This window comes from Coffea arabica, chromosome 10c (genome assembly GCF_036785885.1).
Source record: "Coffea arabica cultivar ET-39 chromosome 10c, Coffea Arabica ET-39 HiFi, whole genome shotgun sequence".
NCBI classification, from domain to species: domain Eukaryota; kingdom Viridiplantae; phylum Streptophyta; class Magnoliopsida; order Gentianales; family Rubiaceae; genus Coffea; species Coffea arabica.
In genome coordinates, this window is record NC_092329.1 from 8,215,173 (window position 1) to 8,273,335 (window position 58,163).

General features: G+C 35.4%; 5 protein-coding genes and 1 pseudogene across 6 annotated transcripts; 2 read left to right on the forward strand and 4 right to left on the reverse strand.

The window, feature by feature from the left end:
• Window positions 1–2,964: 2,964 nt before the first annotated feature.
• Window positions 2,965–6,758, reverse strand: LOC113713827 (probable xyloglucan glycosyltransferase 12). The gene is made up of 5 exons (XM_027237617.2): window positions 5,464–6,758; window positions 5,024–5,332; window positions 4,504–4,794; window positions 4,297–4,410; window positions 2,965–4,162 (listed from the first exon to the last, which is right to left on the reverse strand). The coding sequence occupies exons 1-5, from the start codon at window positions 6,247–6,249 to the stop codon at window positions 3,536–3,538; spliced, it is 2,127 nt and encodes a 708-aa protein (XP_027093418.1). The 5' UTR covers window positions 6,250–6,758; the 3' UTR covers window positions 2,965–3,535.
• Window positions 6,759–25,130: 18,372 nt separating this feature from the next.
• Window positions 25,131–30,195, reverse strand: LOC113714410 (amino acid transporter AVT6A-like). Its single transcript, XM_027238228.2, has 5 exons — window positions 29,529–30,195; window positions 28,936–29,088; window positions 27,949–28,152; window positions 26,432–26,897; window positions 25,131–25,846 (listed from the first exon to the last, which is right to left on the reverse strand). The coding sequence occupies exons 1-5, from the start codon at window positions 29,944–29,946 to the stop codon at window positions 25,708–25,710; spliced, it is 1,380 nt and encodes a 459-aa protein (XP_027094029.1). The 5' UTR covers window positions 29,947–30,195; the 3' UTR covers window positions 25,131–25,707.
• A 1,217-nt stretch (window positions 30,196–31,412) lies between these two features.
• On the reverse strand, window positions 31,413–33,592 carry LOC113713642 (uncharacterized). Its single transcript, XM_027237421.2, has 3 exons — window positions 33,046–33,592; window positions 32,834–32,920; window positions 31,413–31,825 (listed from the first exon to the last, which is right to left on the reverse strand). The coding sequence occupies exons 1-3, from the start codon at window positions 33,466–33,468 to the stop codon at window positions 31,676–31,678; spliced, it is 660 nt and encodes a 219-aa protein (XP_027093222.1). The 5' UTR covers window positions 33,469–33,592; the 3' UTR covers window positions 31,413–31,675.
• Window positions 33,593–34,441: 849 nt separating this feature from the next.
• Window positions 34,442–34,552, forward strand: LOC113715256 (U6 spliceosomal RNA; annotated as a pseudogene).
• An 8,681-nt stretch (window positions 34,553–43,233) lies between these two features.
• LOC113714561 (squalene monooxygenase SE1-like) lies at window positions 43,234–47,194 on the forward strand. 2 transcript variants are annotated; one of them, XM_027238466.2, is made up of 8 exons: window positions 43,234–43,639; window positions 44,404–44,515; window positions 44,688–44,862; window positions 45,136–45,304; window positions 45,455–45,673; window positions 45,825–46,100; window positions 46,375–46,653; window positions 46,766–47,194. In XM_027238466.2, exons 1-8 carry the CDS (start codon window positions 43,376–43,378, stop codon window positions 46,868–46,870), a joined length of 1,599 nt encoding a protein of 532 aa, XP_027094267.1. In that variant the 5' UTR covers window positions 43,234–43,375; the 3' UTR covers window positions 46,871–47,194. The 2 variants fall into 2 exon arrangements, with proteins under 2 accessions (XP_027094267.1, XP_071925567.1); XM_072069466.1 differs by having other exon boundaries at window positions 45,455–45,676; window positions 46,766–47,090.
• A 1,608-nt stretch (window positions 47,195–48,802) lies between these two features.
• Window positions 48,803–55,280, reverse strand: LOC113713438 (uncharacterized). Its single transcript, XM_027237162.2, has 7 exons — window positions 54,772–55,280; window positions 53,967–54,008; window positions 52,618–52,746; window positions 50,617–50,852; window positions 50,347–50,383; window positions 49,448–49,505; window positions 48,803–49,332 (listed from the first exon to the last, which is right to left on the reverse strand). Exons 1-7 carry the CDS (start codon window positions 54,934–54,936, stop codon window positions 49,253–49,255), a joined length of 747 nt encoding a protein of 248 aa, XP_027092963.1. The 5' UTR covers window positions 54,937–55,280; the 3' UTR covers window positions 48,803–49,252.
• Window positions 55,281–58,163: the final 2,883 nt, after the last annotated feature.

Here is a 58,163-nt window from a genome sequence, read left to right on the forward strand (position 1 = left end):
TAGTCTCATGCTAATAATATAAGTTTGACGCAAATGTTAAAAAACTATTTGTTTGGGTTGCTCCTACATGGATGTGCATTAGTTTTTACAATGTTTTCAATTGTATTGTATATCAAAAGAGGTCTTAAAAAAAAACTAATGTAGAAAGTCAGAAGCTACAAAAGAGGTATTTTAGAATACCTCATTATTTTTCTTCTCTCTTCCTCTCTCTACCAACCCTCGAACTCTTGACCTTATGGTCTGCAACACATGCTACTACCAACAAGGCATAAGAAGAGCCGGTGCAAGGACTTGGAAATTAATCAATGTAGAACGAACTTTCGTAAAGGCCCAAAGCCCATCTCCCCACCATAAAATCTGGATTTCTCTGGCTCAGGTCCATCCGCGAAAATCGAAAGGGAGAATAATTACCTATATGCCTAATTTTGTCTGCATTACAAAAGGACATATCTAACCCTATGTACAAGTTTTTTGTTTTTGTTTTCTCTATTTTGGGAAACCGTATAAGATTTAGACCTTGTTTGATAACCCAATTCAGCACTTAAATTTAATAGATTCAAATTGTTTGATAACTAAAAATTGAACATCTGAATTAATTAAGTGGCACTGAATTTTCTAAACAAAATTTACTCCCAAAATTAAGTGATAAACTATTCACTTAACACTGAATGTGATATGCACTTAAATATATTAGATTTAATGTTTAATAATTCAATAACTTAATTGATTCAGATTTCAAATTTCAACTTTATCAAATGCACCCTTATTTTGTCTGCATTATAAAAGGACATATCCAAACCTATGTACAGTTTTTCTTTTCTTTTCTTTTCTCTATATTGGGAAACCGTAAACAAAAATATAGAATCGTTGTAACATAAAAAGAGAAAGTTGTACCATGGGCTATTAGCTACGAGAAGCCCAAAATGGACAAATTTGCTTTGTGCAAATCAGAGTTGTGTGGTCCAACCAGTCTCATAGGATAGATAAAGAAGTTTGTGGTCCAATGTACGATACATAAGCGGCTGGAGTCTAGCCATGTAGTAACTGATTACCCGAAGGACCTTCAATGTTGGACCATTCCATCTTTTTCCTCTTTCCCTCTTGGTCTCTAAGAAGCCCAAGTTTGAATAGTCTTTATTGGGTACCAATCCTAGTCTTTTTCGGGTACCCATTTGGGTACCATTTCCACATTCCTTCCTTCCCTCATACCTTGTTTTATTCCTTTTAACACATCCAGGTCCCTACTATAGGTAGGTTGGCTTGTTGTAAGATGAAAACATCTTACCGAAGTTGCACATCTGTATTAGTATTAATTTATAATTTGTTGACTGGTTTTACCTAAATACTTATTTAATTAATAAAAGATCGAAATCAAGTTTCAATAGCCTCAAAGATACAAGAAATTAACCTTGGAAGACTTTTAGATTGCAATGATTTATGGAGAAAATCTGCTTACTTACCCTGATTTTACACAAGACTTAGTTAGGTATCAATCTGGAGTGAATAATGGAAATCCTTTATTTCTCCAAAGTGAAAGAGATTTTTTTTTAGAGTAAATCTTATCTACACTGACAGTGTATACACTATCACGGTTGGATGCATGACACATGAGCAAAATTTGGAATTTAAATTTAAATTCAGGTGAGTTGTCATGCATCTAATGATGATGGTGTACACACTGTCAGTGTATAAAAAATTAATCTTTTTTTTATCCAAAAAAGTTTAAGAAAAAGATGAGACTCCTTTCATTCTAAAGTCAGGGCATATAACCACTAACACATTAAGCGACTTATAATATGAAATGCGGCTGCTCATTATCTCTGGCCAAATGGCTGTTAATATGAAAATGTAGAATAACTTGGTGCCACCAATCGATTTGTAACGCCGCCTCCTCTAATGATTTGTATGAATGAATGGAGGGATGTTTTCTTTTCAATTTCAATGTATATATATATATATATGTATGTATGTATATTTGAACTTAATTCAAGCACGTGGTACGAAGGAACATCAAAGCGGACTGCAAATGACAACTCAATAACCTTTTGAGAGGCTACAAAGCCGGTTTTGCTTTGTTTGGCAAACGGTTCAAATATCATCAGCGGTAGAGAAAACGGCCGAGACAAAGAGACGTTGGCAACTACTTAACGGAGGAGTTTGTAAGAGAAACAGAGAGATAGAGAGGGATTGTGACAAAGAAGCATGAGCTGGACCGGACCCATGAACAAACGGAGACCGTCAGTTTAATGCTGAAAACTATGGCCATGTTTGTTTGCTTCAGAGGTTTCAAGGAAAATAGGTATGTTATAGACAAACGTCACATGCAAAGATGTTAGAACTAAATATTTTTAGAAAACATCACATGCAATGTCCTTATTATTCAAAAAAAAAAAACTTTTTATTATTGATGGACCATAGCCCACAAGGCCACAAATACTTTGGTAGGCAGAAGAATGCTCAACAAACACTCTTCAGACTGACCAAGCTTTTTGTATCTCTCTGTCTCTCAGTGTTCATTTAAGTTGCTTAACTGCCAATTTGCTGAAGAAGGTATTGATTTCAATATTGCTGTTCTGGCTTATACTCCATTGTTTATGCGCATTGCATTTGGGTACGTTTGAAGGCAGACTTCAATGAGGGGGTTAGATCATAATTACTCAAAACTTAAATGCATGCCACTACCCACTTATCATCATGTCTGTATGTCTGTATCAGAACAAAAGATTTACAGTCAAAGAGAATGGATCCATGCTCATTTCCTATATTTCTCCAGGCCAGAGATTCCAAGAATACAACATGAGTCCCAACTCACCACAGAAAACAGACTCTTGAAAAAGAGTCCTGAGAGAAACAGTTGATTTGGTCAAACAGATTTGGAGTCTGCTGTTGAAAAGTACAAGGGCCATGAAGGAAGTTCAACTTTGAAAGTAAAGTGGAAGAGAGGACGAGAAGATGCCGCCGTAGTAAGAAAAAGAACCTTCACAAGGCATGTAATTTTAATCCAAAATATACAAGAATTCCACAGGGCATTTGCCTGAAAACTAAATCCTTATCCGGGAAGTATATTCCCCTCTCATCCTTTCGGATTTCTAAATATAGTGCATGAACATTATTATGTAACAAGACACAGAATGCACTGCTCACTATTTTGACTCTCGACTAAATTTCGTGTTCGATATTTTTTTTTTTTTTTGGACGAATTCTTCTTACAAAAGAATATACCAAGAAACAAAAGAATCCAAAAACACAAATGATAGAACTGAAAAACAAAACCTAAGCTCTAGTCATGAACATCACCATTTTCGTAATGGCTTCCCCTCCTATTCAGGGCGATCACTTCTATCGGTTTTCTAGCAGAAACTTGCTCTTATCAACTGCCCATTTGATATCAGGCTCCCACTGGTCGAGGAAAGACAAGCGGCACCATTCTCATGCAGCAAACTGCCCAACACATCTTCTATTTCCATGATCAACTACCTTCAGCATCCAGTAATGTTTGATTGATTTCATACTGGATTTATTTGAAGCATTTCATCTAGTCAACCTGCTCCCCTATCAAGTCCAATCCAACTAGGAGAAATGACACCCCCTGGAAGAGCAGGAAGTAGAAATGGATACCCTGGGCTGACAATAGACTCCTCACTGAAGCTGTCAAAAGAAGAAAGGCTAACGCCAGTTCTTTTGTATATATTCTGTTGTGCTTCTTCTTCTTCCGAGCCTTCTGCTCTTGCTGTTTAATTTCCTCTCTCATTTCATCTAAATCAGGCACCGATGCTCCCCTTTGGTGCTTTAACTCTTTCTCAACCAAAGAGACGAGATCTCCCTCAGACGATCGTCCCGATTTCTTGGTAACAACCCATTCGTATGCACTTCCAAGTTGGAATAGCCCGGAGATCATTGCATTAAACTTGGTAACGGACATAGTATTCTCAAACAGAAGATACGGTACAATGAAAGGGAATGACTTTGGAGCTGGAAGTATATTGAGAAATGACATGGTGGCTGGGACGTAACAGACAACCCACGATGGAAGTGTAGCCTCCGGTATGAACATTGTCATGGGGAGAATAATACAGAACAAGGTGAATGAATAAAATGGAAGTATCAACTTTCTCAAAAGGAAGAAGAGGAAAATCATGTTGAATTTCTTCCAAAAGCTTATCTGCACCATCCCAAATTATAAGAAGATGAGTGTCGGTCAGCACGCCAAGTCCAAGTCAGTTATTCGGTTAAGTTGAGCAGGATACAATACAAACAGAAATCTAAAAGTTTCACAAGCAGATAAAAAGGAAATACCTTAGCTTTAATGACATCTGGCAAGCAGAGACGAAACAGCTGCATGGGACCAGAATGCCATCTATGCTGCTGTTTCCTATAAGCTTCATAAGACTCCGGTAGCTCACATTGGCACTGAGAATTTCACAGAAAAAAACTCTGTTTAGTTCACAAACAAATGCATACTTAGCACGTCTGAGAATTAATTAGCTAGTAGTAGTACAATACCTCAACATCATTAAGGAAGATAAATTTCCACCCATGGAGATGAGCTCGGACGGCAATGTCCATGTCCTCCACGGTAGTCCTCTCCAACCACCCACCTGATTCTTCCAATGCCTTAATCCTCCATACACCGGCAGTGCCATTAAACCCAAAGAAATTTAGGAAAATTCCATTAACCTGCTGCTCCACTTCAAAATGAAAAGCCAAATTAACGTTCTGCAACCTCGTAAGCAGATTTTCATCCTTGTTTACAAAAGACCACCTTGCCTGAACCAACCCTAGTTCCTCATTATCCTACAATTGAACATAAAACAAGGAGATGTTGGAAATGTCGATAAAATCCAATAACTGGCTACATATTTGCATGTATCTTGACGCTCGCAAACAAACAAAAGGTGGATAACAGGAGGGGACACATAAATACGCTGCTTATGTAATCAACTAAAAATAAAATTCCCTTTGCAGTCTAATTTAACTCAGAAAAAAACAACCATAACTTAATACAGAAAGTGATGCTGGATACCTTGAAATGGGGCACCGTTCTTTTAAGAAAATCCGGGTACGGCTGGAAATCGGCATCAAAAATAGCAACAAATTCATAATCTTTAACATAGCTGCAATTCATTGCAGACTTGAGGTTGCCAGCCTTGTACCCTTCCCTAATTACTCTATGCCTGTAAACAATGTTAGCACCTTCTTGCTGCCACTTCTGCACCTCTTCCTTAATTAAGGACACCGTCATCGAATCATCCGAATCATCAAGAATTTGGATCAAAATTTTCGACTTAGGCCAGTCCAAGTTGCATACAGCAGCAATAGATTGTTGATAAACCTATTACAATCACCAAAAAATATCAACCCCAACATTAGAAATTCTCCCACTAAGACAAACAGTAAAAACCCATTAATCACCGACGGAACGGGAAAAAAATCAAGTGAATTTTCAAATACGTAACAATTTACCTCCTTCTCATTGCACATGGGGATCTGAACTAAAACCATGGGAAAGTAGCCACCACCATCACCAGACTCCAGATCCACAGAGTCCTCTTTGGCAGTTGGTTTGATCCCTTTTAAACGGATCCACAGACACCCCAAACAAAGCACTAACCTATCCACACTCTGGATAAGGAAGAGCAGTATACAGGCATTTGTCAACAGCTGGAGAGGGGGGGCTAAATAGTCCACCCTAATCAACACCCACTTCGAGTAAATTGCATCAAATAGATCCTTAACAGATAACGGGTTGGTCAATGTATATAGATACTGTAATTGAAGATCTGGCGCACCAAAGTGCCAACCTTTAGCATAAGCAGCCATCTCAAACCCGAGTAGAAGTATAGATAACCAAAGAAAAACCTTTATACAAGTGTAAAACCTTGATTTAACTCTGGGATTCTCGGATGCTATAGTGTCGGTGGTGTCAGTCCGGCCGGAGGCAACGCGGCGGCGGACGACGGAAGCAAGGCTGACCAATGCCGAAGCTATGGATGTTAAACAACCAGCTGCCTTGTGGGCTTTAAGCAGCAGGACCCAAGTTAGCTGCTTTGCATTCTTGTTCCTACCGCCCTTTTCCAGCCTCCTCTGCTGGCGCATTGAAGATAAATCATCATCTTCAGGGTAAAGAAAATCATCCTCAGATGGACCTTCTAGCTCCACCATGGACCAGTTATTAGGATTCTCCATTTTCACCACAACAGGTGTTCCTCTGTGGCTTTCCTTTCCCCACCAGTCAAATGATGGTGCCATCGTTGGGCTGATGGAAACTTTCACCTCAAAGATTCAAACTTTGTTGATAAAGATTGCAACTTCAATGGAAATCAGGCCTCTAAATAGAGGTCTAAAGAACAGCTTAAGACGACTAAACTTCGAAGTGGGATTTTTTTTTTTTCCTTCTTCCAAGCTGAGCGTGGGAAGTGTTGTTGTTTGCTAGCACTCGCTGCCACTAGACTTTCCCATTTTGAAAAGGGACAATGAAGAACAAGCAAAAAAGAGAAGAGAAGGGAGGGAAACGTGGGCTGAGTGGAAGCAGCTAGGCGTCTCTAAAACAAAGGGGCATTTAGATGATGATGCTTATAATGGGTTGGGATGAGAGATTTGAAAAATGTAGAGCTTCAAGAACAGATGAGAAGGAGGGGGGAGGGGGTGTGTTGAGCGGGTTTATGGGGTTGAGGAGGGGTGAGGGAGGGGGTGGGGGGTTTAGCGGGCAGGTTATGACTGGGAGGGAGGGATGGACGAGTAGTACAAATAAGCCAACTCCACAATCAATTACAGCTTGCAAATTGAAATACTTCACAAACAAATTGTGTTAATGACCAAACGGGGAGAGAGGGAGATAGAGAGAGAGAGATTGAAAAGGATGTTGTGAGAGACGGACAGAGAGAAAGCATATGGTAACAGCTCAACACGTCTTTGATTTTGATTCCAGCCCTCTAAAGAGAGTAGAAACAAATATCAAAACCCCAAAAAAAAAAAGCAACCAACGCAAAATTGATAGCACGTTCTGGGTCAATTCCAAATATCACCACCACCACCTCTCCGTTTCTAACCCTACTCGACGGCCCGTTTTCACTTTCACAGTCAACAAAATCACCAGAAATTTGGTTACTTTTTTTTTTTTTTGGGGGTTTAAAAAGGTATTGGGGAAAAAGAATTAAGGGATTTGAAGGGTCGATCAAAAGAAGAATTCCAATAACGAAAACAAAAGAGATCAGTTAAAAGGGACAAAAGAAACAAAGCGCTCCGACAAAAACTTGTGGGCACTCGTTTTTCTTGAATGGTTTTCTTTTTCCTTCTTCCACCCACTACCTTTTTTTCTTGTGTATTTTTTTTATCTCAGTTGTATATACAGAAAAAATTAAAAGAACAGAAAAATATAAATGTATAACGGGGATGCCCTAGACCTCCAACAGAATCCTGCAAAGGAAGAAGGAGAAGAAAATGGAATTAAGGGATGCTTTGACCTGCATGACAATAATAATTTTACAGAGGTAATTTAACAAGGAAAGAACAAAGAGAGCAATGCAAGGATTTGTTAACATTAACAAATATAGACATGTGACATATTTAGCATGGGAACACAAGATATATGGAAGAATTGACCAAGGATTTTTAGCACAAAGTAAATTCCAAAAATTAAGGAACACATGAAACTTCAATCCACCTTCTTCTTCTTCCCCTTCCGGGGTTGGTTGATTATTTCTGTGTACACATGAAATCAATGAAGGGCAATTGCAATAATGAATCACAAGTGCTTACCTTTTTCTGAATATGGATGGCCTTAAAATTGTAAGTATTTTCTTCTTTTCTCAGACACGGCAACAATGCAGGGGATTTGATTAAGAACCCATCTGAGCACATGTGCTGTAAAATGTTTATACGAAGAAAAAGGGAAACAGACTATTGTTGTAAGCTTTTTCTTATTTTTATGTTCCATTTTAAACGGAAGTTGGGCTTTTAGCTTATATTCCATTTACAGTTTACACCCTTTAGGGTCTTTTTCTTTTTTGTCAAAAACCCTTTAGGGTCTTTTAATTTAGGTCATGTTTGGATTGTATTTTTCTGAATTTTTTGTAGAAAAATTACTGTAGCGATTTGATATATGTAAGATAAAAAGGTGATTAAAAAATATATTTATGAAAAACGTAACAATTTTTCTTTGAAAAATTGCTTTTCTTTTTATGCACTTTCGAGTTTTTGAGATGGGAGAAATTCCTGGCAGTCTTCTGCTGACCAGGTCGACCAGGGTACAAGGTTTTGTCACATATTTAATGTAAGGATATCTATTCGACGGGGGATTTGGATAGTGATTTTTTTCTCAAATATTATTTTGCTTGTGTCATAATTATAATTTTCAATCAATTTGTTATCTTTCCAATAATATTTTCATCACAAGCTCAAAATCTTTCACTTACATTAAAAAAAAAAAGAACTAAATAATATTTTCTTCTCGATAAATTTTATCCCTAACTAATTACTCGGAAAGTCTAATAGTTGGTCTCTGACTAATGAAAATGCTTCAAATGAGATTATTGTGAAATCAATTAACTCCACATCAAATACAATCCAAATAAGAATGTGAGATCCTTATTTGTCTAATTGTCAGTAGCATTACAGATTAGTCAAAGACCAATTACTGGCTTGCTGCGTACTTGCTTCAAACCTGATATGTACTTGCTTCACACCATAATACTAAAATTTCTCACCTCTCCTATAATAAATAAAGACAAAGTCCAAACAGGCCTCTAAGTATTTTGTTTTTCCTTTTGGTCATATGCTGGTGTTTTTGACTGGACTGCGTCATTTGCGCTTCGCCAAAGACGCCACACAAATTAAAACTTGTCGCTTAGTAAACGAGATAACCTGTTATACACTAGTAGTATTTACTACTGCTACTTCTATTGGGTATGAACTCATTATGGCAATTTTGCTGTCAAATGAGAAAAAGGTGTAGGCCGTACACAAATAGATTTGTGTAATGGTCAGCTATGTTTATGTCATCTCTAATTCAATTGGGTATCCAAAGAACTGAAAAAGTTGCTTGAGAACAAATCAGAAATGGAGGCCATTTTTCCACGTCTTTTTGCTGTTGAAGCCGTCTCCCCCCAACATCCAAAACGAGAAGAGTACTTTCACAATTGGGCATCGAGGAATAAAGCGAGTCATGAACGAAATGGAAACATGCTTTGACCACAGCTGTGCAGAATACCGATAACGCATATTCCAGCTTACCAGTTTGTTGCTCATAGTACGTATCTAAGAAAGGAATGAATGGTTTTTCTTTTCTTTTCTTTTCTTTTCGTCTGTCTAATGGAATGAACGGTATCCATGGATACTCGTTGAAATATATTTCAAATGTTATATTTTTTTAAATTTTAAGATCAAATAGGAAAAACAAATAAATAAAAGATATGATAAGTAAGATTAAATAGAAATAGTATACAAATACAAGAAAGGATTTGCATGTGTATATATATGATAGGTGAAATGAATTTTAAATGTATTAACGAGTGTCCATTAAAAAATCCCTTTTTTCCCGCTTGAGACACTCAAGAAAGGAAGTTTGAATATGTTCTTTGCGGGAAAGAACTTATTCAATCTATTTAAGACACTAATCAAAATCAACCATTTGAATTAGAATTTTTCTATGAGCATTCGTTAACACACTTACATTCTATCAAATCTATCATGTATATACACGTACTAATAATTACTACTTTCTCTTGTATTTATACACTTTTCATAATTAATTTCCTTACATTTATATGTTTTTATTAATTAATCTTATATTTCTAAAAGTCTAACACCTGAAATACATCTTAACGAGTAAATTTTCTAGTTCCATTCATGACTTATAGGAAGTTCCAGGGAAGTACTTAAAGGAGCTATTTTATTAATAAATACTTCTCCTGCTGATAAATTAGGAACTTTTTTTTATTAATAAACACTCCTCCTCTGCATACGTAATAAATAAAAAAGAACATAAAAAAATCTCCTCTCCCACTTCAAAGAGAAAATTACAAAATAATTGTTAGTAAGTAGAAATTCCATTGGCAGTGGATTAAGCATCTCGAATTTGGTTGCAAAGAGCTTTCATTCTATTTGACAAATGAATCTGAATTTTGTACCAAAAAAAATGAAACTGTCAATAAAAAATAGCTAAGTTATCCCAAATAATGTTTCTTTTGTATCATAAATACATTTTCAACTCATTTTTTTATATTTTTAATCATATTTTTATCTCATATATATTACATCATAAAAAGTGCTAAAGTAATTATTTTAAATAATATCTCAAATAATACTCCATCCACGAGCACTCGGATCAAATAGAAAAGTAACTAGAGGATTTAATTAGTGAGCAAAAGGAATAAATACTCGGAGAGTTTGGTTTAAATTGACCTAAAAAAGGTATTACAAGATTGTATACGTGTCAGACACGGTGCAAGCTGTGGGTCTGTGCGCTTTTCCTGTCTCCCACGACAAATTCAATTAATGATTAGATGCAGCTGAATGGTCGATAATAGCCTCAACTCTAATCCCAATCACCGACAAATTTCTAGTCAGAATGGGGCGTATATCGCAATGTCCAATTTGGGAAAATCAACGATGCTAAAGCTAAACTCTTTAAAAAGGCCTAGAGGATAAGGTTAAATTATTAAGAACTGAAAATGAATACTGACCACTCACCCAATCAGCTTTTAACATATCATCTGTTTGGATAGTAAATTATTAGAGATAATTTTGTGAAAAAATATGTAGCTTTTTTTATGTAATATATGGGAGATAAAAAAGTGATTGAAAAATATGTTAATGATGCAAGTAAATCAGTACGTGTAAATAAGGTGGAAATAATGTGTAATTCAAACATATAAAATTTTTCTTAAAAAAAACCTATCCATCATTAAAATCTAGTAATTTATTAGGGCTCATACTTTTTTTTTGGGATCAAATATCGGGACTCATACTTGGGTACACCCGATTTTCAAAGATGTAAAAACATAAATTGTGCAATACCATCTCATTATGTGATGTGGCATAATATGTGCTATTGAATATTTTAAAACTCGATTTACCTAGATTTTGACCATTTATTGGAACTTTCCGCGAGTGTAGTTTGCTGTCGTGCAGTGGAGATGCGTAGTCAATTTTGCAACAACACATGTCCCTCAGCTTGATTGGCTGCGCACTCAAATTATAAGGAACATTAGTATGGAGAAGTTTCACCAAAACTTCCTGTTTGAATTATTATTTTTAAGATTTTTTAAAACAGTATATTATATTAATTTGATATGTATGACATAAAAATATGTTCATGAAAAAAATTTAATAAAAAATTAATAAAAAATTATAATTCAAACAAGACCCTACCCATTTGTCAAATCACCGGCGATCAGAAGTTTGTGTAAGTTGACTTCGGCAACCAATGGGTCAACGTTTGCAAGAGGTTAGCAAAAGCGTGTTATTACGAGTAAGGGCTCTCGTCATTTGGCACAGTACAATGTATGATTCAATTGAGATTGATTTGAAACTCAATTGATAAAATTAGGTGTGGATTATAACTTTTTATGCTCTAAATTTTCTTTTTTTTTTAACTATATCATTTAATGTCTGTAGGCCTTGTTCTCAATTGCTTCGATTTGTGTGAAAGTTGATTTTAAACAATCAAAAAAAAAAATACCAAAATAGATGTTTCTAATCTTCAGTTTTTTTAGGGTCAAAAAAATTTTAAATCAAATTTTAAAAAGCAGTTAAGAACACAATAAAATAATTTTTTCGAAATCAAAATCTAAAACCAAGTCTTGAAAATTAGTTGAGAACAGGTTCTCGTCATGGTGTCTATATCTTTCTCTATGCACCGTTTATATGTTTGTGTAATCGAAACTTTGAAAATTAGTTGAGAACAGGTTCTCGTCATGGTGTCTATATCTTTCTCTATGCACCGTTTATATGTTTGTGTAATCGAAACAGTAATATCTTTTCTTTTATAGTGTAAGTGAGAGGTCCCTATACGCCCCCCACGGTTTGCTCGGGCGGTCCTTGTAGCTCCATTGAGTGAGAAGGGCCTGGGTTCGATTCCGAGCTCGGGCAGCCGGGGTAAATTCCTGATGATTCGGTGGGGCCCGCTCTCTCAGGCGCAGTGGGATTAGTTGGGGTTAATGGCGGTGTCAGGTATCCAGTCCCAGACCGCTACCCCCAGATACCCCTGTGTTGACAAAAAAAAAAAAAAAAAAAAAAAAAAGTGAGAGGTCCCTATACTCCCTTCTCCTACATCGTCCAATCCATCTCTTCCCGTCTTTCAAAACAGTAATATCTTACTTGCATTAAAAATATAATTTTTAATTAGATATGTCAATGGGTAGGATGTGGATTGGATTCATTTGATTCAAATCCAACTAATTAATTTTAATTAGACCTAGATTTAGACCCAAAAAGAACTACTATGAAGTTGAATGCAATCCAGATCCAGAGCCAAACTCTCATGGATTTAGGGATCTAATGAATATCCATTATATTTTTCTAAACATACTAAAATAAAAATATATTTAAAATATATAGAGTCCAAAAATAATATAAATACTATCCAATTTTTATTTTCAAATAATAAAATTAATATTCAAGAAGTTGAATGCAATATTATGAACTAAAAAAAAAAAGAACTATTATCGACTACTTCTATTTATTTTCAAAATTTCAACTGTATCCAATCTTTTGTTTGTTTGTCTTTACTTTTTCTCATTTTCTTGAAAATTTTTGTACTAATTACAATGACAATTATGATTAGATGGAAAAAATAATCATAAAATTTTATTGTTTTCAATCCAATAACCATAACATATTCAATTATTTTATAAATTTACTAATATATATATATGTTATTTGATTATATATACATGATTTTGAATAGAGTTTGATATAGATTTGAATATGAATCATAGAAAAATCATACTTTATCCAAACCCATGATTCATAAAAAAATCAGACTTTTTCCAAACCCATGACTCTTATAGGGTTTGGATGATAGAGTTTGAATTTGAAAAATTCCTTTTAATTATTAGAGGACATCTGAATGGTCGATAATAGCCTCATCTCTCTACCCAGTCACCGACAAATTTCTAGTCAGAATGGGGCGCATATCGCAATGTCCAATTTGGGAAAATCAAGGATGCTAAACTCTTAAAAAGCCTAGAGGTAGAGGATAAGGTATAAAAGTTAAGATCCGAAAATGAATACTACTAACCACTCACCCAATCAGCTTTTAACATAACATCTATCTACTTTAAACCAAAAAATTTGGAAAAAAAAAAAGTACCTCATCATTAAAACCAAGTGATTTATTGGATCTTTCCACGAGTGTAGTTTGCTGTCTTGTAATGGAGATGCCCAGTCAATTTTGTGACAACACATGTCCATTCTAGGCAGCCCACTCAAATTTTGGGACTGTTGTATGAAGAATTTTCGCGCAAAACTTTGATTTTGATTTCCAATGTCTATTGTGATGTTGCCTTTGTTAAGCGTTAATGAGATGTTTGTGTAAGTGTACTTTGGGCAATCAATGGACTCTTCAATTGGCAGACCAATTGCAATATAGTACAATCTATGATTCAATTGAGATTGATTTGAAATTCAATTGATAAAATTAGGTATGATCTATTCTATTTGTTAAATTGTAAATCTGTAATTTCTAATGCATGTTTAATATGTTATTAGGATAGTGATGTAGATCAACTCGTGTTGGATAAGATTTTTGAGTAATTTGTTAATAAAATTTGCTTTTTATCAAAAATAACTTTTATGCTCTAAATTTTTTTTTACGATCACTTTAATGTATATTTAGGCCTTGTTCTCAATTGGTTCAAATTGTGTAAAAGTTGATTCTAAAAAAGGTTTAATTACAAATTGCCTTCTTGTAATATTCTTGTAATATGGGATGAGTAGCGGATTACCCCCTATAATATAAAAACTCACAAATTGGCCCCTACAGACAACTAGTCAAACACACGGACGGCTTTTCTATGTATTATAGAAGCTCTGAAAAGACATTCATGTCCGTAGATACATAATATTTGATAGTTTTACCCTTTAGAGATAAATTTTTATTGAAAAAAAATTATTACGGTGCATAGAAAATGATGATATAAATGGCCATTTTAAGTAAAATCATACAAATTATTTTTACTAAATAAATGTTTTAGTTTCTTATGATGATTCATGATAGAAAAAAAATATTTCACAAGAAGATATCAGAAGATTAACAAAAATTATTAAGAAGGATAAATAAAGAAAAAGATACAAATATTTAATTTCCATTTATTGTGATAAAAATTATTGCTAAAAATTGAATACTTTTTTTAAAAAAATAGTATATTATTTTATGTGACACAGTATCATTCGAATTTTATCTAATTCATGTTATACAAGTGGTGGTTTCTAAGTAACATACTTAGTAGATTTTGTAAGTTGTATAGGAGTTTAATTTGTATTAGCATGATATTTACAGAGGTATATAATTTGTTAAGGACAAAACTATCAAAGTATTATATATATGAGGGCATGATTGCCCTTTCACACCTCACATACACAAAAATTTAACATACATGTTTGACCAATTGATCATAAGGGGCAACTTATAGGTTTTTGAATTACAGGAGGCAATCTACTATTGAGAATACAATAAAATAACTTTTTTAGAATCAAAATATAAAATCAGGTCTTGAAAATTAGTTGAGAACAAGAGATCGTCATGGTGTCTACATTTTATTCTATACACCATTATATGGTTGTGTAATTGAAACAACAATATATATTTTTTGAATAGTCGAAGTGAAAGGTTTCGAATCCGAAATCTCTCATTTATACTCCCTCCCCCAAAATAATAATATATTATTTGGATCACAAACACAATTTTTATCGACTTTTTTATTTTCTCAACAATTTTTTTATATCACATCTCAAAAAGTGTATAGTATTTATTTCGAATAATATTTCAAATAATCTCCTATCCATACACACTAGTATTTGCCTCTAGATCCATGTTATCACAGTTGTAAGATGGATGAGTGACAGAAAGAGCGAACAAGAAAATGAAGATGCCAAAATTAAGGTTCTTTTTTTTTCAGAAAATATAAAAAGGGCTACTTGTTTGAATAGAAGTAAATTGTATTGGGTGTTTTTTTTTTCCATTTTTTTATAAGAAAGAGTTCAAGTGAATTCAATTCTAGTTGCTATCACAAGTCATGACGTGCCCGATATTATAAATTATAAAGAAATCGTCCATCAAGAGGCGTGGTCGAGGTCGAGGTCGAGGTCGACACAAACATGGCAACGCAGCTTAGATTAATTGTGGACGATTTATTATCCCAGTATGCTGCTGTCATCTCAATGTGGGTTCGAAGAAAGGACTATAACGTTCTTCATCTTTCTAGCCCTATATGTATTTGTGGAATTTAAGAGCTTATATCTAACATTTCCCAACAGAAATCTTTCTATATTTAGACACTGATCTCAGTCCTTTCTAAAGCACACTCACTAATCTCAACTCCTAGTACTTCCTTTTGTCCTTTGCTCTTTGAAGTACGTGAAAAGTCGACAAGTTCCTTCTTTTTTACGGTACAAAGATAGAGTTGGTGAAGAACTAACATCATCAATTCGCTTCCATGATGCTCTTGCCACATGCATAGAAACTAATCCATGTGAAGTTTTATGTAGTGAATCCACTTCATATGTAAGGGGAAAGAATTTTAATTTGCCAATACCCCATAGCACATGACATGTTAAATGTGTTGTGAGTTTGTTATTCTATTGTAAATATATTATTCAATCATTTTTTTTTTAAAATCAATTTTTCATCTTACGTACATCATATTCCAAAAAGCGTTACAGTATTATTACTAAAAAAAAATTTTTCTAAATAATCTTCATTCCAAACAAACAATTTCATGGTTTTCTAAAAACATGTCATATTAATTTCAAAGATCAACCAATAACGTGTCATATTCTACTTTTCAGTCTAAAAAGTAAATGGTTAAATGCTGGGTATTTACTTGCACCGATTGAGAATTGTGTGATCCTTATTAAATTCTCATTCTTGCAGAAGTATTCAATATATACTTGGACATCTCGTGAATTGAGAGCCCAGCAAATGCTATAGAAGTGACAAACACATTGAATGAGAAAACCGAACCGTTTTGATCAAAACCTCAAAGCTCTAACAATTTTTGACAGCGGCAACAACAGCAGTCTTGAGCAGAGTGGAATTCCGCAGTTTTGGATAAGGGAAGAGGTGGGCGGTGGAATGTCGTGTAGTCAACTCTTTTCTTGCAGCGGTGGCTGGAATAGAAAATTGTTTTTGTGAAACGACCTTTTTTTTTTTTATAAAAAAAAACACACTAAAATGTCTAAAGATAACAATCTACTGATCACTAATTATTGCCCAATGAATTAAATTAGAGTCAAAATTTTATTCGAACAAAGTGTTTGAAATTTGAACCTTAGGAGCACTATTTAGCGAATGTCCTCAATAATAATTACTTATTTCAGATGGTAGGGAAAATATTTGTCCATTGACCATGCTGTCCTTTTCTGACTCTCAAGTCCACTCATTTTTTTTAAACCAAAAATAGTTGATCAAGAAGGAGAAAAACAAAGAGGTTGACTCAAATTTAATCGAAAAGTTAGGTGGTGTTTTCATTAAAATTTTTTTATGTTTTCTGTAAATATATTTTGTAATCACTTTATTATTTCGTACATATCAAATTATTATAATAAAATTTTTTTAAAATTTATTATAAAAAAAATTAGTAAACCAATGATCGATGAACATCCATTTAAAATCACTATAAAGTGACAAATCACAAATAGTGCTGACGATGAAAGGCAAGATTTGAATCCATGAACTCTTAATCCACGTAGGCTTGGTGGTGGCTCCAACAATCGGTGGACTGTGGTAGGTGATTTAGTGAGTGGGGGTGCCAATCGAGGATGGGAAATTATATAGTGCTAAATTGGACGATAACCCAAAAAAAAAAACCGGGGAACGAAACGTGGATGACGCACGTGGATAGGCCAGGTATTATTAACTCGGAAACCTTGAAGGGTGCAGATGATGACACGTGGACAAGGTTGATGCTTTCCAACCGTTCCAGACAGTTGTACATAGTACAGATAGAAGCTGTCAAAATCGACAGCCGGCTCAATCAAATTCCCTGTCCTTCGCCACCCCAACCTTCCCTTCCCTTCTCCTATTCTCTTCTCTTTCCGCCCATTTCCCGCAAATCCCGCTTCGCCTTTACGTCAGAACAACTACAGAAAATACGACGTAAAATACATATATATACATACATAAATATACACATATATACACACACATATACATATAGAAAAGATCTCTATATTTTTCTTGATGGTATGTCTGGAAAATCTCATCTTGGACGGGGTCCATGCTGATTATTTTGGTTCATTTGAGTGGAAGAGATGAAGTTATGGTCGGTTTACAAAACATATTAGTCCAATTAATAATAGTGTAATTACTAAGGTGCTTAAATTGAGTTTGGAATTCTAATTAAAGAGCACTCACTTTTCGACTAATTTCGAATTAACAAGAAAGACAGAGCAAGATTACTAATTATGTAATTTATGTCATATTGTGCTATTGGTGATTAAATCTTGAACTTTAGTAAATGTGAATGCTCATGGTCTTTTTTTAAAAAAAATTCTTATGGTGTCTTGTGTGATGTTAGCTTTTTTTTTTTTTTTTAAAAAAAAAAATTGCATTTAAAGTTGATGATATTCATGTGCAACAAGATTAAAAAGCTTTTCTTCGAAAGATCTACCATTAGGGCAAATAAGTTATGATTGGAAACAAAATGGTAATTCTCCTTCGTGCTGTGGTTACCAATTTTAGAACAAACCAAGTTCTTATTTTACTACTAGTTCTTAACAGGTTTCTTGAATGAGAATTAATATGGTTTGTTAAAAGATTTAGTAAATTGGTAAATTTACAAATCATAAACCTTATCCTATGTGTAAATGTTGGAGATATTTTTATTCATTTTAGGCATCGACTGACTATTGTTAATGAAAATAAAACACTTAAAAGTTAAGTTACTACCAAATATAACTTGCTGAGAATGTGTCCAGATTAAATGTATTAAACACATTAATTATGAAAATTAAGAGGGAAAAAAGGATGGAAAAAAGCTAGGAACGATTCTTGTTAACAAATGTAAAACATTTAGAAGTTGGCGCTCAAAATTATTACCAAAATAAAAGCACTCAAAAGTATGGTCAAATTAAATATTAAACAACACTTAGTACGAAAATTAAGAAGAAAAAGTGGGTGGTAGAATATTTTTACTGTAGCACTTTTTGTGATGTAAAATAAAAGAAGGTGTCTTTTGGGAGTAGTTTGGTAGAATATTAATTATTGTAGCACTTTTTTTTTGTGATGTAAAAAAAGGAAAAGTAAGTGCCACATATACTGTAGTTTGGGAGTTTAGGATAGAAAGTGCTACAGTTTGGTAGAAAATTTTGCCAAAGCTCTCACCTTTAGTCTCTAGGTCACCTCCCTCCAGTCTTCTCACACGCTGCCGCTAAACCCTCACTGCAAATACCTTTTATTACTTCTGCCTGGTTTGGACACACGTGTGTAATTTAGTGTAAAATTTTCATAAATCAAAAAATAAACTTTGATCTTTTAAAAGTTTGGGAGAATTGGAGTTTTGGTCCCCAATTTATAACAAATGCGCGAAACTAGTTCCCAATCTATTTTGGAGAACAAATGTGGTCCCTAATCTATCCAACTTTGCTCGAAAGTGGACAATTGACGGGTTTTCTTCAATTTTTGCCGGAAACAAGATTGATTCTTGTTAACAAAAATAAAACACTTAAAAGTTAAATTATTATCAAAACAAAAATACTTAATTGTTGTCCAAATTAAATATTAGAAACGATAAATATGGAATTAAGGGAAAATGGGCGAAAAAAGTATGGGTTTGATTTCTTTTATAACAAAAGTAGAACACTCAAAAGTTGACCGTACAGGAATTAAGGATAAAAAGTGGGCAAAAAAGAATTGGATTGATTCTTGTTAACAAAAATATACTTAAAAGTTGACAATACGGAAATTAAGGAAAAAGGTGGGTTGTTAGTTCTTATTAACAAAAATAAAATACTCAAAGGTTGAGAAGGAAATTTGGGTGGAAGATTATGGGTAAACAAAAACAAAACACTTAAAAACTAACAATATGAAAATTAAGGGAAAAAGGTGGGCGATTGATTCTTGTTAAAAAAAAAAAAAAAAGAAGCTCAAAAGTTGACAATACTAAAATTAATAGGGAAAAATTGAGCGGGAAAAGGATGGAATTGATTCTTGTTAGCAAAAATACACTCAAAATTTGACAAATACGGTGGATGGTAGTAGGTCAAATACCCTTAAAAATCTCTCTTATAAAATCCTAATCCGTATATCTAAGTTTGTTATTAAACCTTATGAGTTTTAACGCTCACCACAAAAAGTTCTCTTTTCGGGTTTGGAATACCCATCGGATACCTTATATCTGCTAATCTAAATAAGTTAAAAAAAGGAAATTATTTTTAATCAAACTAAAATCAATTTATACCATGTTAAATCAACATACTACACTGAATTTTAAATTTAGGTATAGTTATAGAGAAATTCGACATTTTATGAAGGCAAATTTAACAGTTTTTGAAGAAGAAGATTCAAACTACTATCTCACATTTTCCAACAAGGACTTGCACATAAAACATGGCAAATAATAGTTAACAAGGTAAGCATGCTTCCAACTGAATACAAATTAAAAAGATTAAGCAGGTTCCATAAAGATATCAATTCCTACGACTTGTACATAAAGCTTGACAAATAACAGTTAATAAGGTAAACACGTTTCCAACTAAATACAAATTAAAAAGATTAAGTAGGTTCTATAATATAAAGATATCAATTCCTACCCATCCGCTAGTGAAAACTTTATATAATTTTCTGGATTTTTAGAATGCAGACCAAGGGATTTGATCCCTTGACTTACACCTAAGGGATTCGAAACTTTCTAGGAGTAGTTGGTTTTATGGTTTTTAGGACTCTCTTACCAAATTCTATCAGATTATCCATCAATAACCTTTCATCAACACCAAAATCTAACGGATTATTTATCGATCATCTAATCGAATTAACCATCGACTTCCTGTCGGTATCGGATTTTACTTTATCAGCTGCCATCCTAAATACATAAATTAAGGAAAAACGTGAGTGATTAATTCTTATTAATAAAAAATAAGACACTCAAAAGCCGGGGGTACGGAAATTAAGGGGAGAAATTGGGTAGAAAAATGAAGGAAAAGGGAAAATAGAACACTCAAAAGTTGACAATACAAAAGTTAAGGGAAAAAAAGTAAGTGATTGATTCTTGTTAAAAAAGTAAAATGCTCAAAAATTGATAATATGAAAATTAAGGGGAAATTTTGGGTGGAAAAAGATGGATTAACAAAAATAAATTACTTAAAAGTTAACCAAAATAAATTGTGGAATATTTATACATAGCAAAGAGTTAGAGCGTCTATTTAACATCACATAAGAGCACATAACTCAACAAATTGTCATATACGCAACTAAACATCATTTTATGATATATAAATGATATGACATGGAAACGGCTAGCCAAACTCATCATACTTGATTTCAACTGCAGCAAGATTCAATTTTTATCTCCTAATGCAGCTTAAGCAAGAGATTAGAGGACGGTCCAACTAACAGTGCGTCTTTGTCCACTGTTAGAAGTGTCCAACACAATAATGCAAGTAGAGATTTAAGAGTCAAAGGTGTCAAGAACCATAGATTACTCAATTGAAGCATATAGGATTACAGAAGTTTCCAAGGCCATCATCCTCTATAGAATATTTACATTTGACAAAGAATACAATAAAGAGAAGTTAAAAGAATTAGAAAAAAAGAAAAAAGGGTCCAACTAAAGCATGTAGGACCGAACGGATGGACACTTTACAATCAATATATATGTGTTAGGTGTAGATTAAGGACATTGGTGCTAATTGGTCATCCTATTCAAAAGCTTAATCATCGAGTACAACTGGAGGGTCGATTAGGAGATCAAGATTATATTAATGTCGGTGCACTAATTAATTTGGCCAAACCATTATTAGTTTCTTTTAAACTGCATATGCTTACAGCCCGGATGGGGCTCACAGGCCAATGCCCATACTACATCTTTTGGAGTCTCTTAATCATTAGAGCATAGTAGTTGAAAGAGAAATGTACCCTCTTAATTGAGCAGCTTTTATTCGTCTAAATCTTTCATTATACCATATGAAGAAGTATTTCGTTTAATCATGTAGGATGATTCATGAACAAGTTCATAAATTATCACTTAAATCAAATTATTTCATGGTAAACTACGTGTGATAAAGCTAAAAACATTATTAACTTGGGAGATAATTGTAGCTTGAATGTGTTGTGCTTGAATCAATGTGACCTGACCTATCGCAGTGTGAATTTGAGGAATTAATTAGTACTATTTGTATATGCCTAAAGGGCTGTCGGTGACAATAAAGTTTGTCATGTTTAAATGGAAGCATACGTGTGCAACTTCTTGACGCTAGTGTGATGTTTGCTTCTTTTGCTACTTAATTGTTTCTCTTTCTTGAGCTCGGGGTGTTAGGTTGGATGGCTAAAACTTGAAAAATCAAATCATGCTTCAACCATTTTATCAAATATAAAATAACCCTAATAAACCAACCCAAAATTGTTACTCCTAAAACATGATGATGGCCATTTTGTTTTCCAAAACGTTTGATGCCTCCTTTCCCTTGTTCATCTTACTAATCAGGCCGGAAATTTGGTCATCTCAAAATCAGAGATGAGTCAGTCTACTTTATTTCCACAGTTTATCAACTCGGTTTACAACGGGAGAGTGTACTAGATGAGGATAGAAAAGATTTTGGTCCTTTGTCAATTGTTTGGCTGGCAAGTTTTTTACTAAATTTGTCTATTACAAGTTTTTTAAAAACTTTAATTACAGTAAGCTCAAAAAAATTCTTAAAGTTTTAAAACTATGTACTTCAAAATGTTCAAAAATTTATACACTTAAAATTTTTTTAAAAAACTTCTACAGTAAGTTACAGTAAAATTTTAGACAAACATCGAAAAAACTCACTTGCCAAACGGAACAATTATTTAACTATTGTCTGGTTATATGGTTACATGTTTGAAAGAAGTACTCTTAACACTTTTCAAAATTGAGTGGTCTGAAGCTTTCTGGTAGAACCATTTCCAAAGGTGATTTGAGAGAAAAAGGGGGCAAAAAAAAAAAAAAAAAAGGAAAGAGAGACAGCATTAGAGCACTTATTTTCCTGTGCTAAGCAAGAAAAACCTGATATTAGACTAGACGTATTGAAAGTTACCTGAAAATGGAAGCACCATATCATGTGCGAAAAAAACACAGAAAAAAAAAGTTTACAATTATTAATGGCTTTGGTCTTTTTAGGTTTGGATTCTAATTCTCATTCTCCCTTCCTATTTGTTAAATTCCACTCTTTTCCTACTTTTTTTTTTTTAAAAAAAAAATCTGAATTCCAAATCCATGACCTTAAGGTCCTTAACTAAAAGGTTGAGGTGTAAATGAGTTTAATCAATTTGTCTAATTATTTTAACAAGCTTAATAATTTATTTTAATTTAACTTATTTATTTACCGAACTAAGGTTAAATGACACTTCTATTAAATTTGAAAGTTATTGAATGTAAACTACTGTTCAATTTTAATTTGATTAATTGACAAATTAAATTCGAAAGAACTCTGATCAAGTCGAATTCGATTTGAGTATCGAATAATTTGATTTATTTTCCGACCCTATTTAAAAATATCCCCGAGTATGATGTGTCCATGACGGTTAATACGTACTTTTGTTTCTTTCTTCTCGAGGAGCCCGCCAAGCTGTAATTAAAAATCAAATGTCAAACCTTCCTCAGGTAGCGCCAGGTGCAACGGATTGATATATAAGGCCTAAACACGGTTCCCACTAACTATAATGACTTTCCAACAACAGTTCCATGTGTCTCAAGCCTTCTTCATGATTTTTCAATATACCAACGAAATCTTTCTTTCTTTATTGTGTTTCTTTCTTTTCTTTTTTTGGGGTCAGGTGAAGTCATTTCTTTCGAGTTTTGCCGACAGGCCCATTTTGTATTTTGTTTAAAAAATAATTCTGATCAGAAAACAGGAAGCAAATTAATTTTGTTTAAAATTAAGTGGCCTAGAATAAAATTTTGTATGGATTCTCTGTTCCATCAATTCCAATAACGAAAATGATAGGTAAAATGTCAACTGCACGGCCTTTTCTAGGAAGTCAGGCAGAAAAATTAGCATGTGTTTAGGCAGTTAACAAGGTCAATGAGATTTGCACATCAACTTCAGACGAATCTTATAAAAGACTAGTGATTATGAAGAACATGATACCATAAAATGGGACATAATGAATGACGGACATTAAATTTCACACCTCAATTGTCCAGCTGCTGAAAAAGCGAGCTCAACCTCCCTGCAAACTGCATTAAAACGTAAAGCATGATTTTAATTTTTTTTCACATTTATATTAATACAACGAAAGAAAAAGGGATTAGGTTCGGATTCCCGCCTAGGTTTTTTTTTTTTGTGGTTGTCAGAATTAAGATTTGAATTCCGAACCTAACAACAGAAGCGTTCTAATTTCCCTCCCCTGGCCATTGGCCAACTCCAACGGTTGAGTTCTAAATAGTTAATTACTCTTTGCCTCTTTTTTTTTGGAGTAATATTTGTTTTTGTCCCTAGCATTAACAATCTCCATACCTTTGAAAGAAAAAAAAGAAATAGAATTTTTCTACTTGATGCTCAATGGGCATTCGTAAAGACATTTAAATTATCTAACCAAAAAAGATATTTAAATTACACTTTTAGCTTAATTTATCATAAAAATACATACACTAATAAGTATTATTCTACCTTGCATCTGCCAGCCTTTTCTCTTGAATTTTACATTTTTAAGGCTGACGATAATGCGAGAACAACTATTTTCTTGCCAGAGCAATTTTTTCCTTGTAGAGTAAAATCTCTCCAACGAGGAAATAAGTGCTCTAGCAGCATCACCAACCTATTTCTAAAAGACTAGGCACTCACCCAAAGAAGTTGTAGAATTCTGCCAAGTAAATCTACGAATAAATTTGATGCACTTCACATAAATGCATTTGGACTGAAATCCAGTTTTTTACAAGTTACAACATTGATTTGTTTAACCAACGGAAAGTGGGTTTCATGCTTTGTTTGACAACAAAATCAGCGCCTGAACTTACGATCAGGTGTACCATTTGGAATCGCGCCTTCTTTAAAGTCGTCAAATATAATGCCCTCAAGAATAATTATAAAAAAAAAAAGATCGTCAACCACATAAAATCCCATTTCCCCAGCTATGTCCTATACCATTCAGACAGTTTATTTACAATAATAATTTCTAACTGACCCTTAGTCACTCGACACTTGAGAAAAGAACGACGTGCATCCTCGTTCACTATTGTTGTGTATTGGACCACATCTTGAATGTGGAAGTTGGAAGTTAAAAGGAAAAAAAAATGGTCCCAGAAAGAAAAGGTGAAGAAACAAAGTCAAAACGACGCCACTCTAAATAAAGAAGCATACGTCAGAATCGTGCAATGCATGATTCATGCAAACATGGTTGGTAAATGAGGAACAAAACATGTCAGGATTGAAATACCTGTTTGTCATTTGGCACACACATTAATACCTGATACGGTTCAGTATCACAAGCCTTCCAAGTTGAGATTCATTAACCAAGAACAGTACATCATTGCCAGGAAGAGATTTGCAGAAACAAAGCCTAATGTCTACAATAGGTTAGATCTGCAGATGAGACTTGAGAGAGTCACTTCAGCAACGATTAGTGCTCATCTGACTATATGATTTGCAGAATTTATAATTGATACAAACCTGACTTACTTAACCAAAAAAGAGTAAAAAAATGTTTACGACATTAGGAGCAACAGAAATAACTCAAGGCATCAGACAAAATGTTCAAACAGGTATTTCATCGATTTACATGAAGACCACAATTAACTAATAACTATAGCTCATGGGATTCCTTTGATTTGCATTTATGACGAAAATGGAGCGTGTAACAACAACATCACCCTACTGGGATTCTGCAGAGAGAAGTTTCATCTAGGAAAGATAATCCAAGAATCAAACCCGTGAAGCTCAGATTTTTCTAATTTTTCTACATGAGTGAGAAAAAACTATGAATTTTCGCCCTAAACTGGTTAACCAAATGTACAGATTAAGAAAATTGATTACACTTCAAAATTTTAAAAAAGCATCTATGGATGGCTGCCCAGCAATTCACCCTACATTTGAATTTTATGAGCCACAGCATCTCCAGAACCAAGACAACACACCCAACTCAGACTGTCCAAGAATCGCTCATTTCTAGTTGATTCTGGGATTCTTTAGTCCTTTAAACGTAAATTAAGGCTTTCATTTTCTCAGGACTCAGATTACCAAGTAGTGTGGCACCGGAAGTACAGGGCAAATACAATCGATGAACCTGATAGTTAGTCTTAAACAATATCTGTAACCCTCTCCATGTCTTCACTGCATGACAAGTCTCCTATATCCTCTCTTCTTTTCAGGCTATGTATCAACTCCTCTACTGCTAATAAAACTGCTGTAGATGTCACTGCAGATAGCCACACTGCTTGAAGACACAGCCAGGAGTATCATGACCCATGACACAAGCCTGTCATTCTTGGTCGCAATGCCATGAGTATCTCTACACAAGCATAACCACTTAACATGAAAATTCGGAAACATAATACCAAAAAGGAAGAATAATAGTTGGCAAGTGATGATTGCAAGGTGAGAAAAAGGGAGAGAATGTTTTTGAAAATTTATCTGTACAACATAGTGTCAGAAAGGTAATGTCTCCTTGTGTCCAATCTGGAACTAACAGTTAAGGACAATAAGTATCCTTCTTTGGAATGGAATTACCGATTTAGGAACATATATAACAAGTGGAGTTGAGTTTAAACAAGCTCATCATTAATTTTACAACCCATCTACATTTTGAACATTCCTAATCTTCTGTTTTAAGCCGCGACACAAATGACAGGCATCTAGCTAATGTACAGCAGAACTGAAAGCAGAGGAGCAACAAAATACTGTATTCTATCACTTTCAGTCCTGCAGATGTGGCAATTTAAGAAAAATCTATCAAATTATATTATTTATTTATTATTATTTTTTAATCTGTACCGAGCGCATAGCTTGTATACATAAAAACAACTAAGAGAATAGATGTTAGCATGCTTCTTAAGTGTATAATTCATATAATGGAAACCATTAACTCTGTACTCACCTAAGTGCAATGGCAGCAGGAAATATGTAACCAACAGAGACTGTAGCTGTAGCTCCAGTGAACTGAAAAGCATCCCAGATGCTAGGTACACAATTGGCTCCCACAAAGATGAAACTGATTAAGGTTGCAGTAACTGAGAAGAATCTTCTATTATCATAAACAATAGGAATTGCATGATGGAACACAAGGCCATCAACGTTGAGGCGAAGTGAAAAGAATACAATGGGAAATACAAGCATCAGGTGAACTACATAGCTCACTCTCACCACATCATTAAGCAGTAAGCCATATGGGATCCCAAGACTGCCATCAAAATTGGAGAGTATATCATCCATTGTCTGATCTCCAAAGAGGAGAAATCCAAAGAGGCTAGTTGCTAAATAAACAGATGTACACAAAGTGATTGACGTCCTGACTATAGACTTCATCTGTGCGGAGTCTTTTAGCTCATTCTCTATGGGATGAACTGTAACACACGTACAGAGAAGCAATCAGCAAAAAGCAACTAGTGGCAAGAGAAGAAAAAGCACTTATAATGCAGCAGAAAATCTCAAACACTCTAAAGATGATAGTAAAATCAATTTCCAGGATCACTTCTCAAGCTCTATTAACTGGCACCATGCCTTGATAGCATTGATTGCACGATCAGGGTAATCTCCTCATTTCCACCATGGTAAGTAATAAATTGCTAAATGCCAAAATCAAATTCATACATTTTCCACCCCAATATTTAAGAACATCCCAAATAATCCAACATTCAATCTGCATACACTTAAAACTCCCCCTATTTTCTTTTTGCTTAAAGCTTTCCCCATGTGATGTTTAGGATTACACATTGCAAAGAAAATCACTTAATTGCCCCGGATTTAAACATTTTCCAGCATAATCATTTATGCATAAGAAATGTTTCTAAAACACATGAAGTATCCTTGCAAGAAGGCCATCACTCAGACAAGATAACACGAACATGATGAGGCATTTCCTTGAATTATTAAATAAAAACACAAACCACATACATATTCCAATTTAGACCATGCATAAACACACCGGGTACATCTACTGTGACATTAAATTACTTTAAAACGTTTGTAAGTTGTAACAACTTTCAAAGTACACATGATACCCATAATTACACTTCTTAATTCATCATAGATGATAACAATTTTCTTCTCAAAAAACATCAAGGACTATAAATTTTCATTTTGAAAAATCATTAGTTAAAAGTTCCAGACACATCTACACTTGACAATGGCAGTAAAACTATGCAAATGACGAGTTAGAATTGCATAGTGCAATTCTTATTTCAACTTTTCAGTCACTAATATGACTATTTGTAAAGCATTCATTGCCAACACCAAAAGGCTAAAAATGGACTATTTAATTGGAAGAGATAGGCAACAGTGATATGCTTTTCTCCTGCAAGACACCCAAATAAAATACACAAGCGAGTTCCTTGTGCAACAGTAAAATTAAGTAAAACACCATTGTGATTAAATAGATTAAAGACCAGAACTTACCATTGTGATGACAAATATAGGCAGTAACAAGTACAGGAACAACGGTGAAAAGCCTCCAAAAAGATGCCTGATCAACAAGTTTTGGCATCAAACGTGGTATTCCAATGCTGCCATTTATCAGTTTAATAATGGCTATTCCTGCTGTGATCACCACAAATACAACAGCCAAAGCCACCGACAAAGCTGATGTGTATCTCAGTGAATCTAGTTAAGGAAATTACTAATATTAGCCAATGGTGATAAGCTAGCGTGTATATCAAAGAATCTAGCTGGTATGATGCTTGTTAGATGATCATGGACAAAACTAAATGCTTGAGCAACTGCTAATCTTCTACTGTGTTTACAAGAAAAGTTTATACCAAATAGCCGAAGTTGTACCACTATCTTACCCAAATGAAAGGATTAAACTCAATGGTAATCAAAGGAGTGCAACCAGCGATATGCCACAATCTCAATCCTTTCAGATTAAACTTGGGATGATTTTTTCTCTTTTAGGCTCACAGAGTTCAATAAAGGGTGATTGGATCTTAACCTAGTATCTCTTGTTTTCACACTTCATCTCAATTTAATTAAATCTCTTCAACAAAGAACAAGCTCTAGATTGACTCAATTCAGAGGGATGATACTACATTTCATTGAGGAAAGAAAGGTCAGTTAGATGGGTATTAACTCCATGGGTAAAGTTTTTCATAGGAGCTTTTTCTCCAAACCAAAACGATATATTGAATATAATGGATCCCAAAAGGTTTAACATTTCTAGATAGCTAATGAACCACCATAACTTTCAGAGACGGGTGACACAAAATGAACAACATATCTACACAAATTGGACTATCACTTGAATGTGTTACGCTGTGATGTAAAATTAAACAAGAATTCAATATCAGGAAACTTCTACAAAACCAGGCACATAGTGTGAAGTTATTATATACAACTCAAAGTAGAAATAGTAAGATTATAAGACGGGAAAGAGTTTTGGATGCTCACCAACACGCTTGAATGATATCAAAGGAGCAAAAACAAAAAGGGTTGTTAGAAGCAGCACGAAAGATCGTCTAGTCCACCAATACTGACCGAACCATTCTTCCATTACACCTGAATGATGCACCCCATCTGAAGTAGACCCTGATAGCACATCACCTGTCACCAGAGACACCAGCTTAAAGTTACTTCCCAAAGGATTCTTCGTCCTTCAGCATGTAGCACTAATATTATTCCCACTAGGACACCATCTACAGTTGCACTTACCTCATCCTCACCCCAGCAAATACTGCCCCTGGTCTACCAGGGTGGCACACCTAACATAGCTTAGCTCAAATTGAGCCTCGTAAAATTCAACGCCACCAAAATTCTAATCACAAATTGATGAAAACATATCATACTTTATCCCAGAAGGCAAAAAAATGAAAATAAAAACATCAGTTTGCAATGAAATTGGATTTTCTCCCAAAAAAAAAAAGCAACTTCAGCTCATATTAAAACCTAGCTGAAACCCAATGTATGTAAGCCCATAAAATTAGATAAGAAAAGCCAAAAAAGGAAAAAAAAGAACAAAAATGATTGGAGCTTAGGACCAATACCTATGATAATCATGTAGACAACAAGAGTGCCGACGTTGTTAACCACAATGCAGAACTGAAGCAAAGTCCGGCCGGCGCTGCCGAATGCATCGCAGGCTAAGCCGGAGTAAGAGGTGGCTTTGGAAGCTTTACTAAACCTTAAAATAATCTCAATAGACTTTTCCGTCAACATTGCAGCGAGAACGATGAAGATTAGCCCCGGGAACATCCCTAATTGCTTCAGCGTTTCGGGAAGGGCCATAATTCCGGCGCCGACGATGGTGGTAGAGAGATTGAAAACGGCGCCAGAGAATGAGGCCCCATCGACGTCGAAGCTGGCGACCTCGTGAAATTCCCCATCGGCGTCGGCAACACGCTTGCTTGGAAGGAGGGGCGTTGATTTAGGGCTCCGGCGATACTTGCGATCGACGTAGGACATTCTCGTAAATTTCTGGTTAGAATTTGTCAGATTTTGTTGGATTGATCCGATTGAATATATCAAACGAACGTAGACAGTGGACGAGGCTTTGTGTTATGAGTTTACGCGGGAAGTAACGTGGACGTGGAAGCCAATTAGATGGTAACAAATCGGCGATGATGGGACCCGAAACTGGCCGTTAGGACATGGACTTTTCCTGTGTCTAAACTCTACTGTATGAACTATGAAATGAAATGTCTACACCAACATATTCTACAGGATCTTGCTAAATGTTAAAAGAGTTTGTTCTTTCCTTTTTTTTTTTTTCATACCCCCAACTGTAATATCAAAATTTGAACTCTGAACTTAATTACGAAAAGAATTTTAAAAATTCAATTTTAAACCTGACAGGGGTAAAATTTCTAAAAATCTTCCCTAACTACTGGACTATTCCAAGACGTTAATGATGTTAGTGAGTAAGATAAATGAAAATCATATCATTCTTTTCCTCTTTTGGATAATTTCTAAATTTCCTTTTTCCTTTTCCAGCAGAGAATACTTCCAATTCAGATATAATCATTCGAAAGGGCGTACAGTGTATTTTAATTAGTGTATATAATAAGCTTTTACCGATTGTTTTTCATTTTCGATTTTTACCATTTGCGCATGGATTAGATAGATAAAATATTAAGTACTCAGAAGAAGTAAATTATATTTCCCTCTTTTATCCATCATAAAAACATGTGACCCTTTCTCATAAGCAAATACTGAAATCAAGTTTTGCATCTTTTTTCAATACAAAGTTAGGTCTGCTTAATCAAGTGCAAAGAGTTGCCCAAAGTTAGGCAGATATTTTGGCCAAAAGATTTCTTTCCCAAGCTAAACAGCTTCTTCACCAGACTTGCATTTCCAACCATTAACACAGGAACTAGGCATATGACAGCTAAACAAGTACCGTACTAGAAAACCAAAGCCCCACCCTTTTGGCATTGCCAAAAAAGGTTCCCTTCTAGCAGCTACATCTGCTAAAAAGAAATGATCGAAATGAACTGGATATTGCAGATTGAAGCCAATCTAAATCGTATTAGTTTTATACTCCATTTATTGGCCCCCAGTCTAACCCGAAAATAAGCAATAGCCCGCTAAGCTACACATATTTGGGTAAATGTATAAGCGATGGCCCAGGCTAATAGTAGTTAATGCATCCGCGGCCTCAAGCAAGTGCAACAAGTCCCAAGCCACCCCCTCGTTCTAAAACCTAGTGTTCAGGTTGGCCGTGCTTGTATCAAAGTCTAAAATGAGCAAAGATAAATGCCCCTATCAGTTTAAAACTGCTCTGTACTCAGCTTGTCTGCGCCTTCATCCTTGCATTATGAGGCAATAGGTCATCACGCTCGGAACGATAATCAAAGATGACCAGTTGAGAGTTTGGAAACCAGTAATTATCACCTTACTTTGTAGATTCCACCCCAATAGAAGACCCAAGAGACCACAGAAATTAGCAGTAGATTTATGAGCATTGGTCAGGTTTCTCATATTAGAAGACTGCACAGGAATGAGTCCAAGACCATGATGTCAACCTGAGGCAGAGCAAGATAGACCAAACTGTACCAAAAATTGTCTTGCAATAGACATATTCCATGGGGAAGAAAACCCAAGCTGCACATTACTAGAGTTACTTGGGTATAACGCAGTGCAAGAATTAACTTATGTGCTAGTTAGTGCCAGAATCGGACTAGTTAGTTTCCAATCACCGCTTTCTCTTTCTTTTGGAATTCTTGTCTAAGTCAACCTCAGCAGGCTTTGATGATAAAGCTTTTGACTTGGCAGCTACAGAAGCACTCCACAAAGCCCTCTCAACATCTGATGGTGTGAATAGGTCCTCCTCGCTTGAAAGTTCCTAAGAGCAATTTTTCCATAGATTGCATCAAACAACAAAGATGCAATGTCAAACAGAAAGAGAATCCAACTCACGATAAGATAGCAGTTTGGCTAGGACCAATAGCGCAGTTCAGTCTATATCAAGTCATTCATGTAAACATCCAAATATCAGATATCAAAGTAGCTACATCAGCATGCAAGAAGTAAATAGATGATACACCATCCTTCATCAGGAGTTTCACCTTTCAAACAAGCCATCAAAGATGGTATCAAAACTATGACCTCTAGGCCCTAATGCAGCATTTAGGATGATCAATTCTGAAGGCTAAAAAATTTTCTGGCAATGTCTTAAGTGATTGAACCTAGTAAACATTCGAGAAGATTCAGATACCCTCTCTGCCCAGAGATCCAGGAAGAATAAATTGAATTGAAGGGAAAGATGTTCAAGCACATAATTATATTAATAGTAATTAAACATGTAAAAGCACTAGCATTACCGTCGACATAAATCAACTAGTCAAGATGCCAGACGGTAAGCAAGGCCTTCATATTAAAAAAACACTCCAGCACCACAAGGTGATGATTGCAAAGACAAAAAATAAACAAATAAATAAAATCATAATTTTATGATTATATTGCACCAAATCTGAAGCACAAGCCACGGGAAGAATCAGTTCAATATGGCAATGCAGGGCAATTGGTAATGTGCATTGTGAAGTCACATGACCACGATGCAGCCAAGTCGAAGGAATCGCATCAATCAGCAAAAACTAACTTGTTGACGAAAATATGTTTTTCTAGAATGCAGTGAAAAACATTTTTTTAAAAAAAATAGATGCAGTAGATAAATTAATTGCAACTGAATAATTTTGAATTCTGATCATTTTCTATAACAGGATACACTTGATACCAAAAACATCCGGAAATATATTAGTTAGCTGCAAAATTCAGCTCGAAGTTGCAATAACAACAATCTCTGGTTAATAAAAATAAAACACATAGAAAAAATAAATAAATTCAAACCAACCATTGCCTTGGCTTGTAACTTCTCCACAAAAACTAGATAACTCTTCAATGTATAGTCCTTCGTGTTACCAATTGCTGCTTCCATCGCCTAATTCAACCACATTCGCAGCCACCCAAAAAACAATAATTAATTAATTTACATAAAATGTCTCCTTTAATTATTATTATTATTTTCAAGAAAAATAATTCCACAAATTCTCTGAATTTTTGTACCTCGTCGGACATGAATGGAGTAATATGAGGAGCATAGGCAGCGAGAATAGCGGAGGCAGTGGCGGGGCCCACGCCTTTCAAGACGGTGAGCTCCTTAACAGCTTTAGAAACGTCCGGCAACGACTCGAACGCTTTTCGCGAGGCTGATTTGACAACGTCGTCGTTCAGCGAAGAAACGAAGTCCAGCAGCCTGGGCCTCCATTTGCCCCTGCTCAGCTTCCACTGCATTAATTTTGAGAGTTCATCAGTCGTTATATATGGAGTAGGGTTCCTCTGCTTTACCAGTACCGGAAGCTCGTTCCTGTAGAAATCGTCGAGGGAAATAAGGTTTGGTTTGTTTAAGGATTCGATGCTGGACTTGTAGGACGACAGAGCCGCCTTCCATGAGCTTATGTCCGAGCATTTCAACTCCATGGCTGCCATCACTCTGCAACCTTTTTTCTTTTTTTTTTTTACGCCATTTCAATTCACAGTTTTTGACTGTATTCCTTGTTTGAAAGCGTCCGGGCAGAGTCAAAGACCAGAGGTAACGTCCTAACGGCGTCGTTTGATTTCGAACAATGACTTTTTCTTACGTCCAAAGTTTGGATCCAGTGGCGCGGAGGGAAAATAAGAATTCCTTATTCAGCGGGCTTTTGGAATAGTTTGGATCGAAGCCCATAAAACTTAATGGGCTTTCCCTTTCAACAGCTACATTTGATCAAAGCCCATAGTATTTAAACTCTTGTCTTTTATTAAAATTATACGCGCATAGTATTTCACTCGACGTTCTGTCAATTGGATTGTAAAATTCCCAAGTATTATTCATTAGATTTTCCATTTCCTACGTTTTATTCGTTCGCCAAGTATTATTCTTTTTCATATAGCATACAGCATCGAAAGTCTGTCTGTGTGAGCAAAGTTCAAGATTGTCCCGTGATTTTATGATGATTTTAACATAGATCGCCTAAAATCCAACAATTTTCACTACTACTGGCTCAAATTTGTAATTAAGTTGTTAGTCATAGTTGTACTTCATTTGTTTTTTTTTTTTTTGTACGAAAAAGTTTGGATGGATTCGACTCTGATCATCACTACAGGTCAAGACATGCTTCCAGGATCATAGATCACTTATAGATATTCTTACAAATCGTCCACCAATACAACCATTACATCGATGATGGAATTCGAACACGCGACTTTTTTGTAAGAAAATAATCTGTTCTTTTCAACCGAGCCAATTTGTGTTCGCGTACTCCATTGGTTATTTTGCTGCAGTAACATACATAAAATCCAAAGAATTTTGCTGCAACAACAGCTGAGTCCCAAGTCCCAACTCAACTATTCACCCATTAATTGCATCGTTGGAATACAATTTATTAGTTCTGTAATTTCTAAAATGGATTAGATTAAATATGTCCCTCGGGGGACATTCGATAAAATTGGAACGAAACAGACAAGATCAGCAAGGCCCCCCTGCACAAGGATGATATGCACAAATCGAAGATCAGATTAAATATGCATTTTTCAGAAGAACAACAAACAAGCTTGCATATAGAAACTTCGCAGTACAGGTTGTCCCTGTGTCGAATCTTTTCATGGAATTATGTGAGAGGTACCAGTTATTGTCTTCGACTTTTAAGCTTATCCAGGTCTATTACGCGACATAAAAGTCATCACTTGTGGTACAATATCTTATTTAGACAGTAAATTTTGTTAGTCAACGTGATGAATCTCATGCAAAACCCTGTCCAACCTAGAGATGCAACTGGATATGTGAGTATATTGTATGTATGTGTGATTGTGTTCTTAAGTTAAGATTGGGTTATACCTGGCAATTATGCCCAACAACCCAACAACCCACCCAACCCACCTACTAATTTCAGAAGTTGGATTGGGTAATTTGGGTGTTGGGTCAATTTTGGGTTGGGTAATAAAAACCCAAATATATTTTGGGCGGATTGGGTATTTGTGTTGGGTACCCATTACCCAACTTCCACTTTTATTTGACAGAGATGTAAAACTTGTTCTTATACTATTGTCTTCTCTAGTTTGTGCAAATTATAAATATTACTACCCAGATTTATGGTTAGCATCAAATTTGACTCTCCAGCGGATTAAAGTTTTTCTTGAATAAGAGAAGAATAATTTAAGTCTTGGCATTCTTCGTTAAAACTTTTAGTAGAATTATATTTCATGTTACACTGTGAATTAAGTGACACCCATAATAAGGATCATAGGAATGGCCAACTAATCGTGAAGGATATATGGCGTAATATGGAGTATAACACAAAAATATTGAACGGAGGATCAAATGCCAAATTCTACTCATGATATATTCAAAATAAATTTCAGATGCAAATTCGGAAGTTATCTTTTAGGATGCAACATGATTCATTTTGTGTTTATTTCTAATTTCTAATTTCTCTATTTTACAACGGCTCAGATGTGTTATCATGCATGATTCTTTTGTGTTTATTTTTTGGGTCAAAATTTCAGTTTATAACTTTCTTTAAAGTATGATTGGATCTAAGTAATTTAAACAGTTAGTATGTGTGTGTATTTGTAAAAGTATATTAATATGTATTTTAGTGTGTTTGTATGTGTAAAAATAACGTATTTCAAAAGAACTTAAAAAGTGAGTGTGTGTTTGTATCTGTGAGTGTTTTAGTGTGTGAAAATATATCTATCTATGTGAAAATGTATTTATGTGTGTGAATTTTTTTTTTTGTATGTGAAAATATATTTGAGAGAGTTTATGTATCAAAATCTATTATTTTATATATTGGGTCATCGGTTTGAGATAACCCAATATGACCCAACCCAAAATTAACCCAACCTAATATTGGGCGGATTGGGTGTAATCCATTTAAATGAAAATCCAACATCAACCCGACCAAAACCCGCCTAACCCACTCAATTGCCAGGTATAGGTTGGGTACATTGGTTAAGGATAACCCAACCATAAGATTCCTTTCATCGCGAAACCATCATTAATATACAACCAAGAACAAAGATACACGGTATCCTTTTTTTTTTTTTTTTTGAGAAAATGCCAATTTATGGGAAGATACTAATCAGTTACAAAAATAGATAATAACATAATCAATCATGCATGTCGGTCACCTCACTGCTCCGAAGAGCAAAATATTACCCGATTAACATTTTTTTCCTTCACATAAAATTAATTCAATCATGGCCAAAGACGTCATATCAATAAAGGATATATTAACGGTCTTATTGTACAAGGAATGAACTAGGATTCAAAAGCAGGAACGGTTGTCAGTTACAATTGTTCCCAACAATTCATTAGCTCCAATTTACCAACAAGGCAAAATTTGAATTATAAAGATCAGAATACGTAAAAATATATGAATCGTTTACACTGAATTATAACTTGTTGAAGTGTTCTTATACTACTGTTACAAAATGATTACATTAGTAACATTTCCTGTCTGTATCCTAAATGAGCTCTATTTATAGGGCCATTACATTTTTTTTTTTTGACATACTATATGTTACTCTGCAGGGAAGGGGGAACTCGATTGACTTGTATAAGGAGGGGGGGGGGGTGTGCAAGGGACTTGAGGGTGGGCAGGCATGCTCATGTAAACTAAAGGGGTGTTTTGATACACTCTTCGATTTTTTGAACGGTAAGATGTGAAGTTTGAATATCTGACCTCCTTACATGGATGAGGGGCAGGAGCGGTCATCAGATGGACCGCTCCTGAACTATTCACGGTCAAGATTTGATCAAAAAAAATTATACGTATCCAAATCACTTCTTATACCTCTTTTTTAATAACGTGTATGGGACTCACAAAAGTTTGCACCTGCAACCGCTCCTGCCCGTGGTCGTAATACGGAGAGAACTAGAGAATCTCTGTGCGCCTTCAACTGCGGTGTTGCAGAGTGTCATTAATGAACAATGATGCATGCAATAGCCTGTTGTTACGACTTGGAGGGGACTTAATGGAGACAATGCTAATTGGCAACTTCTAGTGCTGTCCAAAATAGTCTCAAGTGAGTTGATCACTAGTCGAATCAACTAGTTAAAACGTATATACTATAAGATCTAAAGGGCGTATAGTGATGTACTCTTTTGATCTAAACGTGAAAATCACTCATTTTAGTTCTCTTGACTCAATTGTTAGGTCCTCCCCTAAATAAATTGAAGTGGAGTGGGAGTAAGAGTAATATAGCATTTTGTACACTCATATCAGTTATATGGTCTCCCTTTAATATAGCATTTTAGGTTCACCTAAAATAATGTCATAACAATAATCAAATGAATGAACTTTTGTCCTCTGGAAATATTTTTGTCATATCCAGACACATTTCTCTATTCCTAAAGATATCTGATAATCATTTATTTAATGTTATAATTAGAATGCCAATCACAATACTGATATGCTTCTGAAAATGTTTGTGGCCAATGAAATACTTATACAATATCTTTAGATAACCAAAAAAAAAAAAAAAAAAAAAAACAACATTGTTGCACCACACCGTCTTCTTCGTCTACCAACCATATGTTATTCAAATTAAACTGTACCAACAACCAAGTGAAAGTCTTTTGTTTTTTCTTTTGGTTTCTGTGGCTGAAGAAAGGGAGCTTTTCTCGATCGGAGCGACATTGTGGAGTCCATGTGCACCAGATATGGAACAGGGTAGACCACCTAGCTAATACCTGAAACTCTCATTCCCTCTTCTTCTTCTTGATAGCTGATAGTACTAGTTGTCATTTCTCGATCAACAATGAAATTCACTTTATGGGAAAATCGTTTAAAGTAGATTTGAGGATCCCTCACGTTCATTCAGTTCGTGAATCGTGAGATGTCCAAATTAACTCTGAAATCGAATTTGGCATCATTCTTTCAGTGTCCTTATCTTGAGCAGAGTAGACTAGACAATATATGATTATGCACGAGTCATCAAAACTATTGCGGGTAAATTGATGGCTATGTAATTTTCAGCAAGAAAGGTGTAATTTACTTTGACTGTCAGCATCAATTGGGGTTACAATTGTCATTCAAATTCGCCATGCAAAATGTGAATCACGTTTTTATAAAGCTTCTTTTTTTTTTTGTTGTCAATCGTATTTATCTACTCTACACCTACTCCTAATCGATTTTAAGGGAAGGGTCCAACTAACCGTACGGAGGAATCGACGGGAATTGAATCACCATCGGATCAGGCGAAAGTACTACACACTTGTATGAATTTAAGCCATCTAAGTGGCAAAACACATACTGTGGCAAGTGATAGGAGATAAGATTTAAATTCTTAATCTTCCATCATACTAAATCTTAAAGACTTTGGTGGTGACCAACAGCCATTACGTGTTTATATAAAGCTTCTACGTACGCATGACAATTATTGGATTGAACGTTGCAAGGGAATTGTATGTACGCACGTAACAAGTCACAACTACGTGCATGCCTCAAAACGAAGAAACGACATCAGAGTTTCATGGACCCAAAAAATTCCCGCAAGAAGTCTCTTTCTCCTGTGATAGCTTTTTTATTTGGAAAATGGCACTTTTTAATGATTAAATATCGCATTCTTTGTTGAAATTGTTGCCGGGCCTCTCGAAAGATAGAACAGTCGGGTTTTATCTAAATAAAATAGAAAAAGTGGGGAAGAAGAGAAGAGGAGAACAAATGCAACGAAATTGGCGCCGGACCTTGAGTCGAATTGATTAGGCCATGTGCAACCAACGTCCATCAATGATGGTGGCATACAACCAAAACGACTCCTGCTAGATAGCCGCCCCCTTCTCTCGGACCAAAGAAGGTTTGAAGACGCTCGACCAACGGGAGAGGAATGAAAGGAACGGTTTTTTTCTTTTTCTTTTTCTTTTTCACATGAGTATAAAGCAAGTTATTATTAGTCAAGAAATATTTGTTGATACGTCGTTTTGCAAAATTTCGTAGGCTAGTATCTAATCTAGCTACAAGCTAGTAATATTTAAACCCATTTTTCCATTCCGTCCCCTCTCCATTTTCAGATGAATAGTCCTATCCGACATGCGTACGTGAAAAAGTAAAGTTAATACACTCAAATCGTACGTTATGGGGTCGAGTTCGTACATGGTTGTAATGGGCTAATTAATCTCAAATTAATTCTGATTTTTGTAAGAGCTGATTTCGAAAAGAAAAGCAAATATCTTTGAACTTATGGTTTTGGTTCCCTTTTTCTAAGTTTATAAAAAAAAAAGTCAAAATATTAAATGAAAAACAGTTGAGACTATCACATAGAAATGTTTTAAAAATTAATTAGAAGTTAAAACTAATTCTTAAAAGGAAAAATGAGTGGAGAACAAAACTAATCTCACCTTTAGAATTGACTATAAGCGCGAAAAAGAAACATAATACATCTTCTGATCCACGTCCCTCAAATGACCATCCCGCTTCCCATATGCTCCTTGCATGCTGCAGAAAAGGTCCGGTAGTTGGATATTTCTTTCTCGTCAATTGACTATATATTTTGCTGCTGTCCTAAATTTCTTAATTAAATGAATCGGGAGCAGTTATTGGGTGGCTTTTGTCAACCAATGAATTTGTAGTTGATGAAGTAAAGTTCAAGCGCAAGAATAGTAGGGACAACCCATAATATTAATATTATGGGGTTGGCATTTTTCCAGGGCTGCTCGATCAACTACTTAACCCTAGATTTTGGTTAAATGTAGAAAATGTTTGACATTATTTTCGTGTTTGCAGATTCAAGAAAGTCTTCAATATTAGTAGTGTTTTTTTGTACTTTAATTTGGTTAAGCCTAAATTAATAGGAGAACTAGGAAACAAGAATTAATGCATATATAATAGGGTCTTATTTCGAGTATTTACAGACATATCGGTGCATAATGTTTCTAGTGACCGTAGATCTCTTGTTCCATTGTCATTCCTAACTTGATGCATGGAAGGGCTCTAAGAGACTCTCTGACTACTTAGATTAAACTTCAGCGGTTGCCTTCTCCAAATGTGTTGAACTATTGAGACCAAAAAAAAAGTATAATAGGACCGAGTGATTTAGATAGAAAATTATTTGGAATAGTTTTTTGAAAAAATAATGTAAAACATTTTTAATGTGATTATTTGGAATAGTTTAAATTGTATGCAACCAATTGAATCTCTAATAGTAATTATGATGCAAATTTTGTTATACAAAAATAAAAGTAATTAATTCTATGAGATATATCAAATATTAATATTTATAATATTCTACAATAGCAATTTATTTTATAGATAAATAGTAAATTAATATTCAGAAATTTGTAAAATAGCAATTTATTTATTCTACAGTGGTAAATTAATATTCAAAAATCGATTGGCTGTGATAGCACTATTTGAAATTTGTACAGATAAATAATCAAGTGATTTAACTAGTATCTTTATAACAAAAACATCTTTTACTAAATCACTTCCTTTCATATTCATCCACCACCACTTGCCAGTCACCTCGTCATCAGTACTTTATTCGATTCGAAGTATTTTTAAATTTTTTAAAACTTATGAGTGTTTTAGAGTGTCACTGTAAATGATATTTTAAATTAAATTTATTTTTCTAAAACAGACCATCTAGATAGTATTATAATCGTAAGCTTTATTTGTGCACGATAATTCAAGAGAAATTGGACGAAACTCGATTGAACTTGGTCCCCTTCCTCCGATTAATCTCCATGTTTAGACATGAATGAAGATCATCAATTTGATTGCGCACGAATGGTTTCCATCATCTACAAAAGTGTTTTACTTTCTTTTTTTCAGATAATTGGTGACACTTGCGGTCGAGGAAGGAACGACAGAAGCAGCTGTGGCTTTACACGCTTTGGCGCTGTCGAGCACTCATTATTGTATTACCGTTCCACGAGGCCAATAAAAGCGTTTGACTGGGACCAAATACGCTTTTAACGGCTCTTTCGTTATTTTATGCCTTTCTGAGCCACGAATACAGAAAGTTCCAAAACCAAATCAACGAAAGTTACGTATTCTCTTAAAGATTACTCATCCTTAACTAAAATTTTTTTATCTTTTTATCGTCACATAACGTACAACACAATACACCCAAAGAGCACCCAACACTTTTAACTCTTACATTTTTTAGCTTGACATCATACGATTAGAGCTGTTAAATGGAACGAACAACTCGAAAGCTCGATTGAGCTCGACTCGATAAGGCTTGACCTCAACTCGTTAATTGTGGTAAACGAGTCGAACTCAAACTCGAGATATACTCGTTTAATTAACAAGTCGAGTAAGCTCGACTCGTTTGTTATATGAGTAGCTCGATTATGCTCGATAACTAAGGATATATATATCATTTCACAATTCAAAAGTATAAAATTTAAAAATTTTAGGTTTTTATTGGGGTTAATTTGCACGAGCTAATGCAAACTCGGCTCGTTTGTGATAAACGAATCGAACTCGAGCTTCCATTTGGCTAGTCGAGTCCGAACACATTTCAAAGCTTGTCCGTCGAGTGAACTCGGCAGCTGTGGCTTTACACTATGAGTATATTATATACAATAACAGAAAAAAAAAACTCGTGTCACGAGTAAATATTTAAAGTTTATACGTGATTATATATTACAAATTAATCATTCTTACATTATTACCATGTTGTATACAATAACAAAAATAGACTCGTGTCACGAATAAATATTTGGAGTTTATATGTGATTACATGGTTTGCTTATATGTGAATGCCTTTATATCTTCAATACCCTTCTAAGTTCTAACTTGATTTCATCTCCATACCACGAAATTTTAAATGGAAAAATGAGTGCAAAACAATTGTTGCAATTCAACCCATTCAGGCAACCAACTCCATCTAGAGGAGTTGGCTATCACATTAATTGTGAGGTGGGAGGTTAAGAATTCAAACATTGCATCCCATCAACGTGTCTCTATATTAGAATTGTTCTAAATTTATACAGATGTGTGATGCATTCGATCTGATTTGATGATAGTTCAGTCCCTATTAGGTTCCCCTGATTCATGTTAGGCTAAATGTACTGTTACCCAAAAAAAACATTTAGACACATGGTAGATTTATGAAAGCACCGACGTGTTTTATAATTACTGGACAGAGGATTCTAAGTGCATTTGACTCCCTGTCAAATTGAGATTTAGTTTACTACTGTTAACATCGATTAATCATTTTGTGCATGCCTGTCACGCTTTCCCCAACCCCACCAAAAAGCAGAAGCCGAGAGGGAAAAAATGCTTCAAATTTTTGTATTTTCACGATTGATTGGTCGTAATCACTTTCTTAAAATTTCAACAACTTTTCCATTTTATATGAATGATTAAAGCTACCTTTATATTTGAATAATCGATAAAAGCATATATATATATATATATAGGTATTGTACCCTTGCACTTTCATTCGGACATGAGTGGCATATATCCGTATTTATGATTGAGCCTTAAATTTCAGCTTTGTACATGTTCTGTTCTCGTTTGTTGTAAATTTGTAAAAGTTAATTACTGAGAATAATTAAAATCAGCTAAGGTTGTTCTCGAGTAAATTCTAGATTTTATTATTTTGTCATTAGAAAATCTAAAACTTAAATGAATAAATATACAAGAAAAATCAAGTAAGTATCCAAAATAAGTATCTAAAATTAGGTGAAACAATCGCACGGGAACAGATCAATAAAAAAATTGTAATAGCTCACGTAAAATCTACGTTTCAACCAACGCGAAAGTATGAATTTCCTTAAGAGGAATGGCACATCTTTTTTTTCTCTCTCAACCCCTTCTCATCTTCAATTGTTAGATTCAAGATTCGAATTCTAAATTTAACAGTGGAAGGGAATGGCACGATTTTAAATCTCTTGTGGATCAAGAACAAGATATTTGCACGGCAAAGGAAATTTTTTTTTTTTTGCCGTTATTTAATTTGAACCACACTAAGAAGAGAGAGAGTGACGAAGAAATTGAAGTGTGTGGTACGTTGGAGTTGGGCCCTATAAAAAGAGTGGGGGAGCAGCGTAAATCCTGAAATGTCTCCGGGACACAACTCAGCACCCTCACACAGTCACACACACTTGGCGCTTGGCTGCATTGTTCCCACATATCCCCAAAATCGCCAGCGAAGCATTTAGTGGAGAATATATTCCGGAGAAAACACATTTAAACGATCAAATAAAAAAATAAAAAAAAATACAAAAAGATACAAAAATAAAAGCCAAGCACCGTTGCTTTCTCTCCATTAGGGAGAGAGAGAACAGAAAGCAAGCGAACAAGAAAGGGAGAGTAGGCCGCGGAGGAGGCTGAGGATTGTAACAAAAGGAGCAGAGACGCCGTTTTGATTCAACGTCGTCGGCGGCATTGTTGTAATTCTCATGGATCAATATGTTTGGGAAACGATTTTGGCGGTGGCGTTAGGTTTTGTGGCCGTGTATGGAATTCTGGCCAGAAATGCTAATGCTCGCCGGAAAAGTTTTGGTAAAGGTGGGGCGGAGGATAGGGAGCCTCGTGACACCGCCACCACCACCCCCATTGATGGTATATTTAGATCCAAGAACAACGACGCCTCCGACGATGCAGACGTCATTATCGTAGGCGCCGGCGTCGCTGGCGCCGCTCTCGCTCACACTCTCGGGAAGGTAGTATGAAAATTTTCCTCGTCTTCGTCGCCTTATGTTATAGAATTATTGTTATATATATGTGTGTGTGTGTGTGTCTGTATATAGTACTGCATGAATTCAGCGATTTTTGTAATGAGAGTTTATTTGAGTGCGTGTTTGTATTTCAGGTGAATAAGACTGTGATATTGATGACAAAAATGCATGTTAAAAAAAATGAATGAAATAGGAAAAGGAAGATTATAGATTGATCTAGGAGTTGCGTTACTTTTTTCTTTTGCTTTTTTTTTTTCGTGCTGTACATTTAAGAATCTAAACACTAATTGACTATATTGTTTATTAACTAATTTTTCTGTTGATGCAACTTATCTAATAGTAGTGTAATTTTTTTTAAAAAAAATTATTTGTTTTTCAGGTGCGGCCGTTGTCAATCTCATTTTACGGGTTTAAATCTGGTTTTCTTCTTTTCATTATTCGTTTCAATTTTATTGATGTTTGGGCTTGTGATCAGCGTTGTTTTGCGAGTTTAACTTAGCAGGACAAAGCCTTCTTTAGGTTTGAGATCACATCTATGATTGTTGATTATCACATATTTGCCATTTTGTGGTCTTCTGTGCATGCGTGACGTCAATAGGTTTTTGTAAAGCTTAATTATATTTCTTACTGTGGTCCTTTTAAAAAAAATTGGATGCAAAACAATTGAACTTTGAAGTTTTGTCATGGGCTTAAAGGAGGAAGTAGAAAATTACCTATTAAGCATATTCACTTTTCATATTGGCCTGCAGGATGGACGTCGGGTGTATGTAATCGAAAGAGACTTGTCAGAGCCTGACCGGATTGTAGGAGAGCTGCTCCAGCCGGGCGGCTATCTCAAGTTGATTGAACTGGGACTAGAAGGTAAAGTTTGCAGAACTAATAGAAAAATGTTGTCCTGATATTGAATTGATTGTAATGCTTTGAGCTAAGTAGGCTCAACTACTGCAACATTTGACATTAGAAGCCTCATCTTTGCCCATTTAGTGTAGAATTACTGAAGCAGATTCTTTTTTTTTTTTAACCTCGACTACAGATTGTGTGGAGGGAATTGATGCACAGCGAGTCTTCGGATACGCTTTATTCAAGGATGGTAAAAGGACTCGTGTGGCTTATCCCTTGGAAAAATTTGACTCTGATGTTTCTGGCAGGAGCTTTCACAATGGCCGTTTCATTCAACGCATGCGAGAGAAAGCTGCATCTCTTCCCAAGTATACTCTACTCTTGCTCTTGTACTTGGTGGTTGTTTAGTATGTTTCCTGCAGTTTTAGTCATAAAGTTAGAAGTGGCAATTTCTGTATGGCTGATTGAGGATACATGTGCTTTAAATTCAACAAGAATCTTTAGAAGATCTGAATACATGAAAAATGATTTAGTTAAGTTGGTGGCTGATAGCACGGAAGCATCTTAGTATCTTAGAAGTCTTTTTCACCCTTTTTTTATGGTTTTTTACTTTTATGGATCTGATTTTAAATATCATACAGTGTTCGCTTGGAGCAAGGAACAGTGACTTCTCTTCTGGAAGAAAAAGGGGTTATCAGAGGCGTGCAATACAAAACAAAATCTGGTGAAGAATTGATCAAGTATGCACCTCTCACTGTTGTATGTGACGGTTGCTTTTCAAATTTAAGACGCTCTCTTTGTGATCCTAAGGTGTGGATGGCTTAGAAGCTCTCTTTATTCTCATTTAGTTATCAATAGCTGATTAGTCTTCTCTGTCTTTCTCATACTGTGGATTACTTGAGGACAACAAATCAAGTTGGTTGGTGTTTTACATTTTTCGAATACTGATGTCTCTGCCAGGTAGACGTCCCTTCTTGTTTTGTTGGCTTGGTTTTGGAGAACTGCCAACTTCCTTTTGCAGATCATGGCCATGTTGTTCTAGCAGACCCGTCACCTATTTTGTTCTATCCAATCAGCAGCACAGAAGTTCGCTGTCTGGTTGATGTACCTGGTCAAAAGGTACCATCTATTTCAAATGGTGAAATGGCCAAATATTTGAAGACAACAGTGGCTCCACAGGTAGCAGTAGGATATAAAGTTTGAATTTTATTGCTGTTATTTTTTTTGGGTGTACAAGCTTCAGTCTACTCTTATCACAAGGAACAATATGCTATATAGATTGTGAAACTTCTATCATCTAACTATTCACTTTCTCACCATCTTCTTGTAGGTCCCTCTTGAATTGCATGATGCATTTATTGCTGCGGTTGACAAAGGAAACATTAGGACCATGCCCAACAGAAGTATGCCAGCAGCTCCTCATCCTACCCCTGGGGCTTTGCTATTGGGAGATGCATTCAACATGCGACACCCTTTGACTGGAGGAGGAATGACAGTGGCTCTGTCTGATATCGTTGTACTACGTGATCTTCTCAGACCTCTTGGCGATCTGAATGATCCACCTACCCTTTGCAAGTATCTAGAATCATTTTACACCTTGCGTAAGGTACATTTAATTAAGTTCAGGACTTGTTTTGGTCATCAATATGGAAAACAATTGAGCAATATTGATCCAATGAATATTGAGTCTTTCCATAATATTCAAATTTTTCCTTAGTGATTTGATTTTGACATTGAACAGTGGAAATGCATTTTATGACGTTTTCATGCATTTGTCTTCCCACACCCGAATTTGAGTTATCCAATTTTTTTTTTAAAATTGAAATGATTGTCTTGTTAATTTTATTGCTTATATCCTCTTTCAATGTTTTTGTTTGCAGCCTGTGTCAGCCACCATCAATACGTTAGCTGGTGCCCTCTATAAAGTGTTTTGTTCATCTTCTGATGAAGCAAGGAAAGAGATGCGTCAGGCATGCTTTGACTATTTGAGCCTTGGAGGTGTTTTCTCAAATGGACCAGTATCTCTACTTTCTGGTCTGAACCCTCGCCCATTAAGCTTGGTGTGCCATTTCTTTGCGGTGGCGATATACGGTGTTGGCCGCTTGTTGCTGCCTTTTCCCTCACCTAAGCGCATGTGGATTGGAGCAAGATTGATATCAGTGAGTATCTGATTCTTTCTGTCATTAATTTCTCTTAATCGATTAATACATCTGATTGAAAACTATTTCTATTCTCAATGCCATATTCTAAATTTCAAGCTCACCTCTGCAGAGTGCATCGGGAATTATTTTCCCCATTATCAAGGCTGAAGGAGTGAGGCAAATGTTCTTCCCCGTTACCGTTCCTGCATATTATAGAGCACCACCTGCTAAGTGAGGTTGTCCAGCAAATGCTAAAACACTAAACTCCTCAATTGCAATTATCACATTCAAGTTTGTGTCTGCGTTTGCAATCCGATGTTCAAAGTTAGTGGAAAGCGGATGCTTTTATAAACTGGTGTGAATTGTGATATATTTTTTGCTCCTAGGTCTTTTTGTATCTCATTGTATTTGTCCTTTTTTTTCTCAACCGTCTCAAGTAAACAGAATTTTTTTTAGTGTTTTTTGGTTCTCTTTGGCGATTTAATTGCTTTGTAAATAACTGGGATGATGTGAGCTTCATTCAGATTGTAGTGTGAAGAAGTGAAAATTTTCCGAGTCACTGCAATATTAGTTTTAGTAATGAGATTTTTCTGATGGTTAGCTTTGGAAAGCAAACGGGTATCAACTTTCAAGCTAATAGTCTGGGATCACATATTATTCTTTCTGGGGAGTTACTAGGGTAAAATATAGAAACTCCCTTGAGGTTAAGCGAATATATAGAAAAATCCCTTATAATTGGAAACAAAAAAAAAATTATATTGATATATCCATTATACCCTTTGAATTATAATATAAAAAAACTCCCTGTGATTAAGCAAATCTACAAAATAAATTTCTTATGATTTCCAATCATACAATCTATAGTATCTTGTGATTTGAACTAATGTGAAAAATCACTTAAATTAACAAGTTTGAGGTTGCTTGACATGGAAAATAATTTTTTAAATCAAAATTTTAGCTGATATACCTATTAAAACTCATAAAATTTTCAAAAACAATCCAAAACTCCTAAATATAACTCACGTTATTTCTATACACAAATAAAATAAATAAAAACTTCCAAATACAACTAACCTTATTCCCATGCACAAAATAAATAAATAAAAGCAACATATAATCATAAGGAATTTTTCCGTAAGTTGGCTTAACCATAAGGGGTTTTTCCATAAGTTTGCTAAATAGGATGGTTGTTAGAAAGTCTTTTATTACTTATATATAGTAGGGTAATTGTGTGTCATTTCATCCACCTCCGTTAGTTTTGATAATTTCTGTTACTGTTTCAAATTAATTTAAATCATGAGAGACTGAAATGTATGATTTGAAACTATAAGAGATTTTTCTATATGTTAACTTAATCACATGGAACTTTTTTTGTATTTTACCCGAGTTATTAAGATATAATAGACGGAGAAAAGCAGATCGATGGTTTTGGCAATGAAATTGAATATAATCATGTCACACAATTTAAATTATCAATTCTTGATAGGTGTCTAGTGAGCGCTCATTAGTAATTTAATAGTCTCATAGGTTAATTCGATCCCAATAGTTTCTTGTCAGCTTAACTGGTTTGGCATTTCTTCACTCTGTTTAATTCAAAGGGCGATGGACGGAGAGGAAATGCGATGGTAACGACAGAGACAAGCAGAAAAACCGAGGATGTACGCACGGCTAGTAATTGAATAATTAAACTGTACCTTTTCACGCTCCCGTGAGGCTGTGAGCTTTCTCCATTTGTAGGCATTATTACATGGTCAAAATCATGTCGATCCTCTTGTTTTTCCTTGGCAAATTTTAGCGTTTTTCTGCACTACTAGTTGTCCAATCTTTTATTTTCTTACCAAACCAAAGAAAAGAAGAGAGATCTATAGCTGTAGGTTGATTTCCTTCCTCTTGTCTTCTCGCTGTTCACTTCCCAGTTCTGAGTTGTCATCTCACCATACCAAAGATTCGAAACCTTAATTCCCGTCGCTGAAAAAAGTTTACCATTTCTTACCATATTGTTCCAAATAATTTCACGAAATCAATATTAATCTTGAAAAAAAAAACCAAGAAAGCCAATATGCTTCCTGTCCATAGAAAAGACCAAGAAAAAAAAAAATAGCCATACCTAGAGTCAGCCTCGCAGTATGCGCACCTAAATAAAGGGGACATATGCAGCAGACAGTAGTTTATAGAAGTAGCTCTTTCATTTCATTCGCGAATTCTTATTTAATACTTCAAATGAATGAAAACAACATATAGTACATCATAGAAGAGCGATCGCCAACTTCTTGTTCCTATTCCTTGGACGCTACTGGATAAAATACTCAAAATTGTTATTTGGATACATGTACAAGTGAGTGAGCATACGATAAGAGACTTCTAACCATCGAATTGTCGATTAGATAGGGGATGCTGTAGGCATAAGCAAGCTCTAAGCTGTCTGAGCTTTGTAGAGGACGACCAAAAATTTTGTGGGACTTTTCAAATCCCAACTGACCGCTACAAGTGAAAACCAAACGCTGAAGGCCTCCGAGTATCATGTATGAAACCTTTTTACATGCTTCGAAAATACAATTGGCAGAGTATGGGAAGGTGAGATGCAGAGACACCCAACCAAACTAGTTCAAATCTTTCGTCAGTTCTTCTTGTTATTTCTTTCCGTCTTTATAGCCTCATAAGATATCATAACTTCCTTAAACTTTGCTTCAGCAAGCTCTGCAACCAAAGAGGAACATTAGAAGTTAGTCCACAGGCAAGAAAGTAACCTAGCTAAATGTCATACTAGCTCAGAGATATAAATGTGCGATTGAGAAGAGTCATGATTCCATACGTTGATTATCCTGATTCTGATCAGGATGGAACTCCATTGCTTTCGCCCTGAAAGCTGACTGCAATGCAAATAAAAGTGAAGATACCTCAGGTCAACGTTTTCAATTATTTAATAACCGACAGAAAAAGCAAGAGCAGGAGCACATAATTATGATAGTTACGACCGATAGCTTTATGACGTACAAATACAGTTTTACAATCGTGTCGAGTGGATGTTGCCTATGAAAGTTTGGAGCAGCTATAAGAGAATGAACTCAGTCCATCTAACAGAAAAAACAGGTTTACATGTACCCTGATGTGAAAATGATTGCGAGTCGCAGCTAGTATCCATGGTTCTCAGCAATATTAGATCGTATAACATAAAACTACAACTGCCACGTTCAACAATTACACAACTTCAAGAAAGAGGCATCGTGAGAATCTACTGTAGCTTTAGAATAAGAAGAACAAATTAAAGAAAGTGAGGAATTAAAATTCGATTCCAGATTATCCTTTTGTTCTTGTGAAAAGAGGGGTGTTTTTAGCAGATGTAAATCTATTTGTGTTCAACATAATTGAAGAACTGGTCTACATTTTATAGATCAGATTGGTTACCTCCTCTCTTTTTACCAATACATAGTTGTCACTGAAGTTCCTTTAATTTCTTCCTTCTACCCATAAAGAGAAATACAAGGAAAAGAATTTTCCATTTATTCTTAGCCTCACTTCTTTTCATTTATGTATGTATAACTAAGGGACAAGTTAACATCACCCCTTCACCTTCCCATATAGTTTTGCTAGCAAACTATGACTCAAACCATCACTACATGCTTAAGGAAATACAAAATATCAAATGAAATATCATATGAAGATAAAATGGTAATCAGTTATGTGCAATAATACCCACAAGGTAAATAGTACCTTTATCTCGTCATCTGTGTATGGTTTTGCTCTTGCCCTGTTGCAAAGGAGACAATCCATGTGTCAAGTCTCACACATTGAGTCTTTCCACAACATATAAATTAAAATTTCCTACACTAGCCAGAATAACATGTTGTGGAAATGAACAAAACCATTCTAGAGGATATGATCTGAGAAAACAAATTTTTGGCCAGGATAAGAAAGAATTTAAAAGTTAGCATAATAGCTTCACTGACAAAACAATATCTGATATGTAATACAGATTGTCACCTGTCAAGACCTAAGACTGAATAGTGATGTGATAATGGATAGCTTGCACTGGCCCGAGGAGCCTCCCTGAATTTAGCCCCTTGATCTCTATATGATGTATCGCCCTTCCAATACCAGTCATTTCTCTGAAAATGCTGGTGATATGCACCCTGACCATTTTCTGCCCAGCTCTCGTAACTCCTTTTATACTTATTTCTCTCTCTATTGAAGACACTTTGCATGCGTCGAATCCGCTCCTGGACAGATCAACCATGAAGCAATGAGTTGCATATGGCCGCAAACTTCCAACAAAATTAGGAAAAAAGATTTGTCTGTAACCCTTTAAAAAGAAGCTTACATGCTGCGTCACATTAATTAGAGGATAAGTCCAGATCAACTCAAGTTCTTTTGGAAGGCAACAAGAAGGTTGTATCCATATTCAAAAGGTCAAGGCTCCGTTTGGAATAGCTGTGTTTGGGGTTGTTTTTAAAATATTTTACTATAGCAATGTATATGAAAAACTTTTACCGTAGATGTTTTTGGTGGTATTTTTGAAATATTTTGGGGATATTTTTAAAGTTTAAAAACTTTTAGTGTATTTTTTAAAAATTAAAATTACCACTCACCACCGCCACCATCGCCACCCCCTCCCTCCTCCTCTCTCTTCCTCCTCCTCCCCCTTTCTCCTTCCCTCCTTCCCCTTCGTCCTCCTTCTCCCTTCCCCTTCCCCTCCCTTTTCCCGCCACAACCCTGCCCAATCTAGGCACGGACAGCACGGGGAGAGGGAGACGGGAGGGGCGGGGGTTGTGGCGGGAAAGGGGAAGGGAGGAGGGAAGGTGAAAGAAGGGAGGAGAAGAGAAGGAAAAAGAGGGTGGGAGAAGAGAGTGGAGTGGAGGGGATGGGGGTGGGGGTGATAGATGGAAGAAGAAAATGGTGTACATTTAATTTTTTTTTGTATAGTTGGAGTTGTTTTTGATATACTGTATGGATGTGGTGTTTTTAGAGTTGTTTTTGTTTGTGTATTACTGTAGCATTGCATATGAAAAACTTGTTGTTCAAGGTAATTGCTTATCAAAATATTGGTCAAATAAGGCTACAAAGATAGACACTTGATGTGGGCAGTCAATTGCTTATTCACAATCCACTGAAAAATCCTGCCTTTGACAGCTTCTCTTTCTATCAGAAGTACACATCCTGCTTTCTACCCATAAGAGACAAATCACACATAGTGACCATCTCTAAAATCAAGTTCCTTGTTTACTCCAAAAGATCCATTTCAAGAAGACAGGCTAATACATGCTTAATGTCAAGTATTATCTGGAGATGATGACAAGCCAAAAACAACAGTGACTACAAACTTTTAGCCACTTCAAAATGCAGTGATACATGTCTTACGGTTCTTAGTTTCTTAAGCTTGAAATTTTGGTGATGAAGTAACATAATCATTTCATTTTGCACCAGATGTTCTCTTGTAAGATGCTTATATGAAGAGTGGATTTAATTGGAAGAGCAATTCTTAAGGAATTAACAGAGTTATCATAATCAGGTTCCACAAAGACATCTGTTCAGTCCTTTCAATCAGAATGGCAATTTATAACTTTCATGTCATCCCATCTGAGTCAGATATCTCAAACTTGTCATATCATGCCAGTAATATGGGTTTAACGCTCTCATGCAACTAGCCAACTAACATTCAAAACACCCCCCCCCCACAACACTCTTCCATTGATATGAAATCACAAGTATTACATGCGTGACCCATACCATGGGACAAAACCATTTACCTTCTTTAGAGAGGAAACCAATGAAAATAAACAGAAGCACCAGAATAGTCATGTGTGTAAAACAAATGCACAGAATGTAAAGAAAAACAACATTATCATCTTCATTAAATTGAAAAAAGAGTTGCAGAAAATTGTCACATCAAAACGTTTCCAAAAAGGTCAACAAAATTGTAAACATTCGTCTGCTTCCTGAAATGAGATGACTATTAAGCATTTGAAAAAGGAAGATGAATCTCACCACTCTCTCCATTTCTTCTTCATACTCTTCCTGCATCCTACGGTTGTATCTTTTCCATGCTTCCTCCTGAAAACTTGTCCTGGAAGTTTTACCAGAAGCACTTTTCCATGATGCTTTTGACCTGGTCAACTTTTCAGAACGACATCATCTATCATCAGTTCAACATGCCTTCATGTTTTCTGTTCTATGGCATTATTAGCGAGAAAATCCACCATTGAAGAATCTTAAGAATCAATAACTAATGTGTTCAAACGTCAAACAATATGCCAAAATGTGTTCAAACATGTTCAACATGCTTTCATGTTTTCTGTTCTATGGCATTATTAACCCAGTTTCCAGCACACATGTCTTCAAACGTCAAACAATATGTCAAAATATTTACCAAACATAATTCTTTCTCTGCTCTCCCATCAGTATTGGGAAAACTTATTCACAAGTCAAGATAAAGTAACTGTTGCCAATATTTTCAATTTTTATAAATTAAGTCACCAAGCAAAAGCTCGGTAAAATACTTAACAAAAATTGTTGCAGACATATATCTGCGAACTATATTCATGTTAGACCATTCAGCCAGGAATTGCAAAGCTAAAGGCTTCCGTATTATATTTCCTCCACTATCCAAGAGAAAAACTAATTGAAGGACACGAGCGATTTTTTTTTTCTTGTCAAAGAGGTACACAAGCATTTAATTCATCAGTTTCAAAGATTTGGGAGAGAGAGAGACTTTAATTCCCTAAGGAAAGGGAACTAAGCAGCAAGAAATTGAACAAGTAAACAATTTTTCCCTGGCCTAGACAAATTAAACAATTTTTGCAAGTACATCAGCTTGTAGCATTATCATCAACTTCAGTCACCTGTTTAACAGTATCAACTTAAAGAGATGTGGTGCCAAAAATCTAGTTCATGCACCAGATCATATTAATTAAATCTCACATTTGAAATAATTAATATTTACATTAAGTTTGCAGCTTCGTTTTCCATATGTGCCCCACAATCTCCACTCTCCCAGAACCACACCTCCCACAGAGCTATGGCCCACTCAAGACCAGCAGTCCTAAAACTTGGAATGCTCTATTCTTGTTTCCATTTTTGTTTATTTCAGTCTAACTTTCTTATAGGTGCAAAGTTTCCTGTTCACCTTACTCTACCAGAAAAGCAGAAATATTTTATAAAAGCTGAGCATGTGCACATCTCACCATGTTATTCATAAAAGAATTTACAGAACTGGAAAGGAGCATCATTCAAAGCAACATGACATCATCATAGAAACTGAAAAGTAATTCTATAGTGATGCTAAGACAGCTCATCGCAATCCCCCAACAGGAAACAAAAAGAGCATCAGTAACTACCTGAGAGTAAACCCAATCAACAGATCTTCGCAATTGAGTAACCTGCAAAAAATTGCAACTGGTGTGATTCATCCACCAGAAATGGACCACAAAGAAACACCACCTGAAGATCTACTAGCACAAGTTTTAGCAGAAACAACAATCAAATACATTTTAAAAATTCAATGAAGAAGAACATAAATCGAGTTGTAAGTCCCTGACATCTGCTGAAAACAGTAACGGATCAGATGTATCACTCCCATCTAACATCTAAGGCGATCAGTCTACTTCTTCAGCATTACTTCAACATTTAATCTCAACCATCCATCCAAAGCAACAGATCATTCTACTTCCAGATTCCACAAGTGTGTCTGGGCTTTACCAACTGTTCAATGGCCCCTTCACAGAGTTCTTCTGAACTTCTACAATTACCCGACCAAAGATGAGAAAATTCTCCCCATACCATAAACACCACCAAGAACCGCGCAAGGAAATCAAACCTTTAATTTGGTCCAACTCAATTCTAAGACAAGTAATTGCTAAAATCATTTCTTCATCAATAGCACTTCTCATGTATTAGTTTAAGTACAAATGCTCAACTAACAGATATTTCTCCAACAACTAATATTAGCAAAACTAACTAAATCTCTTCCTACAAAGTTCCAGTAATAATGTGCGGGAAAAATATCATCGGAAGAAATAAATGCCAACTAAATTGTGTACATAATTCATTGGAATTAACCTAAAGTATTACAAAAAACACAACTTGCACAATCAAAACGAGAAAATTGAAAACTGTAAAAGTAATTAACCAAGAGAAACTTACGGCAGCGGTGGTGGCGGTGGCGCCAATTAATCCGAAAAGTAGAATTCCCCATATTTTCATGTCTTTTTCACTATCTGGAGAATAACCAGGTCTGCTTGGTTGCTGCGGCCATGGATTATTAGGTTTAGGATTTTTATCCGCAGCAGCATCATCTTCCTTTGCCATCTTTATCAACTTGTAGAATGAAATTTGGGATTTTAGCTATCCAGAACCTGGATTCGTTTATTATCTCTTCTTTCTTGAAATGACGATTTGGACTTTGTCAAGTTGCAAAACAGCCTTATTAAAGCGTAGATTACCTTATTCCTCTGTGGATTGAAGAATTAATTGGGAAAAAAGAAATAGAAAAGAGCTCTGGGGTCTGGTTCTGAAGAATTTGAGAAGACAAATGACTACCTGAAGAAGGAGATCGTAAATTCGAAAAAAAAATGGAGATCGTAATTCTTTTTTTTTTTTTTGTATATAACATTTACCTCCCTTGAGGTTTGACCAAACTACTAAATAAACCTTGCAGTTTGATTCCCCCCCCCACAAAAAATATGTAACAGCGTTGAAACTCCACTAACTCATATACCGAAAGGACAAAAATGCCCTGACCTAAAATATTTGAAAAACAAAAAACTAAACATCATAATTTAAAACAAAGAAATGTGTAAAAGGAAAATCCAAAAAAAAAACATAAATTAATAATTTAGGAAAAATAATAGATACAAAGAACCAATATATTATTATTAAAAACAACTACATGAACATGTATACAACAACATAAAGGGGAAAATGAAGAAAGAAAGACTAAGAAGAGACAGGAAAAATAAACAGGAAAAAGTGAATACAAAATTGCCTAGGAAAAAGTGAAAAAAAGGGGAAAGAGAGGAAAAATGAAAAAAATAAAGTATTATGAGACAAAATTGGTTTCCTTTTCTTCTCCCATTGTCGATTCCAATTTCCTCTTCTTTCATCGCACCAATGGCATTACCAACAACCACCTGACCTTAAATTATTGATTAATTTGTAAATCCATCGCCACTCTGTCCAACGAAATCAAATTGTGATTAAAATTGAGCGCAAAAGTCAATTAAATTACGGGAAAATCAAGAATAAGCTCCACTCAATCATTGAGATTTAACCCAAAAAGAAGAGCGAATTGAGCGAAATGTCACTAGACTATTTCAAAATGCCGGTTTTGGTCACTAAACTTTTTTATTAGCGCGAAATGTCACTGAACTCGTAAATCTGTACCGTTTTGGTCACTCAGTGTATTTGTGCCGTTGGGAGAGACGGAAATCAACTTTTTGAGGGGCAAATTCGTCTGCACAGCCTTTTCTTTGAAACTCTCCAACCTAAATTGTTTTGTAGGAGGGTGGGTTAATTCATAAATCTACAGATACAAAGAACTCTGGAAATGGGGGAGGTAATGGGATCTTCTTCGAGGTCATGGAGGGAGGAGTTAGCTAGTTTAGTTGAAGATACTGGGGTAAGTTTCAATGGTGAAGTAATTGGAATTTTGACGCCAACATTTGAGACCAAGAAATTTGGGGTTGATTCATCCGGGAGTGAAACATCGGCGGAGCCAGAGAGTTTCAAGGATCAAATCAAAGGCTTTGCCAACGCTTGGGGCGAAATGGTGGTGGAATTTGGCAGAGGCTGTAAGGATGTATTTCAGGAGACCTTGTTGACTGACGACTCCTAGATTGTCAATAAAACTAGAGCCCATTTGCAGGCATGGGAACTGGAAATTTAAATAACAAAAATCTTGCAATTTCGAATCATAGGAGCTGAGAACTATATTTGAATGGTTCGCCGAATAAGATGTTAAGGAAAAGGCCTAAGTATCTGCTCTTGCTAGTGGTAGTGGTAATGATTTCGAGTGGTGGTGATGATTTGGAGGGAGGGGGAGAAAAGGAGGCCGGGTGATTTGGATGTTGATTATAAGAAGGAAATAGAAGGAAATATAAGTAAAAAGTGCCGTTGATGCTAATGATATTTGAGGTGAAGGTTCAGAATGATCTAGAAATGAATAATGGGATCTGCAAATATCTTTCAAGGAGGAGAAGAGCTAAGCCTTGGAAAATTTTGAGTGAACCCGGTCTACAGGCCCACTGGTAGACCGAGTGACTTAGAATTTGCCATGTCATCATTAGACCTCCTCCTTCAAAACACACACCCTGCACAGAGTTGCATTCAGCCGGTCATGGAAGTCTGCAATGGATTTCCCACCCGCTATCCTCAGAATTCATCACAATCTTTCTACCTATTACCACCTTCCAAAACAAACGTATCCCTTAGATCAGAAATCATGCCAAAAACAAATAAATTTGGAGTCTTTACACCAATTTCAGTAGGTTCATCGGATCTTATGTTCTTCAATTAGTTAAAACTATAGAAAATTTCTTCTGCTCTATTTCTTGACCATCTCTCCAGAAGCTTAGCAATTCCTTTTCAGAATTCCTTTTCTTCACAACTGGGCTTCAAGAAAAGATAAGTATTTTAGGTTCATAAACACTTTTTTTTTCAAAATCCCACTGCTGTCCCTTCATTTACTAGATGAAATTTTCCCCACTAAGGCTATGTAGACGAATTTGCCTCTCAAAAAGTTGATTTCCGTCTCTTCTAACGGCACAAATACACGGAGTGACCAAAACGATACAGTTTTACGAGTTCAGTGACATTTCGCGCTAATAAAAAAGTTTAGTGATCAGAACCGGCACTTTGAAATAGTTTAGTGACATTTCGCGCAATTCGCTCAAAAGAAAAATCCATGAACAAACCACAAAAGATGTTTTCTCTTTCCCTAAAATCCCAATTCGCTGCTTTCAATAGTTTCTCCTTCTTCATCATGTGCTCAAAAATCCCAAAAATATATTTAGTTTGATCTTTAATTTTTTTTTGGCTACTTATGTGCTGATGAAAGGAAAGAAAGAGACTAACAAGGAAAGTTGATGGGAGCAGATTGATCATATAGCAAAATATGCATAAAAATGATCATTGTGACGGTCCCACGAGCGGAGAAATAGAGTAGTGACGGTAGAAGGAAATTCATTGTTGGAACAAGAGAGTTCCATTAGATCCCCATAGGCAAAAGAACAGTGGCTAGCTTTCAATCTTATACCTCCAGTTCTTATTGGAGCTCCATCAAACAATGACATTTTTGAGGTCTGGTTTTTTATTGCTAGCAATAAAAAAGAAAAATAATTTTAGGTTACAGGGGTACTGTAGGATTTCCGTTAAAATTTGGTGGCATCGTTAATAGTTACAGAGTCAACATCACTTGACTAACTGTGGGAGTGTTTCTGTTATAACTTTATAATACTTAAGGGTGTTCTCGCAGTTTAATCAAACTACAGGGACTGTTTTGTAGTTTGATCAAACCCCAAGGGAGGTAAATGTAATTA

Coding starts and splice junctions, on each gene's coding strand:
- LOC113713827 (XM_027237617.2), bottom strand. CDS start 6,249: ATGGCACCATCATTTGACTGGTGGGGAAAGGAAAGCCACAGAGGAACA. Junction 5,333..5,463: donor CCATGTGCAATGAGAAGGAG/GTAAATTGTTAC, acceptor TGATTGTAATAG/GTTTATCAACAATCTATTGC. Junction 4,163..4,296: donor CAGATGTCATTAAAGCTAAG/GTATTTCCTTTT, acceptor GGGATGGTGCAG/ATAAGCTTTTGGAAGAAATT.
- LOC113714410 (XM_027238228.2), bottom strand. CDS start 29,946: ATGTCCTACGTCGATCGCAAGTATCGCCGGAGCCCTAAATCAACGCCC. Junction 28,153..28,935: donor GATATCATTCAAGCGTGTTG/GTGAGCATCCAA, acceptor TTCCTTAACTAG/ATTCACTGAGATACACATCA. Junction 26,898..27,948: donor CTATATTTGTCATCACAATG/GTAAGTTCTGGT, acceptor CGTGTGTTACAG/TTCATCCCATAGAGAATGAG.
- LOC113713642 (XM_027237421.2), bottom strand. CDS start 33,468: ATGGCAGCCATGGAGTTGAAATGCTCGGACATAAGCTCATGGAAGGCG. Junction 32,921..33,045: donor CTCCATTCATGTCCGACGAG/GTACAAAAATTC, acceptor TGGTTGAATTAG/GCGATGGAAGCAGCAATTGG. Junction 31,826..32,833: donor AGTTACAAGCCAAGGCAATG/GTTGGTTTGAAT, acceptor AATTGCTCTTAG/GAACTTTCAAGCGAGGAGGA.
- LOC113714561 (XM_072069466.1), top strand. CDS start 43,376: ATGGATCAATATGTTTGGGAAACGATTTTGGCGGTGGCGTTAGGTTTT. Junction 43,640..44,403: donor TCGCTCACACTCTCGGGAAG/GTAGTATGAAAA, acceptor ATTGGCCTGCAG/GATGGACGTCGGGTGTATGT. Junction 46,101..46,374: donor CATTTTACACCTTGCGTAAG/GTACATTTAATT, acceptor TTTTGTTTGCAG/CCTGTGTCAGCCACCATCAA.
- LOC113713438 (XM_027237162.2), bottom strand. CDS start 54,936: ATGGCAAAGGAAGATGATGCTGCTGCGGATAAAAATCCTAAACCTAAT. Junction 52,747..53,966: donor TTGATTGGGTTTACTCTCAG/GTAGTTACTGAT, acceptor CGTTCTGAAAAG/TTGACCAGGTCAAAAGCATC. Junction 50,853..52,617: donor AAGAAGAAATGGAGAGAGTG/GTGAGATTCATC, acceptor TGATCTGTCCAG/GAGCGGATTCGACGCATGCA.